The following is a 72089-nucleotide window of genomic DNA, read 5'->3' as shown; positions in this document are numbered from 1 at the left end:
TGCAAACCATGCATGCCAGAGCATTGACCAGAAGTTGCTTCCAGACTGAAGTCCCGCACCTGAGTGCTTCGCACCGCTCCAGAAAAAGAAATCCGTTTTCCCAAAACGTGTACGAACGACACCACCTTCACCTCGTCTTGAGCCAATCACAGGGCTCTAGAGGTGCTAAATCTCCCCTCCCACACAACATCACAAACTCATTTCGAACCAGGGCAAGAGTTAAGAAGCCTGCATCTCAGGAAAAAATGAATCTGTCAATTGCTAGCTTTTTTATGTCTCCGCAGAGGGGAAGATGATGTTCTCTGAAGTCATGTCGCTTCCCACGCCAACAAGCGAACAGATACAGTCTGAAAGGTCTTTATCGAAATCGCCTTTGCCTTGGAACTAGTTAGTGCTAGCTATGAGGTTTAGTAAATATTCTATCTCTAAATGTTTCTCAGGTGCCAGAGTTTCTTATACAACTGTGGCGGCCGATGGATGTGGTTTACAGTCCTATTTGCAGTATCAAGGAACAAAAACAAGCGAATTTTTACTACTTGTGGCTTTGCAGTCTATACCCTGTGTACGACTCCACTGTGTAAACTTGTTTCTTCAGTCCGTCGGCCCCAGCCCAGCCTTCTGTTTGCGCCGCTGCTGGTAGTTTGGCATTGTTCTGCTTGAGATCTGTCTCGAGAAGGAGCCGCACTGTCTGCCCTATACGTCTGTGGGAATGTCCAGCAAGATTTACTGAGGAACGGGCTCGCTGCTTTAAACTCCTAACTGGCCATTTCTACGAGCTAAGGACCATAAAATTACCTCATACTTTAAACGCCCTACTAGGCTCCATCAATATCTGCACTGGCTGTTAACTTTCTACAGTCTCGCTCAAGATGCATCAGGTTGTAACAAAATCTTTAATAATTTTCTGTATACAAAAAATAGGCGAGACAGCAACATCTCGGTCTCTTCAAGCACCGTATACCACTGTGTGTGAGCGTTTATTTCTGTAGTCCTTCCCTGATTAATTGTTTGTTTCTATAAACTTGTTTGTTCCTCACATTAAGTAACTTCATCGTGATTCATTAAAGTAAGCAAACAGTTTGAACAGAGTACTGTAATCAAAACATAATCAAAACGATTCTATCGCTGAAGGGAAATCGACCACAGCTCATTTCGAAAATATACCAACAGAGTGCGCAACCTGATTGAAGACGATCGGAATGTGCCTTAACACACGGCAGAGTTATCTTTTCACACATCGACTATTGCAATTAATTCGATTTCGCATAAACATGTAGTTGTGGAAATCATCTCAGCCAATTCCAGTCAATTTCATCAAAACTCAAAAACAAGCTCGTCTGCGAGTACGTCTAAAAGAAGACGAAATTGGACATACTCGAATGAGCCAGAAAAGCAGCAATCAGTGGTTTGGTTTACGAACGTATGGTTTTGTGGTGACATGTACCTATAAAATTCTCTCGAGCTTCGTGTCGAGTAAAGTGGTTTAAAAATCACGAGCTTTCGGCACCATGCACCTCGGCTACTGTCAAGCGGTAACTGTTTACTGGTTGTTGCTAACAAATGGTTCACATGGCTCTGAGCACTATGGGACTTAACATCTGAGGTCATCAGTCCCCTAGAACTTAGAACTACTTACACCTAACTAACCTAAGGACACCACACACATCCATGCTCGAGGCAGGATTCGAACCTGCGACCGTAGCGGTCGAGCGTTTCCAAACCGAAGTGCCTAGAACCGCTCGGTCACTGCAGCAGGCTAACCTAATGACACGACACACATCCATGCTCGAGGCAGGATTCGAACCTGCGATCGTTCCGGTCGAGCGTTTCCAAACTGAAGCGCCTAGAACTGCTCGGTCACACCGGCAGGCTTGTTGCAAACGTCCTTACAAAGACGCGCTGTCTTCTCTGACGTCACTCCAGCGCCATGTAAGTAATGTTTCCTCTGCGTGCCCACTGTGCTTTGACCTTCCGATTGGCGGTTTCCAAGCTGTGCTTACCTACTGACCGGCGTCTTACTGAGGATGTTGTCTCTGATTCTAATATCAATCGCTTCTTTTATGATGCTTACCTGCAGGACAGCTCACAGCATGTTGCACACTAACGTATGGTCTACGGTAATAGCCCTCTGAGAGAAACTGTTACACCTGCAAATAAATCACAGACAGTTCTGCTAAAAGCTTAAAATACTGTAGGAATGCAATCATTACGGCAACTGCAAAGACTTTCAGCTATTTAGGTAAGAATCCATAAGGCGCTCGTGAACGTAATGTTTGCAAAAATGGTTCAAATGGCTCTGAGCACTATGGGACATAACATCTGAGGTCATCAGTCCGCTAGAACTTAGAGCTGCTTAAACCTAACTAACCTAAGGACATCACACACATCCATGCCCGAGGCAGGATTCGCACCTGCAACCGTAGCGGCACGCGGTTCCAGACTGAAGTGCCTAGAACCGCACGGCCACACCGGCCGGCCGTGATGTTTGCCTCTCGCCTCGACACTGCCGACACGCAAGAGAAGTTACTTGCATCAGAACACACAACAACGACCTCCTACCATCATACCCTGAAAACTGCCTGCAACATTGGTCTTTCTATTACATGGCCAGGATAGTTTAGGAAATGCTGGTAATTTCACCACAAATAAAAAATCACGGAATTCTTTCCCTGTCGCAACGAAGTGGTCATCAGCCACGATAAATTCACAGCACTAAAGCATTACACATGGCAACAGTAACGACAATCAACATACCTACATGCCTTACAATAATGGTGTCACGCAGGCATAACCTTCCTGCATTCTGACAACGTCTAAGTCTGCGAGTTGACCACTAATCAAAAATACTCATCATCACCAAAAAAATCCCCTCCTATGCAGCTTGACTTGCAAATAAGTTTTTATGTAATATTTGCAAAGACAAAGAAAATTTCTCAAAAACTGGGGAGCCACAGTACAATACGTTCGCTCTCCAGCCGTGTTGTCCTGAACAACGACGCTTCCTCCCGATTCTACTCAAGAGTGGCGACAATGACATCAGATCAGTATTGTCATGCCCAAATGAGACCCTTGTTAGATGATATCTGCCAGAAATATACCTCTCTCTCGACTGTTACAATCTGTAACCTTATCAGGCCCTACTTCACCTTTGACTTTTTGTGACACTCGGGACTTATCACACCATTCGGAAAGAATGGGTGTCCACTGTTGCTAACAACGCAGTATATTTATTTAGGACACAATTATCCCCATCCACCAGTTTTCGAATCTTCCAGACGTCGTGGCTTCACCCGCTCCCCCATGACTCGAGTTTCTCCGTAGGCACTGTTACGCCCTTCAGCTATGGCTGAGCCCACAGGTTTCTGACAGTCATGGATTTAGATCTCTCAGCTAAATTAAAACTTGAATATCTCATGATCCATTACTTGTCGTTACGGTTTTCATCAGTTATTTTTTTTACATAAAGCTAGAAGTTCTTAAACATCCTCGGTACTTCTTTAACTGTTTTCATTTACTCAATCATTGACGAGGAGTAAATTATGCATTTAGTTTATGCATTTGTGGGTGTAACAACTTCCCTCAGAGTAGTATATTCGTAGTGCATCTGTTCTCGGAATTCGTACGCTGGTGTGCAACGTACAATGAGCTGTCCTGTACGTAAGTCAGGTGAGTTTGACAGGTTTACGTGATGCAGTTGTATGCTATACTACTAACACGCCTCAAGATGTTGCGCGATTGTATTACTTGGTTATGCAATGGCGCTCGCACTGGAATGTACAGGTGCATTCCTCTTAACGAACGTTTGGAAGTCATACAATGTAGGTGATAATGATGCCTGAGGGAGGAGATATTTAAAGACATTCTCTTAAAATGAAGACCTCTTGAGAAACTCCGACGTCTTCCTCATCATTCTGGATGTTTGGACTTTTTTAATTGTGGTGTCACCGCCAGACACCACACTTGCTGGGTGGTGGCTTTTAAATCGGCCGCGGTCCGTTAGTGTACGTCGTACCCGCGTGTCGCCACTATCAGTGATTGCAGACCGAGCGCCGCCACACGGCAGATCTAGAGAGACTTCATAGCACTCGCCCCAGTTGTACAACCGACTTTGCTAGCGATGGTTCACTGACAAAATACGCTCTCATTTGCCGAGACGATAGTTAGCATAGCCTTCAGCTACGTCATTTGCTACGACCTAGCAAGGCGCCATTATCAGTTGCTATTAATATTGTGAATCATGTAACGGCAAGACCGACGTTCACCATTAATGGATTAAAGTTAAGTATTCCACCAGCTACGTCCGTTTTTCTAAATTCTAATTTCCTTGTCCTGTTCCAGACCTCACGCCAGCCTGCGTGAGCTAAAACGCGTGCCTTTCGGCTTCCTCTTGTAACCAGGTGTTGGCTCTCCTGCCAACCCACAACATTAATGTTTCATACATCTCTTTCTCCAGAATCATCCGAATTTTCACGATAAAATTGGCCCATTCCATAGTGACGGCTACATTGAACTTCTCAGCTAGCACGAATACAATGGGAGGATCGTTACACAGCACGCAAAGGCCCTTACGCTGGCGAAACTACATGTGTGTACATTGAATTATCTGCAAATGTATCATAACCTGACTATATGACGATTGCAGCGACTTTTTGTCTGAAAGAAGAACCTAAGAGTCTCGTAGATTGAGGGCGCGCCGGTGAATATGAGACCCTGAAACCTGTCATGATACTGACTATAAACCCGCACTTGTCCTACCCTGACACAGCTTAAAGCGAAATTTAGACGTAACCTTCAGTGTAATACAAGCATATTTGAGACACCACCTCTCATCTCTGCTTTGAAGTTCAGCGCTACGATCGGTCAGCTGAGTACACATACCAACATGAACAGGCCTTCACACACAGTATTGAGCCACGTGCATCGTCCATCAGTAACGCAACTTAACTGATATTAGAACGGCTTTACAATGCTTGATTGATAATATTTTCTGTCAATTGCCATGTAAAGGACCGTTACACTCTATTGCGCCCATGGTACAATTTGAACCCTTATATTAAAAATGTAATTAATAAAACAAAATTTAAAATTTTAAAAATATGATAAGACAGGCATACATACAAGAGTACAGAAAGAACCGGGGATAAAGTAACCAGCTTTACCGAAATAGCTTATCGCAGGTGCCACCACACGGAAGTCTGAGTTAAGAAACGACGTAATTTGCTCTACATTACAAGGAAACGTTAAAATACATACTACTAGTAATGTCCTATTTATATAAAACAAAATATAAGGTAAAAACAGCTAAAATGAGTGATGAAATATTACCAGAGAGTATGGCAGTGAACTGATACATTCAGGAAGAGGAGAAGTATCTTTACATCACGGTAGTTGTCACTACAATTAATGATTAAGTACATGAGCAATTAGTAATAACAATTGGTTCAGAGGTCTGTGTGTACATTTATAATTGCTTCAGTTTATCGTTGCAATAAAAGTACAAAAAATTACAAGATATAAAAAAACGACAAAACTATTGACAATGGGTTAATACCATTAAAACACAACTAAGGAAAAGCAAGAATTAGAAGTTGATGTCACAGAAGTACATAGGTACAGCCATAGGATAGATGATTAATTTCCTCATACCATCAGCCGGAGTTACTTTACATACAGTTCTGCGTTCTCTAGTTTTATGAAGTGTCATTAATTACATAACTGATAGGTAAAGGTCTACGTGTACTATCAGGACTCATAAGGACTAATGCCACCTCAAATGAATGGAAATCATATTTATGACATGTCTTAAACACAGAAATACATCATGTGTAAAATTACCCCACACGAGGGGTAGCTTCACATAGAGATATACTTAGCAAGATAGGCGACAGTGTTGTCTCGTCATGGTTAATTTTACACACGTCCACCTCCGGTAGCTGAATGATAAGCGCGACAGAATGTCAATCATAAGGGCCCAGGTTCGATTCCCGGCTGGGTCGGAGATTTTCTCCGCTCAGGGACTGAGTGTTGTGTTGCCCTAATCATCATCATTCCATCCCCATCGAGGCGCAAGTCGCCGAAGTGGCGTCAAATCGAAAGACTTGCACCCGGCGAACGGTCTACCCGATGGGGGGCCCTAGTCACGCGAAATTTTTTTTTATTTTTATTTAACACACGTCTGGAAAATTTAAATGGAAAGAAAACATAAAGATAATTTAGCATATCATTTTTCATAGCTTTATTGTCTTGTCGAAATACATTACAAGAATATTGGGAAGATGGTGAGTCATTTCAGTTTTACGTCTCTGTAAAGTAAACTGAAAACTATGTAGCTCCTGTGTCCAGAGCACGACATTCTCACACTTCACTTTCATTGCACTTCTATAGGCTCCACTAACCCTAATTTCACTTAAAGAAACACTGAATACTAACGTAAGCGATTGTAAGTATTTTTGAATTTAACCTTCTTTGCAATAGCATAGGTCCCTCAAGTAGACTCGCGAAGCCCTGGTAACTGATTTCAGAGATATTTTTAACAACAGGCCATAAAATGTGTAAGTTGTCACCTGTCGTCTTCATTACCTTTAATTTTTTCTTATTACAGGGTATCACTTTCTCTATTTGTCCAATCTTGGTAACCTTCTCTTCTTCTTCTCTGCTTTTGTCTGCATCTAACAGGCAGTTAAAGGAACCTCACCCGAGCGTGAAGCGTACACTCTCGGCTGTTTCCTATTTGCTAGCGTCGTACCTCCACAGAAAAGGAGTTCTGCCTTGACTTCCCACCTCTTGAGACCTTACTGAGGCACATATCATAGAAACAAGAATAACACCTAGAACATAACTGCATAACTGCAATGATGCAGTCATGCAACAGTTCATTAGTTTTAAGGTAGACTATACTAGCAAATTGTCTTGATATTACTGATGCGAAAACACGAACATAGCAAAGCACAGTTGGTAAAATTTATGTGTATGGTAATAATTATTATTACTTTAGACTTCTAAATTATTGACAGATAGCAACAACAAGTTAGTATACCTTACAAATTCATATTCAGTTAGTGGACCGTTCTATGAGCAAATGCTATTGGTGCAGCAGTATGAGGTGCTAAAGGGTGCAACCATTTTCTCACTGACTCATACAGGGCTTCTTATTGAACCGAGAAGCCATTTACCAGAGTAAATAAGTTGTCTGTCGCTTTGTTTATGTGAAATCGCCTGTGGTAATAGACAGTCGTACTGTACAGTGTATGTGCATGTATGATACCTGCATCATGTTCCACAACGCATTACGTGAGTATTTATGAGGAGGAAATGGGGGAGGGGGGGGAGGGATGGGGGGAGGCACCTAGCAGCGATATCGCCTCGCCCCGCCGGCCTCTCTGCTGTTTACGACTCGTCTTGTCGCCAGCAGGCAGCTCTCGGCAGAAGTAGGGGAGGCAGCAAACTTTGACGATGGGTCAGAGAGGGGGACTGGGGGAGTTCCGGCCCATTAAAACTTGTCCCAGCACTGCTGGCTGCCTGTCTGCTCTCTGCTTGCCCGCCTGTCTTTGAAGACGACTCTACACGCAGTCACGACGATTCATCGTCGTCTGTGGCACCTGGCAGTGGGTCATCAGGACACGATCGCAAACTTCTTGCTAGTACTAGGAAGAAGCACACCTCCCGGTTAATTAGACGTACGGGTGAAGCCCACTCCATCAATAGGTGTACGAGCTCGGAGGGATGCCTATAAGGTGGGTTGATACACCCCTTCCGTTCTCACCATTCCACCCCTTTAGCCAGTGGCCTGCGTCGTGATTCAAAAACACAGGGTTGCGGCACTCAGGCAGACGAATTTCCGCATTTACTGCACATGACGCCAAACACTAGTCAAGTTCCCGTTCTCACTCACACAAATCATGCGCAGGAAGTCAATTTAAGACACACTGTTCGTGATATGCAGCCCCGGATCTATATATGTCCGAACCGGGGCAAAAACTTGGGTGGGGTATTTTCATTTTGCAGCGCACTCTTTGTGAAGAGTTTTATGTGTGAAAGGTACATATTTGAGGTAATGTAAGACATGTTAATTGGTCTTAAATGTGCCAAAAGTGCAGTGCCACGCCTCTTCACACAGCATTCTTCTATCGCACATCGCTGTATCTCACTTTGTGGAATTCAAACGTCTATATTTTGTAATGGAAGCCATAAGACCTACATTCAGGAAAGAGGAAATTAAACTGACCTGTGGTGCCTCTCCTGCTCCCAGTCGGCCGGTTTGACTTGCTACCCCCCCCCCCCCCCAAAAAAAAAGTCAATTATTGGTGATCGGGAGAATAAGAACTTTTCAGAAAATTTGCACTCTTTATTGCCTACATAAAACAAGCAAAGACAAGAGACAAGCAAGACAGTACACATTTCTTCAATACTCAAATGTCACCATTTCTTTCTCTCTAACCTTACTATAGTTTTGCACGGCGTGCTTTCCTTTCTGCGAAAGACTATGCCACCTCATCAAAGTTGATTTCATAAGCAGTTTAGTTTTCAAATGCTAGAATAGGGAGGACAGACAGACATTTTTAAGTCAATGTTGAACGCATATATCCTTTAATTATTTTCAGTTTGCTGAAGCTTCGCTGTCAGCTTGCAGATGTCAGTGATGTGTGGTATCTCCTTGAAGCTGTACTAATATCAGGAAAGGCTTCTCGCAAATCATACTTGCACAGATGTTGTATTTTTAATTCATTTTGGTTACTACCTTTTTAAATAAGATGAGTTCCAGTCAAAAATCACCTGCATTCCAATATTTTGAATATTTTCGTGTAGATCGGCTCCTTTTTTCTGCAGATCCTCACTCTAAATATTTAAAAATGCGTCGCCACTGAGGGAGGCGAAATTTTCGTGTAGACTCTTTGCGCTCTCTACCTTTGTTTCAATTTGTGTTAAAATTTTCTAAAATACTACTTTTATATCTTTAACTTAGTCGGGTGTATTGTTCTTGATTTGTCCTCTTATATCTCGTCGCCTTGTGTTCTTTTTCTGGAAGTTTGTTTGCTTTTGAGGATAGCCTGGACTTCCAGTTTTTCTGAAACAGGTATAGCTTCTTTAATCTACTGTTCTATTGAATTCTCTGTCATTCTTTGCAAGGTCTTAACAAGGTCTTACATTAGCACCACATAGCGTAAAATGATAATGTCCTCTATCTGTATATCGACGTTCACTCTACTAATCTCTCGAACAGTACCAGCCCAAACTGTGAAGATGAGGATTAATTTAAAATCTATCATCACATGTAGTGGATGACCAGCTTCGTACTTAAATTCCGTGGCAAGAAAGAATTCTTGATTCTTCCATAGTTTTGACAAATTCCGGTAAATTATTTAATAGATCTGTAACAGCTAGGTGTTCAGCCGACCATCATGATTAGCTACTTTCTTTTAAGTTGTTTTTGTATACTTTTGCGTTATTTTCCACCATATGGTTGATCTTACAAAAAAGCAATAAGTTTCTGTACAACCCCAAATTCGCTAACTACTTCTGAACGTGATGACACGGAATGCACGCCCAGAAGATTTAAAGAGTGTCCTAGACTAGGTCGTTGATTTCGGTAATTCTGGATTGGACTCCTTTATATACGCTTGCAATATTAGGTATGTTATCGTAAGACTGTCCATGATATTCTTGCACATCCAAACCATCAGCTTCTAGTTTTTGTAACACTCGCTGCGTGTTACATGCTCCAGTCCTTATGTCAGCTTCTACAAAAACAGGAAGTCTTTCCTTTATTTTACATTCAGCTTCTGTTATTTATATATAGCGAATCACTTGACTCATTTGTTCTGTGTGGGTTACATCTCGAGTGCAGTCAAACATGACTGTGAAATAGTTGGTAGTAATGGACAAGGATGGCACCAGCGCAGTTAGTTACTGCGGGTTGCCTACATCAAGGGCAGGTATGCACTCAGGGGCTAACCTATTGTTCTTTGATTGACAGGTACCAAACCTATTGTTCTCCTTTGATTGACAGGTACTTAACCTATTGCCCTGCGAAAAGGATCCTCCTTTTCACTGACAGGCACTTAACTCATATAGATACCCCAGCCCCACTCCCACCCCTCTGGAAACTTTGAAAGGTGGCTTTCATTTGTGACATTCATTTCGCAGATTATTCTGCATATTTGGAATAAATAAACCCATATAATGGTTAATTAGTCTTATTAGGTGGATTAGAGAGAGAGATACGTGATGATTAGCCATATGTCTGAAATAATATGGACTTTGATAATGCTAATATTTAGTTGCATGCTGTAGGTGTAAGCAAAGTGGATTTGCCAGTGGAGGCAGGGAGGCGAAGGCCAGTGAGCGCCGGAAGAGCATTGTGCAGGGGCCGGGGGTCCCAGGGGATGCGGCCACTGACCTGCAAGCATCAAAAGGAACGCCGCCGGATGCCAGGTGAGAGAGAGAGAGAGAGAGGGGAAATGTCGAGCAGACAGAGAGCGTCCAACGTACTCGCTGGCGCCGCCCGGTCGCGTGCTGTTTTAGCGGCAAATGGGCTGAGCTCTGGTTGGGCAGTTCATAAGAAAGTGCCGGAAACGCTGAGGGTCAACGCCTGCTGTTTGGACAGAGAAATTTTTGGATAGGTGGAGAAATTGTATCACTCCGCGAGGGAGATGTGGGAGGCCTTTGTAGCGTCGGGATTGGCTGATTAGAGTTTGGCGGCAAGATTGTCACATGAGCATCGTGCAGAGAGCGATAGGTGGAAAGCTTCTTGTGCAGTGAAAGCGGACAGTCGCAAAGTTCGGTAGCTCTGAGATGGGGACTTACATTCTGAATACTGTGCTGTGTATGATCTAGAGTCTGCAGCCACAGTAGGACATCAGCGTCCACGATAGACATTGCATTGACTACTAGTGTAATTGCAGTTGATTGCGCCTTATAGGCTGGCAGTCACCACTGAACATAGTCAACCAGTGCACAGAGCTATCATACTGGTATTGCACGTTAGTACAAGACACACTGGGCTGCACCTTAAAGGTTGTTGAGCCAGTCTTGAAAGCGTTGTATACCATTTAGAGGAAATATAGGGCTTGTGGTATCAGCAGTCTCTGAGTAGTTTATTCTGCTCAAGATATTTGAGAGACTGATCTTAATTCAGCGACTTCGCAGGTGCAGTCATCGCCCCAGCAGTATCGACGGAGCCAGCACGCTGATAGACGGTATTGTAAAACTTGCAGCAGCGGCAGTAAAGTTCAGAAATAGCTGTTGGATCGTGTTCTTGCAATCCACTGAGCATCCGTGCATTTTTGCTTACGATTCGTTATTGGTTATTTGTCTTTCTGCATGTTGTTTGGTTTCTTTCTTGGTGGTGGTGTCCGAAGTGCGTGTTATTTCAGAAAAAAAAGAGATTATAGGAACGCAGTCAGATCGCATTTACCATTTGCTTATCCAGGAGCATAATTAAATCTAACTTCGCATCAACTTAACATTAAGAGCTGAGAGCCTATGTTACCAGTGTAATATATCTAAGAACAGCGTGCAATTTGTTTACTTTGTTTTCATTCATGAATTGTTCAATATAATCTAATTTCTATCGTGAGATAATTTACAATAAATACAAGTTATTTACAATATCGCTTTTGATTCAGTAGTAAGTGGTAGTTAGCCATCACTGTCACATTAATATATTTCAATCGTGTTTCATATCGGCCACTACCCACAATAAGAACGCCTACAGCTTCCCCCCTCGCTCCTACAGGTACGCTTTTAGGTCTGAGTTACTAGCATAACCCTTTCACAATTATCAGTTTGACTGACTACTTAATTAAATTGATCAATTAACTAACATTGTCCCTGGTAAACTCCCTCCCTTCCCATCCTATCTCTCGGAAATTGGCAGGAAAAAGACTCAGTTGATCGGTCATTTGGAGGGAATTGGATTGTAGTGTATGGAATATTGTTTAAACAATTTATGTAACGTATAGAATATTGTTTAGTTGCTTATGACAATGTATGGAATATAGTTTATTCATTTAGTTAAAGAATTTATCCAAGAAATAGATGGAATATTGTTTAAACAATTTAGACAGTGTGTGGTATGTTGTTTATTTAAACAATATACGGGATTCAAGGCAGTGTATGGAATATAGTTTATTTGTTTATTTAAAGAATATTTCAGGAAATCGATCACCACCACCGCCACCCCATCCCTGCCCCCTCGCCCCCTCACTTCTCCACGTTTCCTTCTCTAACTGGAAATTGGCGACTCTGCGGTGGAGAGGAAGAATCTCGAAAAGGGAAATTCAAGGACATGTTGTTCTTTTATTTAAAAAAAAAAAACAGATTGAGTGGCTTGGATCTCTCTTGCTCATCATTCTCTGCTATTTGGAAAGATGCAGGTCTTGTGAGAAGTAATTACATCGATCGCCTTTCTTTTTTTATTCACATTGCTTAAGGATACCGTCATGAAACACACATCACACGTTACTACACACAGCTAAAAATCTTTTGATCGTCAAGCACGCACTGCCCTCCATCCCCTGTCCACTGGACCGCACAGGACACTACCACAGACACTCCCAGGAGACGGGATGCACTGGCGGCCCCTGCGAAGGAGCTACGCAGCTGTCAGCTGCCAAACCACGTACCGGTGTCAGTTCGGGTCCGCAAAGATGAGGCGGCAGCATCCCTTTGATACATGACTCCTTAAAAATACCTGTTCAAATACACGTTCACCTAGGCACGATTTCTGGCGCAATGATGCAGAGCTGCGAGTCCAGCGCTGAGAGAGATGTAGTGGGACAGCCCGCCCGTTACTATCAGTCCCTTCCTGGAATTCGTAGTGTTCTGCAGAAATAGTTAACCGTCGCTTTTGTAGGAGTTTTCCTAATGTCTCAGCTTGCCTGTATGGAAATTCTTGCCCTAACAGGACCTGTATACGAAAATAGCCCAGAATAACACTGAATGCGTTCTTCCTGATGGCCGTAACGAGACGCTACGTGTTCTCTTCTTGGATATCGTGACGTCCTGCTTTCAACGTATGTCTCAGAAACGGTAAACTTTCTCACCGCTAAAATCCCTCATCACGTCTGTGCACACTCACAAACACACCGTTAATCACAAAGCATTCTTGTTGTTTGGAAAGAGAACCCTGTCTAGGCACAGATGGGAAAATAGGAACAATTGGGCCAACAGAATTCGAAGCACTGTCGTAAATAAGAGAAAAATAGCAGGAATTTTCAGTGTTCTACAGCTACTGTTCTGGACATGTCCTAATGCCACAGTGGCAGATCAGTGACGGCATCATCGCTAGGGATAGATGGTCTGTTTCAGCTCGTCTTTGAACACCTGCTTCCTCAGATCATTCCGTAGATATCTTGCCTCCATCTTGTTCGAAAAAGTTTGGTGTAACTACAATTAAATATTAGGCTTGCTGCTGCTGTCTGACACCGAGCAATGTCTTGGATATGTCTCCTCTTTACGACCGTGCTTCTGGAACGAATCTCAGTACCTATTTCGTGCATAGCGGTCCAAGTAAAAATGTCTCTCATACACTCGTGGCTATCGATGCACTGAATCTATACATCCCTCACGATATACACACACTCATTTTCCTTGGTCATGCCACAACATAAGCCACAGTAACATTACATTGCAATATACTCGTATACACATTTTTATACCTGCATTGTGCCCGAAAAAATTATGGTATGCCTACACTCACACCAGCTATATGTCTCGATTCTCCTCAGTCCTAGAAAATTATCTGACAAAGTTTTCGATTTGTATGAATTCCTAAGGGACTAAACTGCTGAGGTCATCGGTCCCTACACTTACATACTACTTAAACTAACTTATGCTAAGAACAACACACACACCCATGCCCGAGGGAGGACTCGAACCTCCGGCGGGAGGGGCTGCGCAGCACGTGACGTGGTGCCTCAAACCGCGCGGCCATTCCGCGTGGCACAATGTCTTCGAATAAGCGCTTCTGGAAAGTGCTGCATCCTGCGAAGATTCTCTCAAACAAGTGTTATGAAGGACAGGCGTCCGGCACTATGTGATAATGAATACCGCACCTGCAAAGGTAATGCTTGGAAATTCATCACCGATGTGGACTGGTCTACTGATATCAACATCACTACAGATACAACAACAAGGAAAATACGACGGTACACTTAGAGGTGCCGATGAGGGGACGCATTGTTACAGCCATATTGCCCATCCCGTTTGTAAAATATAGCAGGACCAGTTGCACACTTGCATTGCTATATTGTGCAGCCGTTTACGAAATGAATCTATCACCACTTACATTCGGACATACTCCTCAGTGCATTGAAATCTCAATTCATCATGTCTGATCTATCCTTCCATTACGACTACACATACGTAATTTTTTTTTGTTTTCATATGAATAGTACTCGTAGGTGTATAAAAAAAATTGATACATCCACACTTGCACCAGCTGGGTGTCGTTTTCGCTCTGCAAAAAAGCCTCGCTCATTATGTATTTGTCGATGAATAAAGGATGTAATTAGAATTTAAAAAAGCCCTAGAGTCTTTTCGGTTTATCGAATTCACTACTTCCACGAACATATATATATATATACATATATTCAGACTGCCAAGTATGGGTTTGTGTCAATGTATTCCATGCATAGTTTCCACCGCCGAGATCACAAAATTTTTCCCTGATTAAGAAATCATTGTGAGCCATTGAGTAACTAGAAACTTGTCCCATCCACGAAGACCTTTACGTGAAAACTCGAAAAAAAAAATAGAGGAATCTGACATTTTCACTCGTGAATAATAATGTCGCTGATATAACAATTCCAGATCATCCTTATAATTTAGATAGTCAACTAAGGTGTTTCTCATGTCTAGAGAACGAGCAAGCGGTTCCTCCAACCGTGGTTCACCTGCTAGATGCACTCCACACACACCACAATCAGTCTTCTCTCAACCAAATAAAGATAGGAAATGTGAAGAAGCAGTCGGTCGGACAATTTACATGAGAGGGAATAATGGTCCAGTGCGAACACATGTCCATATTGAATCTCCTCAAATTTCCACGCAATCACGAAAGCTGTCCAACACATATAAGGTATTAGTCAGCTATTTGTCCGTCTAGATGACGACATGGTAAAGTCAACTATATTCCTGCATCCCAACAGGCCTCTCCATTTGGATGGCTACTGCTGTTAGTGGGAAACATGAATCATTCCGGCCTCTGGCCACTGCCACCGCCGCGCCGTGCATGTATAGACAAAACCGTCCCGCAAAATCGGCCACATATATGTTTGATCGCCGTACTTACAATTAAATGCTACAATCTGTCTCACTTGAAAGACATTCGACAATGAGCGAGGTATTGGAAATACACCCTGCTGACAGCTGTGGCCGGCCGGTGTGGCTGAGCGGTTCTAGGCACTCCAGTTGGGAAACGCGTGACTGCTACGGTCGCAGGTTCGAATCCTGCCTCGGGCATGGATGTGTGTGATGTCCTTAGGTTAGTTAGGTTTAAGTAGTTCTAAGTTTTAGGGGACTGATGACCTCAGATGTTAAGTTGCATGGTGCTCAAAGCCATTTGAACCATTTGACAGCTGTGGCTCCGGAAGTAGAAATATCTGGACCATCCTTATGACTTGACACACTCTTCCCCTGTCACAGCATTGCACATCAAATCCAAACCTTGCTTACGACTGGACGTAGTCATTCCAGTTGCACGGTCAGAACACAAAAACATACTTCATATACATGATGCTCATGGTGAAGCTATCATGCATCCTCTACTCCTAAGTACACTCCTGGAAATGGAAAAAAGAACACATTGACACCGGTGTGTCAGACCCACCATACTTGCTCCGGACACTGCGAGAGGGCTGTACAAGCAATGATCACACGCACGGCACAGCGGACACACCAGGAACCGCGGTGTTGGCCGTCGAATGGCGCTAGCTGCGCAGCATTTGTGCACCGCCGCCGTCAGTGTCACCCAGTTTGCCGCGGCATACGGAGCTCCATCACAGTCTTTAACACTGGTAGCATGCCGCGACAGCGTGGACGTGAACCGTATGTGCAGTTGACGGACTTTGAGTGAGGGCGTATAGTGGGCATGCGGAAGGCCGGGTGGACGTACCGCCGAATTGCTCAACACGTGGGGCGTGAGGTCTCCACAGTACATCGATGTTGTCGCCAGTGGTCGGCGGAAGGTGCACGTGCCCGTCGACCTGGGACCGGACCGCAGCGACGCACGGATGCACGCCAAGACCGTAGGATCCTACGCAGTGCCGTAGGGGACCGCACCGCCACTTCCCAGCAAATTAGGGACACTGTTGCTCCTGGGGTATGGGCGAGGACCATTCGCAACCGTCTCCATGAAGCTGGGCTACGGTTCCGCACACCGTTAGGCCGTCTTCCGCTCACGCCCCAACATCGTGCAGCCCGCCTCCAGTGGTGTCGCGACAGGCGTGAATGGAGGGACGAATGGAGACGTGTCGTCTTCAGCGATGAGAGTCGCTTCTGCCTTGGTGCCAATGATGGTCGTATGCGTGTTTGGCGCCGTGCAGGTGAGCGCCACAATCAGGACTGCATACGACCGAGGCACACAGGGCGAACACCCGGCATCATGGTTTGGGGAGCGATCTCCTACACTGGCCGTACACCACTGGTGATCGTCGAACCCATCGTTCTACCATTCCTAGACCGGCAAGGGAACTTGCTGTTCCAACAGGACAATGCACGTCCGCATGTATCCCGTGCCACCCAACGTGCTCTAGAAGGTGTAAGTCAACTACCCTGGCCAGCAAGATCTCCGGATCTGTCCCCCATTGAGCATGTTTGGGACTGGATGAAGCGTCGTCTCACGCGGTCTGCACGTCCAGCACGAACGCTGGTCCAACTGAGGCGCCAGGTGGAAATGGCATGGCAAGCCGTTCCACAGGACTACATCCAGCATCTCTACGATCGTCTCCATGGGAGAATAGCAGTCTGCATTGCTGCGAAAGGTGGATATACACTGTACTAGTGCCGACATTGTGCATGCTCTGTTGCCTGTGTCTATGTGCCTGTGATTCTGTCAGTGTGATCATGTGATGTATCAGACCCCAGGAATGTGTCAATAAAGTTTCCCCTTCCTGGGACAATGAATTCACGGTGTTCTTATTTCAATTTCCAGGAGTGTATAATACTTTGTCAAGAACTGATTGCTGTCGATATGAAATAATACTGACTGAAAATCAATGATGGGTGGACATTTCTCCTATGTTTTTCTTGTCAGTGGTACCACTGTGTCTTAGTAAGAGAGTCATAATCGTCTTACAAACTGCCAGATGATAAAACACACGATCGCAGCAATTATTGTATGTTTATGTCATAAGTGGTCTTGGTTCTACAGGTACACAAAAGTAACCATGTTAAAAGCTATACTGGCTTTATAAATCGAGGTATGGCATTAACTCCGAATGAAGACGTTTTTCCAGACAAATACCGTGACACAGAATACATATGGTGATCATAGGAGTGTATATTATCAGAGAAACAGTGCGGTTACACGCCGCCGATGGTAAGCCCTCTTAATAATATTACTGAATTTAGAAAGTGATACGGCAAAAGAGCATGGAATAAAGCCGATCTCCGATATTTGTAACGCATGCTGTCTCGATGCCATGTCAGAGGTTCTGGGTTATAGGCGATGGTTGATTGAGAAGGATCACAAACAGTAGACGGTGCGCTGATTGAGGTCTTAAGAAATGTACACTAGCTTTCCAGATCTCTAGTGTTACCCCTTCTGGTAGAAATGTGGTCTTTGATTTGGAATCAAGTCTTCCCATTGAACCACATACCTGCGTTGTATCCTATGCAGAATTCCTTACAGCCAGTAGTTAATCTTACTTCTGACTTCTCATACCTCTAACCTATATGGTACAGTAAAATCTTAGAGTCCCTATGACTCTTGCAACTGCTCCTCAGATTCTGCGCTACCATCCTTGCATCTTTGCACATGTGAGCTATCCAATTTAAGTAGGAACAGAGCAGAAGTATGAGAGAGCTGTATCTGTCATGTTAGAGCAACCTGTGTAGAAACAGCGTTATCTGAGTTACTGTGACAGGACCGTGTTTTGACCATTCCATGGAAATGGGAACATGTTGTCGTAGCTCCGCAAAAGTGTACGATGTGTAAGGTCAGCGACAAACGAAGCCTGTGCCTGCAACATCAGGTAGTATAAAAGACAGTATGAAAACTGGGGGAAATACAAGGATTTTGCTACTGCATTGTGGTATGTCCCCAAATTAAATACAAATATTGCTGTCTGAAGAAGACCCGCATTCCAAAGTGCCCATTCGCATCTATCACCCCAATATGCTATCTGCGTTAGTCTCTACCACCCAATAGAGAAAAATTACTGACTATAATAGCTCCACTAACCTCATCTGATGGTGAAATTGATAAGATTTTTACCACCTCTCTCTCCTCCCATGTATCGAATATAAATACTGTCTCGTTGCTGGCATCAAGCAAATACGACGATCCTCTTAAATATATAGCTATAAATCCATTGCATGGACCAGTGTAAAGGTGCATTGCCTGTATTGTAGGGGGATGACTGTATCCCACAAACAATTCTATTAGTCGAAGAGATCGTCCTTGTTACTCTGAGTCGTTGTTTGAAGCATTGTTTTATTCTGCTGTAACATGCTTTGTACATTGCTACACATTGTGTTTTCTCCACCACGACTTCGAGGACTGTGCTTCCAAGGCAGCAGAATCCATTAACTGCCTCTACTCCGTAGTACCCAATTTTGATGATAACTTTCCCATTGCTACACATTGTGTTTTCTCCACCACGACTTCGAGGACTGTGCTTCCAAGGCAGCAGAATCCATTAACTGCCTCTACTCCGTAGTACCCAATTTTGATGATAACTTTCCCAGTAGCCTTATTTCTGCTTCTCCTCATCGCTTTCGGCTTTCTTCGCATAACTCTCCGTCCACATTCTCAGCTCATTAGACCATTCCATTCAGTATTACCTGTAATACCTCCTCGCTTTTAATGACGATAGTAATGCCTTCAACGAACCATTTTGTTGATATCTTTTCACCATGAATGTCAATCCCACTCCTGAACCTATCTGTTTCTGCTTCTTCGATGTACATATTCAACAAAAGACCTCATTTTTGTATTAGACTCTTTTTAATCCGTGCTATTCGTACTTGGTCTTCCACTGTTATCATTCTTTCTAGGTTCCTATATCTGAAACATATTTTTCTGAGAAATCTCATCATATTACATCTTTCTTTTTTTCACTTTTCATTCCCCCCTCTGATGGAGGAGGGCGGGCTGTTTTAGGGCATGCTGGCGTCCCTTTTCAGCCGTTGGGTTTTTACATGGCTATTTTTATTTTGTACAATTTATTTTTCCTGCAAGTGCATTGTTATAGTTGGTTGACAATTTTGTTACTGCAGGTTTTTAGCGAAATGAAGACAATATAAACAAGTATATTAACATAATCAAATTTAAATTTACAGAAAAAAAGAAAAAAATGAAAACAACATAAACAAGTGTGTTAACATGATACAATTTAAGTTTACGAGAAATGAAGATAAGTGAAGGTAAATGAAGATAGAATAACCGGGTATATTAACATGATAAAAATTGAGTCTACAAGGGTATGAAGTGTAGAATGTCTATAGCAATGAAAGAGGAGAGATATATAGAACACAAAATAATTGGGGTACAAAAGACATATAGAATGTAAATTTATGTTACCATTGGGGGAATTTAGTGGATGACTGAGTTAGATACATGTCTTGTGTTTATGTGTGTGGTTGATTATGTGGTGTGAGAAGTTGATATATATATATATATATATATATATATATATATATATATATAATTATTCTGTTGTGTATTACAGATTCCGAGCGTAGCTGGCTTTAGAAGTATATGTATATATACTTTTTTCCATAGTTTAATTTGAAAAATGTATAACGAATAGGTGTATGTAATACACAATTTATCCTGTCTTTTCTTTTCCCTGAGAGGGGGTGAGCGGTGTTTGGTGATGTTTGGATTGTTTGTGTTTCCTGTGGTGGATTGTTTTGTGTGTGTGTGTGTGTGTGTGTGTGTGTGTGTGTCTGTGTCTGTGTGTGTGTGTGTGTGTGTGTGCGGGTGTGAATGTGTGGTTAATCTGTTGTTCTTTCGTCAAGGTGAATTGGTGTTGTTGTGTCTGCAGTTAAGGGTAGTGGGATTGGGATGAGGTCAGGGAATGTTTTGGCTGTGTTTCGGGCTATTATGCGTGATGGGGGAATGTATCTGTATTTCGGTTTTCTGTTTTCTCTTGCGTTTATAGTGAGAATGTCCTCCATGTCTGGTCTGTTGTGGATAATGTGATTTCCATATCTCGCCCTAAGTTTGGCCATTCTGGTTTGGAGTGGTTCTATACCAGAGCTTGTATATACTTCGATGCTGGGGGTTGTAGGGGGTAGCTTGGTGATGCTGCGTATTCACCTCCTTTCCGTTTTGTATAGTTTTTCCGCTACGTGGGCCTGTATTCCCCCGAGTGGGGCGACTGCGTATTCGAGTATAGGTCTTATAAATGTTTTATATGTATGTAGGGCTGTTTCCTCGCTGCAGCCGTGGATGCGTCCTTGAACTTGTCCTATTAAGTTTTGTCGTCATCGTGTTTTGTTCAGAAGGTGATTTAGGTGCTTTTCCAGTTCAGGTGTCGGTCTAAATATACTCCTAGGTATCTGACTGAGTTGGTCAGTGTGAGTGGCGTGTTCCATAGTCTTAGTCGGATGTCGTTGTCGTCTTGTTGTCGTTTTTTTGTCAGATGTCTGCGTTTGAAAAGAACTGTCTGTGTTTTGTTGGGATTGGGCCGAATTCGCCACTTGGTCATCCATTGCTCTAGCCGTGTAAGGTAGTCGTTCGTCTTTCGTTGTACAGTGTTTGTTCTTAGTTCGGTGCACCAGTAAGCTGTAGCGTCTCCGTACAGTCCTACGGTTTCGGTTCGTGTCCTGACAGTGGGTATGTCGGCTGTATATAACGTGTAGAGTAGGGGCGATAATATTCCGCCTTGGGTATCCCTGCTTGTGTGGTAAAGGCTTCGGATTTTTCTTTTTCTGCATGTACTATGCAGGTTCTGTCTGTTAAGTAAGCTTTTATAATTCTTGTTATTTTCGTTGGGATTTCTGTTAATTTGTAAAGTAGTCCGTTGTGCCATAATTTGTCAAAGGCGCGCTCGATGTCCAGGAGTACAGCGAGCGTGCAGTGTCCTTTGTTAAATCCTTTCGCTATGCTGTGAGTCAGTCTCAGTAGGGGGTCGTTGGTGGAGTGCTTCTGCCGAAAACCTGCCTGTATAGGGGGGATTAGTCCTTTGTCATCTGTGTATTTCCGTATCCTGTCTGTCAGTATCCGTTCATATGTCTTTCCTATTACGTCTAGTAGTGATATTGGTCTATATGAACGGGGGTCAGTCCTTGGTTTGTCGGGTTTGGGGATCATTATTGTTCTGCTGGTTTTCCAATTTTGTCGGGATAGTTTCGTGAGTCATGCAAAAGTTGAAGATGAGGGATAGTAGAGGGGTGAGGATATGTAAGGCAGCTTTTTGGAGGTGGAGTCGTTGGATACCATTTTCACCAGGGGCAGAGTTTCGTCCCGTGTATATTGCGTCTGCTATTTCAGTCTCTGTTATGTCTTTAGTGAGGGTTAGTTGTTCTTCTGTTTCGGTTGTGGGGGTTTCTAGGATTCGTGGTAGTTGGGACTCTACGTGTTGTCCGAATTGTTCGTCAAATTTGTCGTCAGCTGGAAATGAATAAACTTCTTGCAGCACTTGTTTGAAAGCTTCTGCCTGTTCCTTGTGGTCGGTCGTTGGCTCGTTGTTTACCAGTAGTGTGGATTGAGTCGTCTTTCGTTGTCATGTTAGGGTCTTGAATCTATTCCAGAACTTTCTGCCCACCCTGTAGTTTAACTGAGCACAGGTGTCGTCCCATTGCTGTTGCTTGTGCGTTGAGATGATTCTCTTCACCGTAGCATTTAGTCTATTCCACTGTCGTTTAAGGTCTGGGTTGTCTCCACGTCTCATTTGTCTTTGTAGTCGTTTTTTTTCTGTCTAATGAGATTTAATGCTTCTGGGGGGATGGATGGTTTCCAGTTCTCCATTGTTTTTGTTGGTACGGCTTCTGTTATGGCTCTTTGGAAGGCTGATTCGAGTGTGTAGGCAACAATTTGTAGGTCATCTGGGTCTGTGATACTGACGGGGGCAGTTAGTTCTTCTGTTAGTATGTCTCGATATTTGTCCCAGTCAGCGTTTCTGTATAGTTTTATGGTTCTGCTGGTCGGGTGAGGGGGAGGTGGTTGTGTGGCTGTTGTTGTGAATGTGATGGGGAAGTGGACACTTGTGATGGAGTCGCCTACTTTAGGTTCAGTAATGGTGTCGTGGAGGTCTGGGCTGTAGAGGATGTGGTCTGGGTTTGATGTGCCTTGGAAGCCTATGAAAGTGGGTTCATGAACTGGTAGTCTGAGTATGGGTTCGGTAGTTAAGAGGTCGAATAGTAGTTGGCCGTTTCCATTGTCTATTCTGTCTCCTAGTAGGTGATGTCTGGCGTTTAGGTCTGCAAGGAGGATGGTGCGGTCTTGTGTCATGATGTGTTGTATGAATTGTGTTGGCAGTGCTGTGCCTGGCGGGTTATACATACAAACTATTTGGAGAGTCCTTCTGTCCCTGTCTTTGATTTTAATTATTATGGCCTCAATGTTGTTGAATGCCTGTGGGGGCGCAATTTCCTGGACGGCTATGTGTAAGGGGTCCGTAGGCCCTTACTATAAGTTTTGCGACAGCACAGGTCGACAGGACAAACAATCGATAGTGTGTGTCGGGTTGCGAGAGCGAGAGCGAGTGTTGAGTCAGTAGAGTGTGGTACGCGCTGCGGGCCGAGCCAGGTGGAGGTCTGTTGCCGGAATGCAAGACTGTACCGACAAAGGGAGTGGCCATCGCCGTGGTTTAACCCCTTTGTGTTAGAAATATACGGGAAAGTGAAAAAGAATAATTATTAGTGTGATTCAGTGAAGTTTTTGTGCCGATATTGTAATTACGCGTCTACCGCGCCGGCATCATTTGGATTGCAGTGTTGGATTGCAGTGTTGGATTGTAGTGGTGGATCACAATGATTAAAATTTGCGTGTGACGATAATGAATAACAAAGAGGCCTGTGCTGACATTAGCCGTTATTAATTTTGTACGACGAAGGCAGTGGCTGTCTCCTTACTTTGTGTTTTTGGTGATAAATATAGGTTGTTGATTAATGAAGCTGCGTTGTTTTTCTTCTTGGCACCAGACATATCATTATTACAGCATTTGAGAAGGACAACATGGAATGTAACAACTCCATAGCATTCCAATCCGATTGCCAGCCCCATTAGGTACACGGTCACAATAATTAATATCTATTTGGGCTGCTATCAGATCTCGATCGAGCGGGATAAGTCAGAAGAATAAACGGGAGTGTTACACCCTTGGCTTACCGTGAAAGGACAAGTGCAATTTTCGGACGAATCATAAAGAACAACAGGTAATTTTATCTTGCTTAACGTGAGAAAATATTTTTTCAATGTTGGATTGGGACAGAGCATAAACTTTATAATCGCAACAAGAAACAGTGCATTGTGAACAATACGAAGTAATAGCACCTTACGATTGTGAATAAACTTTTTCTTGCCATATCAAATGAATATAATAGTGTCAATAAACTGTGTTATAATTTGCAAATGCGTAAATCCGCACGAAAAACTGTGGAAAGTGAACACCAAAAATAGACACGTGTGAACATTACTATAACAAAACGAACTAAGAATTCATCACGAAAGCTTTACAGAAGTGTTTAATAGTAATATTGTGGCTGAAATTGCTTTTTAAATAGTGAAAATTCGGACAGCTTCATGTGGACCCATAAACTGTTATGCGGACGACAATGTATTGTGGCGACGCAATTATTGAGTGACGTCACGCAGACACGTGTAGCAGGTGCACCAAAGAGCTTCGATCTGCGAGGTGATTTCACACGCCCTCCACAGCAAGCCACGCGACTTCGAGACACCGAGCGCCGTCCCGACATCTAGCAGCCGAACTACAAACTACGCCCACCTGCTGCGCGACTTCACGCGGTTCCGGCGGCAGTACAGCGCCACGCCCACTTCAAACTTCAAAACATCGCGACTCGTGGTAACGTCGGTTGGTGAGTGGAGACGACTGGTTGATGTAAAATTAAATTGCAATGTGCAGTTTTCGCGGTAAATAAACGTTTGTAAACTGAATTGCGTGTTAGGAAAAGTGCCCAATTGCAGTAATTTCCGAAAAGTTTGCGAAAAATACTCTGAAATTGAACATACTTATTTATGCACACTGCGCTGTCTAAATGATAATTATACAGATATGCTTATTGTTTTTGGGGGATTTTATATTTATAGATTTTATGAGTGGTGTGATTTATCTTATTTAAAACATTTTACATAAGCTGTGTATGTGAAAATTGATATTTGAAGTGATTAGGTTTTGAGAGTTGTTATGTTCGATGCTCTTGCATATTGTATCAATTTAGGGATTAATGGAATAATACTTCAGGTACTGTTTGATTAGTTTCATGGTAATTAGGAGTGTTTTGGGTTACTAGGGGTTATTCTATATTACTTTCCTGTGTGTTGAAAATAACCAAACATGTCTACTGAGGATAAGCAGGTTTGTGAGGCAGTAGTTGAAAGGAAAGGGATAGGACAGGAAGACAGGGAAGATTCAGGAATCAGTGATTATGGAGTATCATTAGATAGCCCATTAGCACACTCAACTAGTTATCCCAAAACACCAGAACAAACGATGAGAAATAAGTCAGTTTCAGAGGATGCAGATAAGTGGTCGATGTTGGTAGACTTGATAAAGGAGAATAGCGCATCACTAAAGGGTTTACAAGAAACTAACACATCATTAGAGAAAGGTTTACAAGAATTTAACGAAACATTAGAGAAAGGTTTACAAGAATTTAACGCATCATTACGAGAATTTAGAGAATCATTAAAGAAAGGTTCACAAAATAGCGAAACATCATACACGAAGATGGAATGCAATCTGAAGGAGGAAGTGCAGGAGTTAACCGAACAACTGAAGGTGAACATCGACGAGAGAGAGAGGAAGCAACAGGAGAATATAGACCAAGTCCAGGGAGACGTGGAGAAGATAGAAGGAAAGCTAACAAAAAAGGTAGAAGACGATATTGAAGAAACTAAAGCCGAATTGGGAGAAAGGATCACCGAAGTGGAAACAAATTCCGATCATGGAATCGCCGAGATAACACAGATGCAGAAACAATGTAATGATGTGGTTAAGGGGATAGGAAATAGTCAAAACCAATTGGCTGTCAATCTGGGAAATGCTATAGCCATGCGACGAGAAGAGGGTGATCAGAGGGTTGCAATGGAAGGCGAGGCCTTCACTTGGGGAATCAAGAAGAAGGAAGGGACTAAGGTTCATGCAAAATCAAAGAAAATAAACTCTGGAATACATAAATTTAACCTCGTTTATAAGGGACCGTACAGGATTATAAAAGTTGGTCATCCTAACACTGTGGAGTTGGAGTATGCACGGACAAAGAGAGTGCATGGTAAGGAACATGTGGAAAACATAAAAAGGTACTACTCACACGAGAACAGGGATAACCCAGATGAGGAAGAGGTACGAATTGAAGAAAGTTAAGGTGTAGGGAACCAGCAACTCTTTTGCTGGCATACAAAGTGGCGACTGGTACACTCCCAGCTGGGTGAGACTTTATTTCTAATTTCAAGTGTCACTCCTCTACCATCTTTCTCTATCCCTAGGTTAAGAAAGTTAGTGTGTAGTAGTTAGAATAGGTAGTGGTTGTACAAATGATAGTTAGGAATCTTGTAGCAAATTTATAGTTCACTCATATATGGAGAAGTAGTTAAGGTGTAGGAAGCTAGCAACTCTTTTGCTGGTATACCAAGTGGCGACTGGTACACTCCCAGCTGGGTGAGACTTTATTTCTAATTTCTAGTGTCACTCCTCTACCATCTTTCTCTATCCTTAGGTTAAGAAAGTTAGTGAGTAGTAGTTAGTATTGGTAGTGGTCATCCAAGTAATTCAGTCAGGAACCATGTAGTAAATTTGTAGTAGTTGCTGTTGATGTAGAGTGTGAGATGTCAGAGACTCAATAACTTAAAAAAGCTCAGTTTACTGTGAGTAAATAACCAAAATTAATAATGCCAGAAGGAATAAAATGAGAACCATATCAGAAAGCGAATGTTTACATAATGTCGTGGTAAGCTAATTGGTTAAACATGAATTTGGGTAATCTTATAGAGTTGTTTTATGAGGCATGAAAAGATCAAACTGTTGTAAGAAAATTGAAGTAATGTATCAGTTTGTAAGTAGATGAACATATAAAGAAACAAATACACAAGGAGGTAGTTGTTCGAATAAATGATGTGAAATATGATGAATGGAGAGGCTAAGGAGCCTGAAGTAGTATTTTTATGTGGTTATTGCAGGGAATATGGAGAGTTGATGTAGGTTGAAGATATGTATGCAGTTGAAGTTGCTGTTAAGTTGAGGGAGTTATGTCGTAATGATGTGTATTGAGTATGAGATATTTGAAGTATTGAATTATATGGAGAATTGATGTAGGTTGAAGATATATATTTATTTATAGTCGAAGTTGATGTTAAGTTATGTGTAATGAAGAATATGGAGTATTAGATGTTTGAAATATTGAAGTATGTCATTTAGCACATGAGCAACATCTGTTTGCAAGTTATTTGTAGGTATACATGTTTATCTGAAGTATGCTGATAAAACAAAGTGTAACTAATGAATAATTAGTAATTCATGTATCCAATTAGCTATCAGAGTCAATTATGGTTATACGTAGGTCAAGCTTTAGAAGCAGTATTCGGGCACTGAGTAATGAATGACAAATATCCATATAGTGGGTTTGAATTAATGTGAATATAACAGGAAATATTGTACCTCTCATCTAAGCTTTCTTGTTAACAATTCACATATGACAGTAATGTTTGGCAAAATGAAATGATCAGTAGTTTAAAATTTTTCATTGGGTGACCACATTAGTTGTAGTGTTGCAAATAATTATGTAAGACATGCTTAGCGGTACAATGTAGCATTTAAATTTATGGAATCTGTAATGAACAAGTTGTGAATTTCTTCCTTAACTTTTATGTGTGTTGGCCAAGTGAGTTATAAATTAGAGTGATAGTAGTATGGACGGCACGAACCCCGCTGAAAGGACAGCATACCAAAGGGGTAGCTGGCATTCAATGTATAAATGTCATATTTTGTCTTTGCTGTAGCAATAAGTTGTGAATTTCTTCCTTAACTTTTATAAGTGTTGGCCAAGTGAGTTATAAATTAGAGTGATAGTAGTATGGACGGCACGAACCCCGCTGAAAGGACGGCATACCAAAGGGGTAGCTGGCATTCAACTAGTTTCTTTTCTTGTGTTTGCTATAGCAAGTTATAACAGATATGTAGTTAATGACTCGTACAAACCTTTGAAAGTGAAGAGTTTTTGGATATTTTTGGTAAGATAAGTTTATAAAAAACATTTACCATGCTATGTTAAGTAAGTAGGATTGATGTTGTATGTTATTTGGACAATGCCATATTTTTGAGATGTAATAACTCTCTGTAGAATATTATTCTAGAGGCAGCCCACTACCGGAGTCAAGGATTTTCTTGGTGATTGTAATTTCATTACTTATTTGCACTGTGTGTTTTGTTCATATGTAGTGATGTCTAATTCCCTAGCCAATTCTTTTACGCTTGTGGCTTCAAAGAAGTTTTCGAGGGCGGGGATGTAAGGGGTCCGTAGGCCCTTACTATAAGTTTTGCGACAGCACAGGTCGACAGGACAAACAATCGGTAGTGTGTGTCGGGTTGCGAGAGCGAGAGCGAGTGTTGAGTCAGTAGAGTGTGGTACGCGCTGCGGGCCGAGCCGGGTGGAGGTCTGTTGCTAGAATGCAAGACCGTACCGACAAAGGGAGTGGCCATCGCCGTGGTTTAACCCCTTTGTGTGAAAGTGAAAAAGAATAATTATTAGTGTGATTCAGTGACATTTTTGTGCCGATATTGTAATTACGCGTCTACCGCGCCGGCATCATTTTATTGCAGTGTTGGATTGCAGTGTTGGATTGTAGTGGTGGATCACAATGATTAAAATTTGCGTGTGACGATAATGAATAACAAAGAGGCCTGTGCTGAGATTAGCCGTTATTAATTTTGTACGACGAAGGCAGTGGCTGTCTCCTTACTTTGTGTTTTTGGTGATAAATATAGGTTGTTGATTAATGAAGCTGTGTTGTTGTTCTTCTTGGCACCAGACATATCATTATTACAGCATTTGAGAAGGACAAAATGGAATGTAACAACTCCGTAGCAGTCCTATCCGATTGCCAGCCCCATTAGGTACACGGTCACATTAATTAATATCTATTTGGGCTGCTATCAGATCTCGATCGAGCGGGATAAGTCAGAAGATTAAACCGGAGTGTTACATATGGAGTTGTTTATATAGATTGCAATGCCTCCTCTTCCGTCTTGCCTGTCTTTGCGGAAGGTGTTATATTTTGTGAAGTCGCATTTCTCATGGTCGCGGAGCCAGGTCTCTGCAATTGCAGCAATGTGTATTTTCTCGTGGTGAAGTGTGTGTGTGAGGACAGTCCGTTTATTATTTATCCCTTGCCCATTTGCAAAGAGAAGTTTCAAGTGGTTTCTGTCGTCCGTGCTTTCCATGGTTGTGGTGGTGGTGGTGGTGGTATGTGTGTGTGTGTGTGTGTGTGTGTGTGTGTGTGTGTGTGTGTGTGTGTGTACGTGCGCGTTAGTGTTTACTGTTGTGTTTGTCTTTTGGCGCTGCTTTCTTGCTGTGGATGGTGTGGAGTGGAGTGGTGGATGGGGGACGGGTGGGATGAGGTGGAATGGTGAGGTATGTTTGTACTTGAGTGTTCCGTGTCTATGTAGTTTTCTGGGTCCCATGCCTCTGTGATGGTGACGTGTAGTGTGTTCCTGATTTGTATTGCTGTCATCCCCCTCTCAAGGATTTTTTTGGACGCGCGGTCGATGGATTTCTTTACGTCAGTCCTGGAAGAGATCAATCAGGATGGTGGTCATGAGACGTATCAGGTCGTTCTTGAAGACGATGTGCTTCGCTGAGACCGAGTCTCTGTTTTCGTCTTTTTTTGTATGTGGGTGTTCTGGCCCGTCCATTGTTTTGATCGGGGCGCGGACTTCAGGATTGGATGGTTCCTTGGGTCTGCGGGGGCATTTGTAAGACAGGGCGGAGTACGATCCTGAGCAGTTCGCGCATTTTTCCTCCTTCAGGTTGCACTGTGAGAGGTTGTGCTGCCCTCCGCACCTGGCGCATTTGGCTTGTTGCTGTGTGCATTTTCTGGTGGGGTGCTCAAATGATAAGCATCGGCCACACTGTGCTGGTTGGGGTGGGGGGTCGTGTGGAGGTTCCGCCATTCTTCTTTTGAAATCTATGTCGACGCCTTCTGTTAGCAGTTGGTCGACGGTCTGCTGGTCGTGTGTTATGACCCTAAACTTCTCGGTTGGCTGCTGGTTTTTCCTGGAGATGATGCGCCATGCTTTCTCCACATGTAGTCCTTGTTTTATCATTCGATTCTTGACTTCCTCCTAGGGTGTGGTGACTGGGATTTTTTTCACAATCACTAAGAGGGATGGTGTGATTTTTCGGTCGGGATTGGGTCTTGGTCCTCTTGGTTTTTGCCATTGGACTTTAGCCGTGGGGTAGCCGGAATTTCGAAGGTCTTTTTGTAGTTCCCCTAGCTTGGGACAATGACGCACCATTTTATATATCCTTCTTGAAATTTCTGAACACTTTGGAACCTCATCCCATCGCATGCTTCTCCCATAGAGTTTGTTTCATTTGTTGAGTATTAGCTCAAATATTCTCGTTTTTGCCAACAGTACTACGTCAATAGATTACCAGATTTCATAAGAACCTCATTGTTATTTCTACTGACCAGATTAGTTCTGCGTTAGAATGTTTCTTCGTAAAACCATTTTATCTTCAGTACTCTAAACAGTCGAAATCAAACTACGTGTATATCTTTTATTTCAATGCTCACGACTATTTCGGATACTACGTTAACACAGGAAGCACTCTTTCTCTCTTCTGAAACGCTGCTATCTCATGAGAGAGTATTTATTTGTCGTTCCGTTTACCTCTTTCTCATTTATACATTTAAAATTGTAATTAATTTTTTTCTTTTCAGGATTGGATTGGACTGATTTGGGGGAAGAGACCAAACAGCGAGGTCATCGGTCTCGTCGGATTAGGGAAGGATGGGGAAGGAAGTCGGCCGTGCCCTGTGAAAGGCACCATCCCGACATTTGCCTGAAGCGATTTAGGGAAATCACGGTAAACCTAAATCAGGATGGCCGGACGTAGGATTGAACCGTCGTCCTCCCGAATGCTTTCCATTTCAGGTTATCTTCACCTTACGTTGACGGTATATGTGTTTTCGTAGTATTCGTGGGTATTAGCCACGCATTTACTTTTTTAAAATTATATTTGGGTAGTGCTTCTTGAATATTACGCAGTGTTTTCATAAATTACAAGCGTCTTCTCGCAGCCATCATTAGGACAGCTGGCACCTGCCAAAGCACAAAAGGGTCGTGTTCATGGAGAAGAAATAAATCACACTTCTAATGTCTGAATTTGACAGCAAAGTGATTCCTGAGTGCTTCGTTTACGTGTTGGGACTTTCTGTGTTTCAGTACCTCCGATTCACTCCGTGAGCTAGCCATCCCTTTCAGTGAGTAGTGGTAATTACTTTCGTAATGATGATGTAATTTATTTAATTACTGGTGACAATTTTTCATCTGTAATTAACACCTTGTTTTCTTCAACTCAGAAGCAACAGACACTCCTGTAGCAATGCATTATGTTTCTCCGTTTATGTCGGCGGTTTATATCAATTTCACAAACTTTTTTTTTCTTGGAACATGACCATTTCTAGCAGAAAATGTTTCAAATGGGATCCGATTTTGTTACACATGCTATGCCCGGCAATACTTTTTCAAATGAAATTTAGTTAGCAATGGAGGAAAAGAAATCTTACGAGTGTTACATCGTCACAGAAGTACCGTAAAATTCGGCGATCTCGAGGGATTTTCCTCACCACTGACGTTATTGCGACACAGAAAAACTATCACCTTTTTCGGCCCTGAAGTTGGAGTTTTTGGCAACGGAAAATTGTCTGTTGTCCTTTCGGTTCTGAGAAAACCGTTGATCTGACACGTACCACCTGGAGAACGGTGGCAGAATATTAAACGATTGTTCGGTTTGGGGAATTAAGAGACGTCCTTTATTTACAAATTCGGCTGTCGGAGTTGCCACAGTTTCTTGCGCTGAAATGTCTGCCTGTTTATAATTCATAAGGCCAGTGACAAGTTTTAATCGTGCAGTTGTTCCCTGGAGGAGTATTCTGGGGTGGAGGGGGGTAAGGGGGCGGGAGTGTTGCCTGTCAGGAGCGGGATTACCTCCCCCACCCCTCCAGCACTCGTCGTGCGGCGCCGACTGGGGGGAGGCTTAGGCTGTCACGTCACACGGGGCGAGGTCCGCGACTGCCTACCTGCTAGGCGTCGTGTGTCGAGCCGCTCACAGATTCCGCCCACACACGCGTCTGCGCCGCTGACAGCATTTCCTGGACCAGCCGAGCGGAAAACGAGCAGTGACTGCGACAGAGCCCGGTTCAGCTGTGATACGTCCCAGCACTGTGCGATTATCGCGTCTCAGCCATGACGTGTGCACAGACTGATAAAAACTACGTGTTGTAGGGGGTTTGTCCGACAAGAAAATCTGCTGCATAACAAGGTACCGCATAATCACCCACTCTGCAGTACACCTCTCTATTTAACCAAGAAGGTAACACTTGCTGTGCCACTTTCTTCATTGGCTCCACTGCGGAAAGTTAATATACGAAGAGAATTCCCTGTAGTGAGCTTTGGAACGGAGGATGTATATGATATCCAACTTGAGAAGCTGATCTGTATTACTTGAGGCCGGCCGAAGTGGCGGTGCGGTTAAAGGCGCTGCAGTCTGGAATCGCAAGACCGCTACGGTCGCAGGTTCGAATCCTGCCTCGGACATGGATGTTTGTGATGTCCTTAGGTTAGTTAGGTTTAACTAGTTCTATGTTCTAGGGGACTAATGACCTCAGCAGTTGAGTCCCATAGTGCTCAGAGCCATTTGAACCATTTTGTATTACTTGAAGAACTTCGTTGTTAAATAGCAAAAAGAGCGGAGTAAACCGCACGGTGAATGCATAGTACCGGTTGGTTATACACTGCTGGAAAAAGGAATTTGCACACCCTTTTAGCGTTTACTGTTTCACTCAAGATTTACTGTTGCAGCAGTATATTTGGAGTACTTGAAATTATTACATTTACAGATAAATTGCTCAACGGTTTCTGACGTAACAGGTATCAATGTATGCTGAAACACCCACATTATTACGCATTGTAACCACCTTAAACGGCAATGCAGGCGCTGAGTCTGGCATCCAGTCGATCGTCCAGACGGCGAGTACCATCATGGGATACGTTATGCCATGCCTGCTCGACCTGTTCACGTAATTCTTTAAGAGTTGTTGGTCAACGAGTCACACTACTCACGAAGAAACTCATCCCGAACCGGCCATGAAGGCCCAACGGTCCTGACTGGCCGCCGTGTCATCCTCAACTCATAGGCGTCACTGGATGCGGATACGGAGGGGCATGTGGTCAGCACACCGCTCTCCCCGCCGTACGTCAGTTTCCGAGACCGGAGCTGCTACTTTTCAATCGAGTAGCTCCTCAGTTTGCCTCACAAAGGCTGAGTGCATCCCTCTTGCCAACAGCGCTCGGCAGACCGGATGGTCATCCATCCAAGTGCTAGTCCAGCCCAACAACGCTTGAATTAGGTGATCTGAAGGGCACCGGTATTACCACTGCGGCAAAGCCGTTGGCCACACTACTCAAAACTCCCGAAATAATATATCACACAGACCCGTGTTCTTCTAGAGCACATTCAGTCTCACGGGCAGTGTGTGGACGAGCATTATCCAGCTAGAACATCATGTCACCTTCCTGCTGCAAGAACTGCAAAACAATTGCTTAACAACACTCTGCACATATCGAAGGCTTGTTACCAACCCTACAGAAACAACAGTCTGCATATATTTTGGGAATGCACCTCATCAAGTCACCAACCGGCAAACATTAGTTTAGCACCAGTGCACTCATTTCGATGGTGTTAATTGCATATCTGCTGAGTACGCCGTCTCGGAAAATCTTCCACCCATATCGGCCGGACATATTTTGCTACTTAGTGTGCATAAAGTTACTTTCGACAAGCCCGCGCCTGACTTACGGCTACGGATGCAACCCACTACGGAAAATTCATCTAAAACTACTTTATACTATGATGCCGCTACAACTCAGTCATTTGACAAGCCATAACGTGAGTGAACAGTATGGCTGTTGAGTTGACACACAGTGTGCTCTTAGTGGAACTGTTGTATGTGAACGTCAGCAATTACAGTGCTGCAGTGGAAGAGTATGGCCAACTAAAAGGTCTGAGGATAGTCGACCGCGAGGCACGCTCCAAGTCGACATCCGCAGAAAGGATAATCTTTTGCTGGCTGTCGAACGAGGAAGGTAGGTGGCTCTCGATCGAGGAGATGAGTCACGGAGAGGAAGGTGGTCGGCAGTCGGTGAAGTGAAGTCCGGATAAGGCAGATCGGGAAGGCGAGTGCTCAGTCATGCAGTACGGCGACTGCAGCTGATTTTTAATGGGTCTGAGCACTATGCGACCTAACTTCTGAGGTCATCAGTCGCCTATAACTTAGATCTAATTAAACCTAACCTAAAGACATCACACACATCCATGCCCGAAGCAGGATTCGAACCTGCGACCGTAGCGGTCACTCGATTCCAGACTGCAGCGCCTAGAACCGCACGGCCACTCCGGCCGGCAGCTGATTTTTGCTGCGGAACTGGCAGTGCATTTAAATGGTCGCTGCCTTAATCTTGCTGCCGTGGATTTGTTTCACGTTTCCTTACTCGCGAATGTCTTAGTTTCTTTTCGCGTTTCCCGAAGGTGGCTCGTGGGCGCACTTGAAGGTGAAGATGTCTCCTATTTGGAAACCGGATTATTATACGGTGCTCCATGATTTGTGGTCGCTTATGCCTGAGTTGTGACTTGCAGATTACGTGAGAAAGAAAGGGACCTCTGATATGCTGTGAGGTGTTTGCAAACCGCTATACTCATAAATATATGTTTTGTGTGTTACTGCTTCTTAAGGCCAATACGTGAGCAGCTTGATTGACTTCTTAAAGAATTTTTGCTTTACATAAGAAACAGCTCCTTGTCATATTGGATATAAATTCCATGCTCTGGCTCACCAAACATTGAGTTTCAATGTCCCTTAGTGTTGTCTACGGAGCTCACCTTGCGGTTGCGCCCGTTGTTGTTTTGGACTTGTTACTTTGCCTACACGTGCGCAGGCGTGAGCGGGACGAACTATATGCTACAGGCACATTTGCCACTCCTCGAGTATTTAAACGTTACTGAATTTCAATCTGTGATACACACCTAATCTGGGCTCCGAGCTGTTTAAAATTGTTTTTAATTCCTAATTTTTCCAAAAGGTACTTATTTCGAATTGACAAACGTGCTTTGCTGTGCCATGTAGGCGAAAAATGTTTAAGAGATGTAGTTGTCTTGTGATGATTAGCCCCTTTATTGAAGACACACTTGTACTTAAACCGATTTGTTTCATGTTCTTGTTAGCTCGGTCGTAACCACTATGCACGAAATGTTGTTTCAGCGTCAATGTAGACAGACAGTAGCTCAGAAACCTGTGTTTCTGTTCCTTGCTGCTCTATTAGGGAATTGTTAGTAATCAATATTTGCACGCTGCTTATTGAGTGTCGCAGTTGGGCACGTGATGTTGTACTTCATCTAATAAATCTGCTGTCGTATTCATTATTCAAAGGACTGACTGTGCAAGCACGACTGCCTTCCGGAGGGATTTGCTGATACACCACCGCAATGACATCCGGACAGACAACCAACAAGTTGCATGTGTCAGCTGCTGTGTGTAACGGTGGAAAGCGGTCCCCCCAATCTTTAATGAATGCCTAATGCTTCCAATTGGCGCTCTCTACACAGTAGTTGGAAATCTTGGCTAATTGTCTGATCTGTGTTTCCATTTCAATTGCATTTTTCTCTCTTTAAGTGAGCGTTGGCCTTTGAATGCCCTCAGGGGTTACCAGTGGTGGCTGACATTACTGTTGTGGTCTTTTACATTGAATTTCCGGCAATATTATGTAACAAATTGTGTTATATATTGCAGAGGAAGAAAGCGTACGTCAGCCTAATTCATGCTTAAACCTTTAGCTTGAATGACAGAGTGTATTTGCTTAGAACGTTTACAAGATTTGAAAATTTTCCTTATTAACAACTTTGTTCCAGCTAATGGATATTAGGGCACTTTTAAATTATTTCGGTTAATCAATCTGTCATTTTGGCTACCGGAATTTGTTTATTGGTGTATTAAAGTTGTACATGTATTTTTAATAAAGTTGTGTACGTATTTTGGTAAAACGGTGAATGTTGTTGCAAAGAAAACCCCTAGAGTCCATTTAGATCTTTTCCCGAGGTTCTTTCGGGCTTGACTTTCCTGTATCATAGACGTGCGATGTCACTAAATCGTTTAACGAAGATTATAATGAAATTCGAAAATGCAGATGAACTTGACGTGGCACCGGGAGGAGGAAGGCGGCCTATGCCGAAGGAAGTTATTGACATGGTCGCTGTTGATGTAACAGAGTATCGTGTCAATTTCGAAGTGTGTGCTTTAAACCACAACAGTCTAGGTCGCGGCGACTCCACATCCACGCCGGGATGGTTCCTTTGGAAGAGCACGATCAACTTCCTTCCCCATCCTTCCCCAGTTCGATGGGGCGATGACCTCGCTGTTTGGTCCCCTCCCGCAAATCAACCAACCATCCACGCTGTTCAGTAGCCAACAGTCAACACGAGACTGATATGTACTGATCGAAACACACTCTTTCCACCTTAAGTGCTAATTATCAGTAGGTCTATAGTTCCAACTATCCTTCGCGCAGTAATTACATTAAAATATAAAAAATGAAGAATAAATAATTGCAAAATCATTAAAAATACAGCGGCGTATAATGAATCGCCGCCATGGTTGTGACACGTAAGTGAAGGGGAGATGCAAATCATTAACATAAATTAAAAATTGTATTAAAAACAATTGACGCAATCACATTGATCGTATAGCAGCGAAGGTTACAATTGGACCTTCTGCTCCAACCGCTATCTGACTCCTCCCTCTGTCTTCACATAGACCTGTGAAGGTCTTACGGTTTCGTTCTCCCTGGCAACAAAGGAGTTCGGAACGCATAGCAAACGTTGCAGCCTGAAAGCGTTAGAGAAATTAGGGATGGGGCGGAGATTGCAGACAAATACCAAACAGCAAAAAATTCAATAAATTTTGGTTTATTGATTCAATAAAACAAAAAACATGTGAGGCAGCCTTTGCAAAGTATGAAAACCACCAATCCCTAATGCCGGATTACCAGCGGCTGTAGCCTTTTCGCTATGAATAAGAGAATTAATATAAAGAAGAATGGAAGGAATAGACGAAGAAGTTCGTTGGAGCCCTTCGAGTTCTATTAAGTGGAGAAAGAGCGCGTAAAATTACTATCAGAAGAAGAGAGGAGAAATTGGTTGGTCATGAGAGTAATAGAAACTCGATGCATGTAGTGACATGTGCGGCAAGTTTACGTAAATTGTCTCAAGAGTGTTGTTTGCAGTCGTTTCGCAGTGCAGACAGCAGGCGTGCGTGTTCACGGCACCCGCGATAATCGAGTGGATCTTCTTGCGATGTGACAGAGTTGCTACCATGGTCAAAATTCCTTCATCTGACTACGGGGTAATGAAGGTCAGAACATGCTGCAAGCTAAGATGGCGGGCGAATTCAATGTTAATCTTCACAAATGGTGAATACGAAGAGAACGGTTCGAGGAAAAATCCCTTATCTGACTGCGAGGTAACGAAGGTCACAACAAGCTGCAAGCTAAGATGACGGGCGACTTCAGTGTCAATCTTCACAAACGGTGAATGCAAAGAGAACGAGTCGAGGTAATATGTAAGAGTGCGCTAGAGAACATCTCTCTGCTGGTGTTTCTAATTTACATGGAGTGTCTGCGCCTCTTATAACATGGTCTACACAGCCAGCCCTACAGGAGAGGTTGACTTCTCCAGCTGCTTGTCTTCGGTGATTGACTGTCTAACTGTGGCACCAAATCGAGGGACCCAGAAAAAAACATGTTCTTCTGCTTCAATGTAGACACGAAGCATATTTAAAACAAACGGATCTTCATTTCTTTTAATGGTCCATGCCATTTTGGCATTTGTCAATAACTATCGAACCCGGCAATTCATCATAATTACTAAATAAATACGGAAACTGGATACACATCCGAAACTCCTCTCCCTCCCTGCTCTCTCTTCCCATCTACTCCTCCATCTCCTCCCCTCCCTCTCTCTGTGCATATCTCCTCTCTCCTCTCTCTGTCCACCAACTCCTTCTTCTACGCCCATTTCCTTCGACCTCCCCCACTCCCCACGCTCCAGTCCTCTTACCCCTCTGTTTCTTGTGGGTTGTTATTGCAAACGAAACCTTCAATGTGAACTGAAGACGCTTAACATGAATATCTTGGTACATCGATTGGGATCATTGTTATACGGGATTGTAGGATATGAGAGTTGCCTCTCCAGCGTCTTTATCTGGAGGATAGTATAGCTTCTATGACTAATTTTAGTCTGCGAATGGGTAGGATTACAAGGGTTCGGACAATTCAGTTTTCGTATTAGTATGCCAATAATAAGCCGATGACTGATAAATACACATTTCCTGTTTTCAATAAAACGGACAGCAAAGAAGAAAACAAAAGAGCACATTGTTGAGTACAAAAGTTTTGTTTGAGGTTAATAATAAGGATATAGAGTATATATATATGAGAAAATATTATCCAATGGTTTACGGGTCTGGCTATCGTAGTTAAAACTGACTGAACGCCTCTCATTTATATAACATACACACACACACACACACACACACACACACACATATATATATATATATATATATATATATATATATATATATATATTAAAACACACGGTGTACCCAAGTCTGATTTTTCCGTAGACAATGGTGTAAAAATTTGAAGTAAATCGGTCAAACACATTTCCAGATTTTTGGTAAAAAACTTTGCTCTTCATATATTACAAGGATCAGAAAAAATGTAATCCCGAAATTTCATTATTCTACATTAATTACTTTTTGGCGTTAAGGTATTTCCGTTAGTGTATTTATAACAGGGTGTATCAAAGAGAAAACCCGATATGGCGCGTCTGTTTCTCTGAAACTAATAAGCACATACAATCATTTTTTTTTTTTTGATGAACGAGAAAGTCACAAATTTTTTTCGTACCTTTTCATAGGTGTTTAACAAGCTCCCTTCAGAAACATGGCATATGTCAATGCGATATTAAGATTATTCCCACACTGCAGCGAGCACGTCTTGAATTACAGCTTCAACAGCTGCTGTTATGCGATGTATTAGCTCATTCATTGGTGTTGGTAACGGAAGCACAATAGCAGATTCTTTTATAAATCCTCACATGAAATAATCATATATAGTCAGGTCCGGCGACCTTGGATGCAAGTAATATAAGGCTGAATGATTTGGTCCTGTGCGACTGATCCATCGTTCAGTAATCCTTTGATTTAAACAGAACTGAAGTGGACGCACACTGCTGCTAACTAGCAGAAACCATGTAAAACTCTAGAGTCTGCTCTTACCAACAGAACGTTTTACAGGCTCGTATCTCAAATAACATAGTAGTTACGATTTTTTAAAAATAGGATGATTCTTTTTGATACTCCCTATATTCGACGGTTGGAACTTTAGTAGTGGCAACTATTTATTTACACTCGTACAAAATAGATCCGTGTTTCAAGGTTTACTGACCTTCAAACTAGTCACCAGCGTTGTGTATAACCCGTTGCTAGCGATGTGTAGGTCGTAGGATCCTCTTAGCAGTGCCAGTTCTGTTAACAGTTTGAGCAGCGCAGTCTATTGCCCAACGAATTTGTAGCAGTTCTGAGGCGAATGCCGTGAAGTGTTTCCTTCAGTTTAGAAATCGAGTTGAGCTGTTCATTTTTGGACCACAACCTACGACCAGCTTAGAGACAGAAGTGACGACACTTTCTGCAGGACGTTACCATCATTTTGCTGGACAATGTTGAAGTACGTACAGTTCAAGCTGTTACTGATTTGTTTGACTGATGGACCTGCTATGTGCTATACCACCTGCTGCAGTCCGATGACTTAAGCCCTCGTGAGTTCAACTCGATTTCTAAACTGAAGAAAACACTTCACGACATTCGCTTCAGAACTGCTACAAATTTGTCGGGAAATAGACTGCGCCGCTCCAACTGTCAACACAACTGGCATTGCTAAGAGTATCCTACTACTTCAGCATCGCTGGCAATGGCTTGTACACAACGCTGGTGACTACTTTTAAGGTCAGTAAAACTGTGAAACACGTATCTATTTTGTACGAGCTGCCACTATTAAATTTCCACCCCTCGTATTAAAAATACGTAGCGTATGTCAGCAAATAAAACTAAATCCACCCAGTTGCAACAAAAGATTGTGTTGTTCAACCTTTGACCATGGTTTCGACATATGTAAGCCCATCTTCTTCAGAACTACATGTAACTAAAATTTCACACTGGAGAAATACCAAATTATGAAGCGATATGACATTATTTGGCCAATGAAAATACGCTGAGAGCGTACATCATTGTATACATTACGAAATATGCAGGCTACTATGATCAGGGATTCTCAAATATAATCGTAATATAACTTGTCATTTATTTGTTAGGTTTTATTTCTGAATTTTGGAATTTTAACTGTTCTTACTTGACAAGCCCTGATCACAGCAGCCATCATATTTAATAATTCGTGCAATGGTACAATCATTCGCGCTGACAGGATATTTTCATTGGAAAAATATCAGATCCGTTCACTATCTCGCGATTTTCCAATGTGAAATCTTAAGTTACATGTATATCTGAAGAAAACGTCCGTCGAAACCATGGTCTAAGCTTGAATAAAGCCACCTTTCCTTTCAACTGGTTGGCTGCTTTAGATTCATTTACTGATCTCAAACGGTTGCTGAAACTCAGCCATGTGTAAAAATTTACCTATATACACTGCCGGAAGAAAATCGCAACACCAAGAAGGAGTTGTGCGACATAACGGATGTTTCCAGGCGTGTTTGTATATCTGAAAGATGATGTCTATTGAAATTTCCCGCCAGTCGCCCTAAGAGTGGCGTTTGTAGCTCTACTATTACCATGGAAATAAGGTTTGCTTTACATACGCACTGAAGCTACCGTGAGCATCACTTACCTTTGAAATCAGACTTGTGAACTGATGTCGATCAATAATGTCTTTGACGGGACGAAGACGCCATTATCAACACCTCACGAGAAACTGGATATTTCTTCTGCGGTACTGCAAAACGACTTGGCAGGAATGTAGCCATTAGAAATTACTGTTGGCAGCGGTGGTCAAGATAATGTTCAGGCGCGAAGAAGACCGGGCTCCAGACAGCCACGTGGCACTAGCGAGGGGTAAGACCGTCTTCGGCGTATGGATCTTGCGTGTCGTACTGTATCTGCAGCAACAATTTGAACAGCAGCTGGCACCACAATGACACCACGAATTGATTCAAATCGGTTACTCCAAGGATAGCTCTAAGCACCCTGTAGCGTGCATTTAGTGGCCCCAAACCACAGATGTTTGCGACTTCAGTGGAGTCAAACGAGAGCTCGTTGGCGGCAGGTTGTATTTCAATTTTCCAACAGAATGACGTTCGCCCACATACTGCATTTGGACCCCAACATGCTTTGCAGAGTGCCGAGCACATGTGGTACATCATCGGATGACTGATCAAGAGTCATTCACAAATAGCATTAACCGTACCTGTATTAACCGACTAAGTGAAACAGCCATGGAATTCAATCCCGCAAACTGAAACCGGGCACCTCTATCTCACATTACATGCACATTTGCATGCTTTCAATCAACATTCTGGCTACTACTCCGATTATTACTGAACCAGCAATTCACATTTGCAATGGCTTACTTAGCGCTAACATAAACTGTGACCATGCAATGTTAATCACTTAAATATGTTAGCTAGACAAACGTATTCCCGAAATTTCATTATGCTACGTTAATTACTTTTTTGGTGCTAAGATAACTCCGTCATTGTATTTATATATTAAACGTATATAGCTTGTGTCTATCCAGATGTTCAGTAGAGCATCCTAAAAAATTAGAAGTCAGTCTACCAGGAACTTTTCGAGATTTTCGGTAGCAACCTTCCCGCTCTAGTTATCGATGCTGCAGAGAAGAGCCGTAACAAATAGATGTGAGAAGGCGCGTGATGAATCGCGATTTGTGGGAGTGTTCTTGATGCTCACGTCCTATTTGAACTAGTAACATGTAGTGAAATGTTTTTAGTTTAGTCCTGACCAGCGGCCATTTCTTTAGCCATTGGAACATCTGTCTCACTGTAGCTGACGCTCGGGCAAACTGTGCAAAGTATTTTAATTGGGCTGAAATTACTGTTCAGCTAATGGCACTATCTGTATGAGCACCCGCTCGGAGTTTACGTACAAAAACAGTCACCCTTGCTCGGATTCTACGTGCAAAAACAGTCACTCTCTAGTAACTCCGGACTGGAGCGAGACTGATGGTTCAAATTTGGTCCACAGCTGTAGCGCGACTTGGTCTACGATGAGATTTAACCGTTGTAATATAAATCTTGCTTCGTTTAGATTTTATGTTCAAGGTTTTTGAAGCGCGCCATTTCTGTACGTTAAACTTGTACACATAGGTTAAACGTTGCACAAAGTTAGAGAAATGGATTAAGCCGAAATGAAGTTCTTTTTATCCAGTAATCTTTATGCATTGTCAAGATAGGATGGACTGAATTCTCGCTAAATGTAGCGCTTAAAATTCGTTCATACGTGAATTGAACGCGCTGAAACAGTTTAGTGGATTTAAATAAATAAGACTGCATTTCTACCATAAAACTGATATATTGCTTTCGAAAATCTAGCTTCATTCGATCGAGTTTCTTCTGAGCTTTTTATGCACGCCACTTCTATGTCTCGGTACAAATTTTGCGAGATGGAAGACAAACATATGTCATTAATGGTCGTTCAGTTGTTTTGTGAAAGCTTTATCTGTTCTGATGATATTACGGTCTAACTTTGCACAAAGAATTCAATTCTAAGCGAACCGCACCTGCTGAGACTGTTTAAAGGGATACAGATAATAATAAAAATATATTTTTATGGTAATTATGAAAAGCACTCGCAAAAATCTGCCATCGTTTCGATTTTACGTGCGAAAAATCATACGTTTGCACATGAAACTGTATTTCGTTGAAGCGCATTGCATTGTAAGCGCTTCATTCGGATATATTTAAAAACTGGTTATTACAGTTGATTATAGTTTCGTTGCTTATATGTTAGAGATATTATTACCAATGACGGAAAATCATCGAAAATCTTCGGACTTGTAGAAAGATGTATGTCCCAAACCAGAATTACGCCGGCCCTGTGCTAAATGGTACACTGTTTGATCGAGCAGTTAAGACTTTATAGGCGGCAACACAGAAAGTTAAACTAACCCGAAAATTGATATAATTGTCAGAAAAAATGTCATCTCTTTTCTATCCAACATACAAGTTTCACGCCAATATTTTTTTTAAGAAAGTACTATGTTACCTTATAGAATATTTTCGGACAAAATGAACTTCAGTTCCTGAATTTTGGTACAGAATACTCATTGTTCCGCAGTTCTTCTGCTTATTTCAGTCAATTGTACTCACACTTAATTCGGACTGGTTATGAAAACATTTTGCGCCAAAACTATTCACATGAGTTAGTCTTGCGGTGGCGTCTTAATTTTCTGTGTTTATTAGTACATACTTTAAATAACTACTGGCATAGATTTTAAAACAAGAGAGAACAAGAAGATACTTGCTTTCCAAAACTTTATTATTTGTTGCGAGAATCGTTCTGCTTGCGATACAGTAAGCTTTTAACACAAGTTTATCTATGCAATATGGTCGTTTTGTAAGTTTATGTACATAAAATATATTATTTACATTAATTATTATGATTAAATTCACACAGTATTTAATATATCCACGGCATTTTAGTTATATTTGTTGTTATTCTGTGCACTATATTAAGTATTTATTCATAATTTTCATATGTCTGCATATACTGTCTCATGTGTATATGAATTAAACGTAACTAAAAAACAAGAAAGTTAAATAATTTAATAAAACTAAATAATTGAAAATAAAATAACAAAGTAATAAATGTAATAAAAATAAAAATAAGAAGGAATAAAAAGTAAAACAAAAAGTCTCCTTCGGGCATATGACGTTGATGTGGTGGGGAGGCTTGTGTGCTCTAAGGACACAGTGGGCTATAATGGACAACGTCAGTCATACCAGGCAGGTAACTGTAGAGGAGCCGGTCTTTCGATGCCCACCTCGAGGAACATGGTTCGAAAGAAAATGAAAAAATCTACTCTCGTTCAGTCTTCACCCGAGTCAACATAAATACATCGGTTACCAAACTATGTCGGTCTAGTGACAAAATTATGGTAGAGTAAAAGTGGGGAACCACAGTGAAAAATACTCATGTCGTGGCACAAAAAGGGTGAATGTGTTCTGAGCAGAGTTATTGATGTGAAGAAAGGGAACTAGCTTTTCGATTTATCTGCAGCTTCAAAGTCATTTAAATCAAAATATCTTGACATATTCACGTTTTGTATGAGTTATGTTCCTTCCCGAGCGCCGCAAGCTCTCTTAACGGCAAGTGTTGGCACGCCTGCATCTTACAATTTATAGGTTAAAGTTACTGGTCTGTATCCAGAGTGTGGATGTATGCATCCTAAAATTAGCGACTCGTTGTGTCGTACTGCACCACATGACAAATTACACGATGAATTACTTGATGGCATGTGTCATTATTTACGGCCTGACATCATGTATCGTGTTACTTTACTTGACACGATGCACTATATTAGATGACATGGCTACTGATACTAACACGTAAAATAGATCGAATATGCCAATATGTTTTGATTTAAATGTGTCTGAAAGTGCCAGTAAGTCGAGGAGATAGTTCTCGTCTTTTACATTCATAAATCTGCCCAGGACCGCTTTTTTGTGTCTTGATAGGAGAATTTCTCATTCTTGTTACATTTATATCGGTATTCACATACTATATAAACTTAAGAGATAAATTGTCTGTTTCCGTGAAAATGTTCATTGTGGTATTGGAGAAATACCTGAAGTAAATAGGTCAAGTACTTTTTGGGGTTTTACGTAACAATTTTAACGAACGACTTTTCTTGAAACACTGTAGTAGCATAGATATCCTTTGCTTCTATTACTGTTTTATTCTGACCTTATCAACCACTCAACCTTCATTTTAAAAATACGTCAGTGACTCTAGAATCTCGAACTAAATTAACTTCACAAGGGAAATTTGTATTTTAAGTTTCTGAAATCACTGAATGTACAAGCTACTGATCCGTGAACACGACCATTGGACTCGTAATTTCTCCTTTGGTCTCAATCCATCAGTGGATTTTAATTAATCTGGACTCTGTCTTTATACGTTCTGGAAGTAACGGCTGAAAGTGTCTCCACAGGTGCGAGGGACGTGGCTGGAAAAGTCTTTCCTTTATAGGTTCAATATCTTACAATAGGACGATGTATACAGAATGACCAACAAAACGCGATGTGCAGACAAATATTAAGAAAAGAATCGCCAACAAATGAAGAAAGAGTGGCCAGAGGTCACGGGAATGGGTGACCCATAGGAAAATGAGCTATGAACGACATCTGAATATTGTGGCTAGATACATGGTATTGTGTCAAAGTTAGCAGGTTATCTGTCTGAGCAGTCCGTTGCAGAGAGTTATGTGGTAAACAAGGCAGCACGTCGCGAGCCCACCGACTAAACGTAGGATGATAATAGGTGCACGTGGCATGAATTACACCGTACAGGACTTTAATTAAGACTTTCTGTTTGGTAGGAGGATAGTATTTAGGGTGAATCTTAAATAATGAGCAAACCACCGCACACTACGGCCACAAGATCTGAAGAACGTCTGCCGAGCCATATAGGCCGATCGACGACGCACTGTATGTAAGTCCGATCACTGTCAATTTAATGTAGGACACAAGGAAGCCATATTTATCGGGAGTGTACAGACACAAATGTAGAGCGTAGGCTGCAGCAGGCGAAGACCAACATCACATGCAACGATTGCCCACGACGATTGGCCACTCAGTATAACTGTTTGCTAGTGATGTCTGCACATGCTGTGCACCATAATAATATAGAGAGGGGTTAGCTAGTACATGCCTCCCCAGACGTCTTGTGAACGATAAAATTTTTCGAAGTGCGGGTTTCGAGAAGTTTTAGCTGAAAATGTGGCATTTTTTCTTGCATCCGTAAGTATTTTTTAGCGTTAATAGGTGCAAAAGTATAACGCTGATAGTTTTTAGTGGAAATAAAAGGAAATAAATGTTAAATTTTAACAAACCTTCAAAGTGGACGATAGTGACATAACATTTGTGGAACATGATGAAGTAAGAACAAGTTAACTGCACCACAAGCAAGTATCCCACCATTACTAAAAAGAGTATACTACGATTATAGTTCTGAGATGTGAAGTTGTTACTGCCATTCGTTCATAACTATGTGACTGGATAACTTTCGAATTTTACTCTGGAGTATAATAAAAATCTGTTAATGTTTATGACCGTACCATTTTCGTTTTCAACGTTTTATTCGAGCTGTCTGGTGTAATCAACTGTCCCATGTTGAATCAGCAGAACAGGAGAAACATCCGTTAGCCCTCTGATAGGTCGTTATTGGAAAAGAGTGCATATTCAGGAACAGGAACACTAATTCAATTTGCTGGCGATGCAGCTGACGACAATCTGCATCTCTGAAAGTCGATATTGTGACACTCCACAGCTTCGGCAGGCCATAAGGAAGGGCTGACCAGACAAGAAAAATACTACTACTTGAAACGATTTCTGGGATGAAGTGAGAGCCAGACTGAATCACAAATATTTCACTAAATTTAGACCATCAGTCTCAGTATGAGCATATGACCGATAGTCTCCGGATGTGTACGATGTACCGGACGATGTAGTCAATGCCAGCCGATAACTACGAGAATAAGACTGCTCGAAATTCAAGATGAAGCATCTAGAAGCTGTCAGGAGACTTCACTCCCATTGGCTGCAGGCCTCTACCTGAGATACGTCTGTGTGTAGTCAACTTGGTGCCTTCAAGCGATGAGCTACTCACTGTGTGACTGTCTTCTGGCGACGACAATCTCCTGGGAAAGCCGCGGATTTAAGCCTGCACCGGCTTCACCGACACAGTCCACCAGCCCAGAACAGAGCCAACAGATCATACGGCTGACATCGTCTCCAGCCATGCCACAAACCACGATGCCACGCTGCCTGTTTCACTGAAATGTATACTGCAGCTATGGAAAAGGAAAAGTAGTCAGGGTGGCGTTTGTCTTCCATCGACTACGAAGCGCTACCTTGTTCTCCGACTGCAGTGACACCAGCTTGTGCTGCCTGCCTTGGGTCAATTGCTGACACTGGAATGCTCCAGCAACTATTGCCGACCTGCTCTCCATTTACGATCCTATCTCCGTAATTCTCATGAATAAAATAATTTCCTAACCATGGATGTTTGACTCCAGTCATTAACACAAGCACCCCTGCAGCCTACGTCGAGGTATGGCAGCCCATTTCAACAGTCACTGGGGCGTTGCGTCCTGATCCCTACATTCTGGCGTCAGAAGATTGTATTGACAGCTGCCGTCCCTTGAATATCAACGGCTGCCATTGATGGAGGCGACGCTCCAGCTCCGACGTCGTCCCCAGCTCCAGTTTGCAGATTCGACGGCACAATGTGGTGAGTAAATTTGCCCTTTTCGAGGTCTTCGTCTGTTCTTGTGAACGGACGTGGTGGGAGATAATATTCGCATACAGATATAAAGGTGTTGTTTGTGAAAGTTGAGAGGCAGGTCGACCTCTCTCGGTCCACAGTGAAACCCAAGTAACAGGTCCAGGATAGGAAAGGATTAAAATATCAATACGTGCAAGGGAGATGATCAATTAAATACCTCATTAATACACTCCTGGAAATTGAAATAAGAACACCGTGAATACATTGTCCCAGGAAGGGGAAACTTTATGGACACATTCCTGGGGTCAGATACATCACATGATCACACTGACAGAACCACAGGCACATAGACACAGGCAACAGAGCATGCACAATGTCGGCACTAGTACAGTGTATATCCACCTTTCGCAGCAATGCAGGCTGCTATTCTCCCATGGAGACGATCGTAGAGATGCTGGATGTAGTCCTGTGGAACGGCTTGCCGTGCCATTTCCACCTGGCGCCTCAGTTGGACCAGCGTTCGTGCTGGACGTGCAGACCGCGTGAGACGACGCTTCTTCCAGTCCCAAACATGCTCAATGGGGGACAGATCCCGAGATCTTGCTGGCCAGGGTAGTTGACTTACACCTTCTAGAGCACGTTGGGTGGCACGGGATACATGCGGACGTGCATTGTCCTGTTGGAACAGCAAGTTCCCTTGCCGGTCTAGGAATGGTAGAACGATGGGTTCGATGACGGTTTGGATGTACCGTGCACTATTCAGTGTCCCCTCGACGATCACCAGTGGTGTACGGCCAGTGTAGGAGATCGCTCCCCAAACCATGATGCCGGGTGTTGGCCCTGTGTGCCTCGGTCGTATGCAGTCCTGATTGTGGCGCTCACCTGCACGGCGCCAAACACGCATACGACCTTCATTGGCACCAAGGCAGAAGCGACTCTCATCGCTGAAGACGACACGTCTCCATTCGTCCCTCCATTCACGCCTGTCGCGACACCACTGGAGGCGGGCTGCACGATGTTGGGGCGTGAGCGGAAGACGGCCTAACGGTGTGCGGAACCGTAGCCCAGCTTCATGGAGACGGTTGCGAATGGTCCTCGCCGATACCCCAGGAGCAACAGTGTCCCTAATTTGCTGGGAAGTGGCGGTGCTGTCCCCTACGGCACTGTGTAGGATCCTACGGTCTTGGCGTGCATCCGTGCGCCGCTGCGGTCCGGTCCCAGGTCGACGGGCACGTGCACCTTCCGCCGACCACTGGCGACAACATCGATGTACTGTGGAGACCTCACGCCCCACGTGTTGAGCAATTCGGCGGTACGTCCACCCGGCCTCCCGCATGCCCACTATACGCCCTCGCTCAAAGTCCGTCAACTGCACATACGGTTCACGTCCACGCTGTCGCGGCATGCTACCAGTGTTAAAGACTGCGATGGAGCTCCGTATGCCACGGCAAACTGGCTGACACTGACGGCGGCGGTGCACAAATGCTGCGCAGCTAGCGCCATTCGACGGCCAACACCGCGGTTCCTGGTGTGTCCGCTGTGCCGTGCGTGTGATCATTGCTTGTACAGCCCTCTCGCAGTGTCCGGAGCAAGTATGGTGGGTCTGACACACCGGTCTCAATGTGTTCTTTTTTCCATTTCCAGGAGTGTAGCAACATGAAAACCATTAGAATTATAGTGACATGTAGGGTGACAAACTACTGAACTTCACCAATATGAGCAAAAGGAAACTGTACTCAAAACATACAAGGCATCTGAGTTTATGGACCGTAAGAACGAAATTTGAATCGTTCATCAAAGGGGAACTACATTTACCACATAAAGAGCACATCCGATTTTATCAAGAGAAGTTAGTTGAAAATTTGAACACTCTTATTTTATTAATAGTAAGAGGGTCAAAAGCTTGATTATAATTTACAAAAGTTCATGAGTTCGCAAAACTCGACAGCCTACAACCCTGGCGGCAGTCGCTCAATCCAGGTATAGCTCCAAGGAACACGAGAACTACTCAGCTTTTGCTAGGTATGGCAGACGACGGGGCAAAACGCTCCCGCGGCAGTAACTTAGATCTTGGTAGTTGGGCAGGATGCCGCCAAAGTCGCGGCCCAGAAGTCACTGCCGCAAACACCAAGGTAGACTCACGTGTTTCTCAATTAACAGTGAACATGTCACAAGCGAGGCAGTACCCTCAAACAATAACAGAATATACACTAACAAATGATGAGACTCACTTTAGCAAGATAAATACAACTCGTAACATCAGATAAAACAAAGCGTTAAAACCAAACTTAAATAAATAAACTGCCTTTGCAAGTCTTTTAATCAGATAAGAGGAAACTCGCTAAGATTGAAAGAGACAATTAGAATGGATTCTGTCGTACACAATAAATACATACGCCTGTGTCTAGGTCAGATGCCATGCGAATACATGTAACTGACAAGGTGCAGGTACAAACAGAGCAGTTGCAGTTGAACAACTTGAGGCATGAATAAGTATTGCTAAAACGCCTTAAGAAAAACTAGTTAAGGTGAGCTTAAGCAACGCAGAAAATTTCACTCAGTAGTAGCCCTACGTCATTCAGTTATGACTAAAACACATCAACTTAGGTTACAATACATACACTTTGCTAAATCACTATTCGATTTCAAATCTGTACCCAGTACCTGATACAGTACCATGACATTGTCACCTGATACAGTGCCACTCGCCGGTGTTTCCACTTCAATTCATAACATTGCACCCCAGGCGGGTGCACACAAGCGGTCTACCAACTAACAGAATCACGTGACTTCAAAGCAGATGCACTAACAACTATTGGCCACTCTCAAGCCAAGGCACACTGCAGAAAAAACAAATTCATGTTACTCACTGAACAAGACACAATAATATTGCACCAATTTTCTTTATAAACAATAAAACCACAGGGCCGGTACATCAATAGGCAGTATGTTTGGCGCACTCCCCCCACCGTCAATTATCCTTTTAACCCCTTTTCAAATAACAGAAGGAGGCTCCACGTCACGACAGCTCCAGTTTCGTGACCTTGTTTAGCGGCTGCCCGACATCCGACAAGTCGCTCGGCGGTCCGGCTGTGAACATGCGTTGTCAAACCCAAACTGGCCCAACCAAATCCCGCCGCCAGACACTGCTGCTCGAGACCTCCTCCTTACGTCACGTGCCATTCACCACCCACCGCCTCCGCGCCGTACCTACACACCTCAACCAGGAAAAGCAAAGATTAGTAACAAGGGAGGTGACTATCGACACCTGTGCCAGAGGTAGTTGGGCAAGCAAACCGAGCCGCCACTGCTCATAGAGGTTACTATTAACCATCTCGAGCCGCCACTGCTCACAGAGGTTACTATTAACCATCTCGAATACGAACATGCTGAGCGTAATGGCCTTAGCATCAGCACATACTAAATGTAAGAGGCGCCAATTGGAGTTCGTGACACGACAGACAGCAGATTTGATCTTACTGGTCGTGTGTAGTATGATGGTTGACAAGAACAGAGGAAAGGAAAAGAGTATAAGATGAAAGGGGAGCTTTGAGAGATGAAACAATGAAGGCAGCAGAGGATGAAATAGGTAAAAAAGACCATGCCTAGTAGCAATCCTAGGATAACAAAAGAGACACTGAATTTAATTGATGAGAGGAGATAATTTAAAAATGTAGAAAATGAAGCAGGCGAAAGGAAATACAAAAAGTTTAAAAAATAAGATTGACGGGAAATGCAAAACTGCTAATCAGGAATGACTAGAGGATTTAGATGCATAGTATTCTGGAGGGGAAGACAGATACCCCCTACAGGAAAATTACGGAAGCCTTTGAGGAATAGAGAAGCAGCTGTATGAATACCAGGAACTCAGATGGTGAACCAGTGGCTGCGCGGTTACAAGCGCCATGTCACTGACTGCGCGGTCCCTCCCGCTGGAGGTTCGAGTCCTCCCTCGAGCATGGGTGTGTGTGTTGTTCTTAGCATATGTTAATTTAAGTAGTGTATAAGTCTAGGGACCGATGACATCAGCAGTTTCGTCCCTTAGTAATTCACACACACATTCAGATGATAAACCCAATTCTAAGCCAAGAAGGGAAAGAAAGCTGACAGGTGCAAGGAGTATGTAGATGGTTTATACAACGGAGATGAAATTGAAAGCGATATTACAGAAAGGGTAATGGATCTAGATTAAAATTAAGTGCGAGAAAAATTTGACAAAGCTCTGAAATATCTAAGTCGAAATAAGGCCCCTGGAGTAGACGAAAACTACTGATAGCCTTGGGAGAGCCAGCCATGATAAGACTCTTCAATCTGTTGCGAGAGACATAAGAGACGGGTGGGTGAAATACCTTCATACTTCAAGAAGAATGTAGTAATTTCAATTTGAAAAAAATCAGTTGCTGATATGTGTCAAAATTACCGAACAATCAGTTTAATAAGACACGACTCCAAAATACTAACTCGGATTCTGCAAAGAAGAATGGAAAAGCTGGTAGAATGAGACCTTTAGGAAGGTCATTTTGAATTCTGGAGAAATGAAGGCACACGCGAGGCAACATTGACCCTACGAGCTACCTTAGGGGAAGGGTTAAGGAATGACTAGCCTACATCTATAGCATTTGTGAATTTATAGAAAGCTTTTGGTAATGTTGACTGGAAAACTCTCTTTGAAATTCCGGCGTAAAACACAGGGAGCGAAACCCTACTTACAACTCGTACAGAAACGAGACGGCAGCTATAAGAGTCGAGGTGCATGAAACGGAAGCAGTGGTTGAGATTAGATTAGATTAGATTTACTTTCATTCCAATTGATCCGTAGTGAGGAGTTCCTCCTGGATGTGGAACATGTCAGAAAAACAACAATACATGACAAATATTTACAACTAAAACAAATAAAGTAATGTACCATTCCACAGGTCCCAAGTGGAATGATCGTCATTTTTAATGAACACTAAGAGTCATTTTACAAATACTAATGCACTGAATTTAAAATAAAAAACGTTTTTTTATTTATTTATAAGGTAATAAACATGTAATACAACTACTGTAATACTTATTTACAATGAACACATTACTGCACTGAAATGGTGCAGAAGTTAGATTATACTTACACACACACACACACACACACACACACACACACACAAATTTTCAGTGAACACATTACTGCACTGAAATTGTGCAGAAGTTATGTTGTACTTATATACAAATCAGTTGGTTTTACTAAGAAATTCATCAATGGAGTAGAAGGAGTTGGCCACCAATAAATCCTTTAGGCTTCTCTTAAACTGAATTTCATTGGTTGTTAAGCTTTTTATGGCTGCTGGCAAGTTATTGAAAATGTGTGTTCCTGAATAATGCACACCTTTTTGTACAAGACTAAGTGACTTTAAATTCTTGTGAAGATTATTCTTATTTCTAGTATTGATTCCATGAATTGAGCTGTTGGTTTGAAAAAGTGATATATTTTTAATGACAAATTTCATTAAGGAATAAATATACTGGGAAGCTGTAGAAGGGAGTGAGACAAGGTTGTAGCTCATTCCCGATGTTATTCAGTATGTACATTGAATAAGCAATAAAGGAAACCAAAGAAATATCTGGAGTTCAGGGAGAAGAAACAAAAACTTTGAGGTTTGCCGATGACATTGTAATTTTGTCAGAGACAGCAAAGGACATGTAACAGCAGCTGAACGGAATGCATCGTGTCTTGAAAAGAGGATATAAGATGACCATCAACAAAAGAAAAACAATAATAATGGAATGTAGTCAAATTAAATCAGGTGATGCTAAGGAAATTAAATTAAAACGAGACACTTAAAGTAGTAGATCAGTCTTGCTATTTTGGCAGCAAAATATCTGCTGATGGCCGTAGTATAGAGGGTATAAATATAGAGTGTCAAAGGGAAGAAAAGAATTTCCGGAGATGTTTGTTACCATCGAATATAGATTTAAGGGCTAGGAAGCCTTTTCAAAGGGGTTTATCTGCAGTGTAAGCAGGCATGGATATGAAACATGGAGAACGAACAGTTTAAATAAAAAGAGAATAAAAGCTTTCAAAATGTGGTGCAACAGAAGAATGCTGAAGATTAGATTGGTCGATCACATAACTAATGATGGGGCACTGAATAGAATTGGAGAGACAAGGAATTGTGGCAAAACTTGAACAAAAGAAGAGATCTGTAGATTGGACACATTCTGAGATATCAAGGGACCACCAATTTAGTGTTGGGGGGAAGTGTGGGTGGTAAAAATCGTGGAGGGAGTCCAAGAGATGAACACACTAGTAGATTCAGTAGATTGTAGTTTGCAGTAGTTATTCGGACATGAAGAGGATGGTACAGGACGGAGTTGCATGTAGGGCTGCATGAAACCAGTCTTCTGACTGAAGACCACAACAGGAACGTGCCGAAGCTTTGGTCATTAAGCGCAGCAATGGTTCAAATTGTTCGAATGGCTCGGGGCACTATGGGACTTAACATCGAAGGTCATCAGTCCCCTAGAACTTAGAACTACTTAAACCTAAGGACAGCACACAACAGCCAGCCATCACGAGGCAGAGAAAATCCCTGACCCCGCCGGGAATCGAACCCGGGAACCCGGGCGTGGGAAGCGAGAACGCTACCGCACGACCACGAGAGCGCAGCAATGTTAAGAGTTGAAAACATTTTTGAGTGCCTCTAGTGACTGTGCGTCCCTTATTTTGTGTGCATTTTATTTGTAATTTTCTGATGCGTCAAGTTTTCGCAATGCCAGAATCAGATTTGGACGGTGTTTCCCCACAGGTAGCCATTCAAGCTGTAATGGAACAAATAAAGCAGTTGATAGTAGGCAAAATCCTACTGCACAACAAAACAGCCGAAGAGGCAAAAGCTTCTACCAGCGTAGTCACTGCTTTGTTAGATCCGACTGCTGCAAATCTGGTTACTTCTTTTTCTGGCTAGAATACTTTGCAGACATTAGTATTGAAATTATTAAACGCAAAACAGACAAAAGTGAGAAATCGTTACGAAATATTGCGCAAACGTTCAGTGTGGAAAGGAATGAAGAAGGCGAATACTAAGGCACTCGAACCACAAGAGGGGCTGGGACCGCGTACTGTTTAGTTGCCGTAATATAAGATTGGCAAGTGGGTAATATTAACAAGCCCCTATATAGCGAAGAGTAAAACGAAGAATTTTGTTACGCGATATCAAGGGTTATACCAAGTCACAGAAACGACATCGCCAGTAAAAGTTAAGCTGCAGTTCATGATGCGGACCACCACTGCCACGGTGGAAGCATTAGAACTTTTGAAAACTGGTCCGGGTGCTTGCACACCCAGTGCCAGTGTCGCCACCTGTGAAGAGAGTATGGGACAAAAGGGAAAGAAAGTAATCGCAAACTCGCGCTCACGACGCACGGGACGTACCGTACCCAATGAGCTCGCGTTACTAGGTGACGACACTTGTCGAATGTATATTGTAGCTTTGTGATAAGTTATGTTAGGTTCATATAGTTGTTTTATCTTGTTGGTGCTATTGTGTTTCATTAGTAAGGGCTGTTTGTGCTTTATGTTATTTGGTAATAGATCTAGTTGGTAGTCGAATGCGCAAATGGAACATAGATATGTCAGCGTAACAGGTCTGTGATAAAGGACCAAGAAAGTCTGATCTTTCTAGAGGTGGAGTGAGAGTGGTGTGGATTCCTGCCTCCCAGGTGACTTCACCAACAAGGACAAGAATGATGTGCGTGTTGAAATGAAATGATCGTATGGCATTTATTGGCCAGGATATCCCCTTCGGGGTTCGGCCGCCGTATTGCAAGTATTTTTAGTTAACGCCACTTTGGCGACTTGCGTGTCAAAAATGACGGAAGACACAAAACATTCAGTTCCCAGCCGGAAACCGAACCCGGGCCACCTTGAGCGGTAGGCGGCAACTCTACCGCTGCGCCACAGAGGCGGACGATGTGTGTGTTAATTATGGCCGTTACACACCTCTCCAGCACGGAGATGGTGAGCGCTCTGTCGAATCAGCTAATCAATGGAGAAGTACTGTTCTTCAAGAAGGATGGGGTCGTATTAACCAGCTAAAATTATGGTTGACTTACAACACCTGGCGAGTGAGGTTCAAAATGGTTCAAATGGCTCTGAGCACGCCTGGATGTTCAACCACAGCTATATAGGGGACCGCAAACATTATTCCATGAAAGCACTAACGGTCTCGTCACACAATGGGATATTTTTTTCACTGTTACGATGCATTGGAAATAACAAATAATTTGCTTAGTTTCTTCCACGTATCTCGTTTTCATTTGGCTGCCGCTCTTTCCAGTTGGTTTCATGAAGGAAATTGAATTAAATCTGACAAAGTGTGACTTCTCCTGGAAAACCCTATAAAAATTAAACCAAACCTTTACCAGACTTATAAATGTAAAGCTCAAAAATGTACAAAATTGACAAAACTGAGTATATTTCGTCGATAAAAGTCTGAGCTAATACGACAGACAACTATAAAACCTACAATTCGTTAATATGATTGTTTCTATTAAAAATGTTAATAAAATATGTATTTTGATATCGAAGAGTAACTGTACAATGTAAAGACATTCTCTGTAACCATGATCATCTTCTCTCATGAAGGTTAAAAACGACTTGGTTCAAAGATGTAATACTCGTTAATATGATTGTTTCTATTAAAAAAGTTAATAAAACATGTATTTGGCTATCGAAGAGTAACTGTACAATGTAAAAACATTCTCTGTAACCATGATCATCTTATCTCATTAAGGTTAAAAACCACTTGGTTTAAAGATGTAATACTACTTTCGTCTATGCTGTTGAAGAATTAAGTCGCTTAGCGGTTCTGACGCACTTTTTTTAAGTACTGGATGTACTACTTTCTGGTAATATACGTGGTAAAAAGTGTATTTCTCATTCAAAACCTCTCCCTCCCCGAGGAAATGTTTAAGTGAGGAATTATTATATAAAGTGAGTTGTGTTGAAGATTGCCCATATGGCTTTCTTTTGTCGTAATGGCTCACAGGCGACCATTACTACAGTTTAATTAAATACTAAATATTGCGCTTCACCCTCAAGGTAGCTTAATAAATACTTTGAATACTGATAATAATTTTCAAAGATTAGTATTTGCAATGTTCAGTTTATCAGAATTTTTACAGAATTGCATGGGTAGATTTAACAGCAGTAGGCAACAAGGCTTAGGTTTGTTTCACGATATCTTTCAGTTTTCAATTAAATTTATTTCTGTCAAGGAAATGCTTGATTTAAAATGAAGCCAGTGTGATATCAAAGAAATTATTTATTTTGAGCAAAATCGTTACGCTACGTAGGTGGTTATATCGCCTCTCTCTTCACAACAGTTAATGTAACAGGCAGTGGTATTAATAGTTTCATGCTACTTCTGATTACCTTTGAGCTAGTCCTGAGCTTAGATAATGTAATTAACCCACTACAGGCAAAACTGTACCCATTTTTACTAATATTTGTGCCTGTGTAGCAGCCTTGATTGTCGTCGACGTACACTTAAGCCGCATTTACGAGCTTGCAGAATGTACGCGATACCAACGTTGTATTAAATATCCTTTACCTTTTTCCCAACAATCCCGACCACATATTCCATTACAATCAAAACATTTTAATGCCAAAGAAGAGAGATGGACGATATAAATGTCCATTGGATATGGTGCAGACGCAGTCATCAGGCTGCCCTCCCTGCTACTCTATTACCACTGCTTTTATTTCGCAATCGCGCTTCTTAACTTCACCAACTCGCAAACCAATTATCACCTCCCGACCCACCCTACACGGAGCGCTACAATGCAGACCAGTTTGTCGTCGCAGCCAAGATTTCACAGGGTTGCAAGATTTCACAGGGTTGCAAGATTTCACAGGGTTGGGTGGGAGAGGCCACCATAAACTATTGTCATCTTCTCTTCTTTGTTTTCTGCTATTTGTCTTCGGTTATGTAAGCACGGCATCCGACGGACAGCACTGAGGGTGCTCACCAGTCCTTCACATCCCGTTGCTCGTCTAGTTCGCTACACGGATTTTCAGAAAATCTCGCGCTTGTGCAGCGCTGATGGAGCCTTGTACCCCAAAGAGTTACATTGGAAAGTTCTTGGATGACGACTGGGTCTCGTGAAAATGCGAAGAGGCGGCAGCTCAGCTGGAGGTTCAACGCACTGGTGATCCCGCCGGCAAGCAGCACTTTATCCTGAAAATTTGAAAAACGCGACATCACGAGTGAGTTCACAACCCAACGTCCAGTTGCCCAAAAACCTCACCTATTTTGTTCTGGTCCACTCCCGTTCTTGTTACTTATACGTAAATGACAATCCATTGTATACAAACAACGTGTGGCAGTCACAGTGGCTTCTGCTAAGGTTGCAGTTTCATTGCTGCGTTTTAATCAATGACTATCGCTTTGCCGAAATTTATCAAATTTTAAATAAATGGATCGGATTGTTGAAGTAGCTTGACCACTTAATATTTGCACCTTATGATGTAATTTAAAGTTAGGATGCCAGACGTGTCTTCAATAACGGATTTTCAACAGCGGCAGCGATTTTTATTGAACATGCAAATGTTTGACTATGGATACCCTTGGCATAAACTGTAATAGGCTATTATATCCGAGGACCAAAAGAGATCACAAAAATAACGAACTGACGCAGATAGTTAGTAACAAATAGGGGCACCTATTTCAATAAAATATATCTCCCCTGAGGAACGCCGTGGTTAAACGGCAGAAACGTCGGTTTTTTGTCTACCTTTTAAGTATTTTTCACAATGTTTTACTTCGGAATCCATGCAGACTGGCATGTAAGAGGTCACTATGTTCCAAATACCTCAAGCCCAATACATTCAAACAGTAGAAGAAGTTGAACACAAAATTGTAGACTTTCATCTTCACTGAAGTTGTCACGAAAGTATTCTTTCGGAAGGCTGTCTACATCTTTCTTTTTTATGATTTTATAGGATGTATCAAACTGAGGACATTTGCGTCAGGTATATGATATGTTGCTACACCTCTTTTTACCTAGGTCATATAACTTTTTGATTTACCATTCAAGCTGTATGATATCTCCATTTAAGATTTATTTACCTTCTTTCCCCATTGCCTTATACAGATGACGGCAGAGGTCGTAGTTCAAAATATTCCAGCCTATTTCTAGCCGTCGGACATCCCCCATTTTCTAAAAATTTTATGATTTTGTAGAAGAGTTAATGTTTCAGCGTGTTTCCGAAGACTATACTCCTCCGTACCGAAAGGCGATCCGTAGGCAAATATGAATGTCCACCCATTTGGAATATTAGGCTTATTTCTTTACCATAGCCGGAAGACTGTTTGGAGTAAACTGCGTCAGCATTTCTGTCCTGCCGCGGGCAGCGATCGGAAAATAACCTCATAATTTTTGTGTTTGTCATATCTAACTTTGCTTACTCCATTTTTCTTTCCACTACGCCCTGCTGCCGCGTTCTATATCCAGAAGAGTAGTCCCTTACCCGTACTCTCTCTTCCACGTCCGTTATATCTCGTATGAACTGCAAGCTCACTCAAAAACATGATGCTATACAACAAGCCTTTTGGAGACGACGATTCATTGGCCACAACAGTAAGCAGTATACAACGGAAACATTGCACAGGTTTTCTTGGACTTTAGGAACAAGTTACATTAGCAGCCTGGAAAAAATGGAGCTATCACGGTTTGCACCAAAATTTCTGCTGGATATATTATGTTTTAAACCAAACACCATACTTTGCACTTCATTTAAACGGTTAAGAACTACGTCTTGAATTAAAATACAACCGTAGCTCGATGCAGCCCGTCTTCTAGAGTAAAAATCCGCTTTTCACTAATTAACGATAGCTAGTGGACTTGTCGCGTGTTAAACCATCGCTTCTTTAATATATACGATTGTACAAAATTCCTGGGAAAGCATATCGACCGGAACTTGAACTTGAAATCACACAGAACGTCGTTCCTACAGTTTAGCAGCATTTATTTTATGTGTAATTGCTGTTTTAGATGATGAAAGCATAAGGAAATAATCACATTTTTCATGCTTCCATTCACCTGTATCTACATACTGGAAGTACAACCACCAAAGAGTGTGCAGCGGAGAATACCGTTTCACAACCAGTTACCACATTTACTTATACACCCAAATGGAGCCAGAGAAAAACGACTGTCTGCTTCCGAGTGAACCCTGATTTACCCAAATGGAACAAGAGAAAAACGACTGTCTGCTTCCGAGTGAACCCCGATTTCTCTTACCATGTCTTCGTGAACATTACATAAGATTACTCCCCTTGAGCGAGTTTCATTTTTCACCTAGTATTTTCGTAACATTCGCATGTTGATCGAACGAACTGTAGAAAATCTGGCAGCACCACTGTTGATTCCCTCATTATCTTCCTTTAATCCGACCTGGTGGGGCTCCAAACACTGGAACAGTACTCAAGAGTGGATCGAACAAGTGTTTTATACGCGGTATCTTTTGTAATCAAGCTACAATTTTCTATAATTCTCCCAATAAACCGAAAACGACCCTTCACCCTCCCCTACAGACGACCTTGCTTTGTCGTTCCATTTCATGATGCCTTTCAGCTTTATGCCGTGGATACGTCAAGCAGCACTCCATCTACATTGTAACTGAACATTACAGGACTGCTGTATTAGCTTACGTTTTCCTGCATGTAGAACAAGCTGTCATACATCACACAAAATAGATGTTTCATGTCATCATGATCCTCCTACAGTCACTCAACAATGACACTTTGTCGTTCACTACAGTGTCGTTAACAAACACTCGCATATTGCTACTCTACCTGTTCCTCAGATTGTCCATGTGTATAGACACATTGATTTCATATGGAATAATTTCCTCGGACGATTTCGAATAGGAACACAAAGTTCTAAGCACTATAAGGATATAATTTGGTGTCAGTTACAGAACTTCGTATAGAAGGGAGTTGACATAAACAGGTATACAAACGACAGCCTATCAGTACGTCTTCACTCTTGTGATGTTTGTTGGGAGGATTCTCGTGTTATTTGAAAATAACATGAGATGTCATAAATGTGACACTAGCAACTATAATACTCTGCACTATCCACAACGTAGCCTGAGCATTGCAAAGAAAGGAGGGACGTGTATGGTCATAAAAACATTTGATCACATTGTTTTTTAATTAAAGGTGCTAACAAATAATGAACGTCCAAAAAAAATTATAGAATAATTTACATTTTACAAGTTCTTCTATCCCGTTGATGAGGTTCTGAGCAGATATTACGCCTATGGTTGGGTTACGAAATTTAGATACATATTGGGATAAAGAATGTCAGGTACCGTAAAATTCCAGCATGTCGGTATATTATCACACAGGAAATGCATCTTGTATGTAAACTAAGTAACACATTCCACAACGTAGCGACTGGTCGCAAATACGATACCCCTAACACCCAAAAAAACTAAATGAAACTAAGGATATAAGAATAAAATGACAGTTTTACTGGAGAGATATAAATTTGGGTGAGATCAGAATTACAATCGTCTACATCATTAAGTTCACGATAGTATTAGAATTCGAGAAATAAATAATTTTCCTGCATTTGGCAGACTTTATGTAAAAGTTCGAGATCCTCATTGGTAATTATTAGGCATCGTCATTGTCATTCAAATGATACTATTGTGTACTTACATAAACTGAAAGAAGTGCAAACCAAATGTTAAAAGATCGTAATGAGACCTTTGAAGAATGTTGTATGGAGGTCATTATGATAAAAGATGTGTGTGCGGTTGGGCTAATGAGATAGAACAGCTAATATGCAGGTAGCTCATATCACAGCCAGACAGGTTCCAAGCACCTAGAAAGACTAACAATCGAAAATCTCTTAGGCCAAATATCGAACTGCGATAGCGAAGGACACTTTAAATAGGAAGAAGAATCTATAAATCTGATTGGGACATTCTATGGAGTTGAAAGAGGAGGCTGTGAGGGGACGAATTTGAGAAGTGGGTGAGGAGGATTAGTTTGGCACCGAGAGTAACTAATAAGGTGTTGGGAAGATGGGGGGAGAGAAGAAGACTATTGTAAAAAAAGAAGAATTAGCTTGGTCACATGTCACGACGATAGTGTTTAACGATGAATGCAATTGAAGTGTTAGGTACAAGAGGAGAAGATACAAGATGGTAGATGATATTAATGGAAATGGAAGTTAGATGGAAATAAAGAGAGAATTAGAAGACATAAGGATATGTAGATCAACTGTGGGAAGACTTCGAGCGGAATACATAAAAAAAACCACCCAAAAATTTGTCGTGTGCTTCCATTTGTTCATACGTCACTATTGACTTAGCAGTGTGGAAGTTTCGTGCACAGAGACACGGATGGAGAAGCCGTGTCGGCTAACACTGCTGGGCCAGTGGCTGGGAGCGCAGGTTATAAAGCGAGACTGGCAGCAGTAACGCGTTATATGGCCGCGGTTAAAGCCCAGAGCAGCTAATTATTGTGGCACAGACTGCAGCTGGAAACACGCGAGGGCCCTCCAGTTTCACACTCGCTTGTTTTACACGGCACTGGAGCTGGTCGTAACCCTGCCCTCAGAATGAACAACGTCGCTCAATCTGGAGTAGCGGTCCCTGGCCAGGTGACACAAATCAGCGACTGGCAAAGCCGCATCCGCTGTGTTGCTTACGGCCGGTGTGGAACAGCGTACAGGCTTTCAGGAAAACTTCGCAACCCGATTATTCGTAGGGATGAGACAGTCAAGTGTGTCCAGTCGCTTGCTGTCCAGTGCTGGAAAGTAATGCAGTCAGAGGCCAAACGGCATGTACATCTATGCGACTATACTCAGAGATCCATATCATGGTGTGTGGCAGGCGGTTTTCCTATGGTTTCCCCCTTTCCTGTTCCAGTAATGAAGCTCGTGCAGTGTGAACTAGAGTCGAAAAGTCTAGGAATGACAATTATAGTCTCCAATTGTTAAAACCGTCTCATTTTGGAGAATCGATGACGAAGAAAGTAATATGACTCCCACTCGACTAAGAATGTATGCTCTTTGAATTTCAACAGGAACTCTCTTCATAGTACGTAGCGCCTTTGTTATAGCGTCTGTCCCTATAATTAGGCCAGCATCTCTTTAACTCTCTAATGCTCAATGCACGAACCCCTTAATGAAATGTGCCGTTGTTCTTTGCAGCTTCTAACTGCCTCCTATTACTTCTGCCTGGTAAGCATCAATGGGGAGTAATGTAAATTCTGTATTTAAAATTAAGAGATGGCCTGGACATGTAGCCAAAAGAATAGATGGTGACTCGATCAAGAAAGTTCCTTGATGCTTTCCAGTCAGAAAATCCCGAGACGATGAGCTAATCTAATCTAGGTATAAGACATTAGATAACATACGAGAATAATGTGGATCTACAGTAGTGAAAAAGAGAGTAGAGAAATCCAGCACTACATGTTATTTCTGCGGTAATTATGGATATACAGAGTACAAGAACCTCGGAACATCTGTACAAGCATATACTTTTAAAAAACAACATGTCAGAAGCATTTGATCTGCCACAAACAAGGATACTCTTGGGTCACAACTAAACAATACGGTGAACGACACCTAACGTTCTCACTTGAAATTACTTCTGCGTTAACGACCTCTCTGAATAGTTTTCACCACCATCGACAATGCCCAAAGTCTCACGAAACGAGCAGCAGCACGTTCTCTCAACTTCATTAAAAACCGGGTTACTTGCACGACACTTTGTTCTCTCAAAAATACAGCTATACACTTTTTCAGCTAGAAAATAAGATTTCGATGTGACAAGTTCAGTGACAAAACTGTTTTGTACATCTAAAACTAAATTCCGTAGTAAAAATACATGTAGTACTAATATTTCTGTGGTGTTGTTGTGGCCGTTGAATGGCTTCCACCTGCAAGTTTAGGAAGTTTACAGCACTTTCCAACGAAACTTGCTCCTGTGGCTTAAGATGCCTTGCCATGTTTGTACGTAACACTTAACACGGGTATCAACGTGTTACGTAAGAAACAAAATAAAATGTCTCTGAAAGTCACTATTACAGCATGGTGATGAGGCAATTATCCTTTTTACCTACCAAAACGTTGAACAAAGAGTCAGATATCCAACAGACAACATGATGCTCTTCAGAGAATGTGATCTACAGATAGCATCTAAGAGTAATGATCTATGCATCGTGGATCCCGGTTTCAAACACGGGAAATGTTCACATAGTAAGTAGAAACCATAGGTAGGAAACTGTCAAGGGGAAGGTGACCATGATAAAATGATGGAATAATCAACCGCGGAAAATAAAATACGAGTCGGAGAACAGAATGTCAGATGTTTGAAGGTAGTACGAATGCTAAAATATCTGAAAAGGGAAATGCAGAAACTGTATCTAGATACTGTGTTGTCCGTGAAGTATAATGGAAAGAAGATAAGGATTTCTGGTCAGACGAATATAGAGTAATATAAGCAGCAGCCGGAAATGGCATAACGCAAGTAGGATTCATTATGAATAAGAAAGTAGGGCAGACAGTGGGCTATCGCGAACAGTTCAGCGATAGGATTGTTCTCATCAGAATCAACACAAAACCAACACCGAATGCGACAGTTCGGATGTACATGCCAGCTGCGCAAGCAGAAGATGAAGAGATACGGAGGGTATATAAGGATATCAAACGAGCAGTTCAGTACGTAAACGGAGGTAAAAATGAGCTATTCATGGTGGATTAGAGCGCTGCTGTAAGGGAAGGAATAGAAGAAAGGGTTAAGGGAGAGTATGGTCTAAGCAGTAAGAATGAGAGAGAATAAAGTCTGATTTCTTTCTTCAATAAATTTCAGCTAATAATAGCGAATGCTCTGTTCATGACTAACGAGAAGAAGAGGCATACTTGGAAAAGAACCGAAAACCTGGAAAGATTCCAGCTAGATTACATGATGGTGAGACAGAGATTCCGAAATTACGTAATCTATTGTAGGGCGTATCCAAGTACAGATACAGGCACTGATCGTAAATTACTATTGATAAAGAGTAGACTAAAGTTTAAAATAATCGTCCAGAAGGATTAGTGTGGAAGGAAGTGGAACACTGCAGTATTGAGAAATGATGAGACGTGTCTGAAATTGGTTGATGATGTGGTTACAGCGGTAAGGAATACTTCAGTAGGCATTTCAGTTGAAGAGGAGTGCTTATGTGTATAAAGGGCAATCGCAGATGCTGGGGAGACAAACATAGGTACAAGGAAGACAACCGTAAAGAAGTATGACAGAAGAAATTAACAGACTGACTAAAGAAAGAAGTCGGTCTAAGGTGCTGCAGTCTTGAACTGTGCGGCTGGTCCCGGCGGAGGTTGGAGCCCTCCCTCGGGCATGGATGTGTGTGATTGTAGTTAAGGTTAAGTAGCTTAGGGACTGATGACCTTAGCAGTTAAGTCCCATAAGATTTCACACACATCTGAACATTTTCAAAGAGGGAAGTCCAAAACTTTCAGGAAAAGAAAGGAATTCAGCAATACAAAACCATTAGGAATAAAATAAATAGCAAATGCAAGGCAGCCACACCGAAGTGGCGGCAGGAAAAAGATGAGGAAATCGGAGAACACATGGTAGCCTGGAGAACTGACTCGGGGTATAGAAAAGTCAAAACAATCTTAGATGAAATTAAAAGCAAGGCCGATAACATTAAGAGTGCAGTGGGAATTCCACTGCTACTCGCAGAGGAGAGGCGGATAGCTGGAAAGAGTTCGTTGAACGTCTCAATGAGGGGGAAGGCTTGGCTGACGACATGATTGAAGAAGGAACTAGACTCGATGTGGAAGACATAAGTCAGAATTTAAAAGAGCTCTTGAAGACTATAGATATAATACGGCAGAAGTGATATGTAACATTCCATCTGAAATCATTTTAGAAGGTGGCAACAAAACTATTGAAGTTGGTGTGTAGAATTCTGAGACTGGTGACGTACCATCAGACTCTCACAGAAATATCGTACACACAATTCCGAAGATAGCAAGGGTAGATAATAGCGTGACCTATCGCACAGTCATCGTAACAGCCCTTGCATCCAAGCTGCTGACCAGAACAATGGAAAAAAAGAACTGAGGATCCTTTATGTGGCGATTAGTTTCGCTTCAGGAATGGTAGAGGAACCGAGTTACGCTTGTTAATGGAAGGAAGACTGATGAAAAATCAAGACACGCTAACAGGATTTGTCGATTTGAAGATAGGGCAAGGCGACAAAAATGGAGGAAGGTGTTTGAAAATCTGATGAAAATGGCGGTAAACTACAGGGAAAGACGGATATTATTAATATGTACTAGAACCAAGAGGGAACATTTAGAGTGGAAGACAAAAACAAAGTGCAAGGATTAAAAAGAGCATGTAAAAATGATGCAGTCTTTTCCCTCTACTGTTCAATTTATACATAAAAAGCAACGACAGAAATAAGTGGAAATATCAAGAGTAGTATTACAATTCAGGGTTAAGAAATATAAGTGAAAGGATTAGTTGGTTACGTTGCCATCCGCAGTGAAAGGAAGAAGTATTACAAGATCTGTTGAATGGAATTAACAGTGTAATAAGTGCCCAGTACGGATTAAGAGTAAACCAGAAACAAAATAACGGACGGAGCAAGGATGATATAAAAAGTCAAATAAGCAATGGCAAAAAAGGCGTTCTTGCTTAGAGGAAATCTACAGGTATCAAACATAGGAATTATTGGAAAACGAAACTTCTGAAATGTAAGTTCGGAGCACAGCATTCTATGGTAGTCAATCATGGACAGTGGCAAAACCTGAACAGAAGAGAATCGAGGCGTTTGAGATGTGTGGTGCTACAGAATAACATTGAAAATTAGGTAGTCCAATAAGAGGAGTTTCGCCACAGAATCAGCGATGGGCACATACGGAAACCACTGACAAGAAGAGGAAACAGTATGGTAGCGAATGTGTTAAATATCAGGGAACTAACTCTATGGTACTAGAGAAAGATGTAGACGGTAAAAACTGTAGGGGATGACAGGGACTGAAATATATCCAACAAATAAATGACAACATTGGGTGTAAGAGAAAAACTTAGCTGAAGAAGCTGACATAGGAGAGGAATCCATTGATCGTTGCATTAAAGTAGTTGGAAAACCGATGATCATAAAAAAATTAGAAAGTCTGTTAGTCATTGAGTGTTAAATTTATTATTTTAAATAAAAGTGCGTAAATTAAGGTAATATATGAACAAATGAAACCAAAGATAATGATCAAAAATCACAGGCTTTTTTAAAATTTTCATGTCTTTTTTGTTTTTAGGCCTTCTGTTTTCCGTTGCCGCACTTAACAAGTAGTGTAGATTATATACCGTTTTTCTAAACTGCAATAGGAGTCTTAAGTAGACCATACGCGTTCGCTTTATTTCATACTTTCTTCGGTAGTCACTGAAACGTTTTGATTTTACTTCCGGATCTGTTTGTGATGATCGTAAAGTTCTCGTGTTTTACATTACCTCTATTAAACGGCATTCAATTACAATCATTATTCACGATTTTTTACTTCCTACTCCATTCCTAATCTCCATCCACACATCGGTGCTCCATTTTTAGAGCATTACACTTCACTGGCACTACAAATTTATAATTTTCCATGTGGAACCACATGAAGTTTATGTTGTGTGTTCTGGTGTTGTGAAACGTGATCATCATTTATTTTGTCAGTGGCTGCGGAAGTACGTGCTAGTCCGTTCTCTCTCTCTCTCTCTCTCTCTCTCTCTCTCTCTTTCTCTTCTTCTGTCTCCATGTGTGTGTTCGTGTGTGTGTGTGTGTGTGTGTGTGTGTGTGTGTGTGTGTGTGTGTGTGTGTGTGTGTGTGTATTTACGTGTGAGTGTGTGTGCTTGACAGATGTATGCCCTATATTTTCTATGCATATATTATAACATCATTAAAACTACATTGCTATGGTACTGTGGTGTTGCTTCCATATGTGACTGTTTACCATCTTGGCTGTTTACTTCAGTAATGTGTCCCTGTTGTGTAGCCACTGTTCTGTTAGTGTGTGTGTTTGTGGTGAGTGTTGAGTCTCCGTAAATTTGTGTGACGTTTTATACTACTTGTTTGGAATGTTTTACTTTATATCTTTAAGAATTTCCTTTTATAAAGTTTACCTGCATAATTGCCAGCTTTCTTGAAATGGGGAATGCCAGTGACATCTTCTAACTAGAGTTCTCTCTTAAATTTAAAGCAGTTTTGGTCAGTAATAATGTGTAAGAGAGTGCTTGTAACTGAGATGTCTTTCTATGGTAACTGATCGTAATTACCTACGTCTTGTTTTATAATCTTGATTATTTCTTTGGTCTGGATCGTGGAGAATAGGATGTCTACTCCAAAATGGATTAAGATAGCTGTATCTAGAAAAAATTAGATTTATATAGTTTTTTGTTCCTTCTGTTTGTCACTGTCACTGTCAATGTCACTGTCTCTGTCAGTTCGTACAGTAGTACGGCTGTGTTAAACATACGTTTGATAAAGGCATCGTTAGGTGCATTTCGGTAATTTACAACTGCCGTCACAGGTGTGTTTCTCAATTAATTTTTCGTTGTCTCTAGTTTTGCACTCGAAGGTTTTATATGTTCCTTGTGAGCTTTGTCGCTCATCAAGTGTGTCTTCCACAGTCTTCAGTACGGTTTTCATTTTCCTGTGGAATCTGTTTGTTGAATCCAACTGTAGTTTCGCGATTCTATACTTTGTAATGAATTCTTGTGTTTGCTTTCCTTTGTGTGTGCGAATTGCTGTATTCCCCTTTGTCCACCTTGGTTATGATTATGTTTTCTCTGTGCATTTTCTCTCTAAAGCTTCTCAGAGTTTTAAATTGCATGGTTATCTCTCTTGTTACGTTGCTTTCGTATCTTGTATCTGTGATGTTTTTAATTTCCCGCCTGTTAATTAAAAACAAAATGACTCTGAGCACTGTGGGACTTAACATCTACCGGCCGAAGTGGCCGCGCGGTTCTGGCGCTGCAGTCTGGAACCACGAGACCGCTACGGTCGCAGGTTCGAATCCTGCCTCGGGCATGGATGTGTGTAATGTCCTTAGGTTAGTTAGGTTTAACTAGTTCTAAGTTCTAGGGGACTAATGACCTCAGCAGTTGAGCCCCATAACATCTGTGGTCATCAGTCTCCTATAACTTAGAACTACTTAAACCCAACTAACCTAAGGATATCACACACATCCATGCCCGAGGCAGGATTCGAACCTGCGACCGTAGCTGTCACGAAATTCCAGACTAAAGCGCCTACAACCGCACGGCCACACCGGCCGGCTGTTTATTTCCATGTTAGACATATGTTCGTGGTGTTTGTGTCCTTCCTCTGTTGCAAAGGTATTATATTTTCAGAGTCCATAAATAATTTTTGTATGTACTGACAATTTCTTTGTCATTACATTATGTTTGAACTTTCTGTAGTAGTTTATTTTCTTCATCATTTCTGTTGGTATCTGTGAGGTTTATGAAGCGTGAGTGGAATTGATGTGTGTGTTTCTGTTTATTTGTCGTGTTTAATTGCGTTTGTTGATTTGTAAGTGTTTTTATTTTAACTTTGTGATTTTTAAGTGCTCTATGGCTTTAAATGTGTGTTTTTTAAGTTTTACAATATTTAAAGTCCAGGACGCTGTTGTTTGTTATGTCAGCTAAGTGCAAAAATTTTTCGCACGTTTCCCTTTCAGCAAATGTTTTGTTTTCTTTGCATATAATGGTATAATTTCTCTATTTTCGTCGCAATGACTTCCGTTACATTGGCACACGCTGATGCTATGGTGCTAGGTTATTCCGATTGACAGCATTTATTTAAACTGATGCCTTGCAACGTCTTATGGACCTTCTGGTGGATATTTGCGCACCGGTACTTCAGATGAAGGTCTCAAGGAAATGCTTGACTGGGCACAATATACACCAACATACAAAGTGGCTTTTTTCGTTTTGGCCTTCTTATTTCTGCAGACGCAATTTTACAAGAAATGTAGATTATATTCCGCCTTTTGCAAATGTAATAAAAGTCTAATTTAGGCCAAAAGCGTTTCGCTTAATTTCAAAGTTTGTTCTATGGTCACTGTAAGAATTTGGCTTTACTAACAAATCTAATTGTTAAGATTGTACACAGTTCTCCTGTCTTACAATACTACAGTAGTGCATCGCAATCATTATTCATGAGTTTCTTGCTTCCTACGGCATTTGTAATGTTAATACACTCTTACAACAACAGTCATTCGACAACTCCAGTGTAACAGTTGTGATACCTCATACTTATTAACACACCAACAGAACAATTGAAACAAAATATAAGGTACATAAAACCCCATGGATTTACACTACAGTCATCCGACATTAGCAGAATACCTTTGAAAAGAGCACTACAATCAGCTGCAATAGAAACATACGTGAAAGTAATCAAGTAATCAGACTCAGCAACAAAGAATATCTCCTACGACTACATGGAAACTTCCAAATACAGATTGTAATCAAAGTCAAGAAACACGTAATAAATGACCAAACAAACATCATCAACGAAATGTTGTATAAACTAATAAAACTTTCTGTGGATAAATTACAATTGCTCTAGCCACAACGAAAGCTCTATCACATATAAAGCCAACATATCCATTCAGGATCACCCTCCACGGCTAGACAGTAAGGTAGTTCTATGAAAATAATAATATAGGCACACAGAATTTAGGACATAACATTTATCCCTCGTACACACACACACACTGACCCTAGTAAAAGACTGTAAACGCACACATAACACACACACACACACACACACAAACACACACAAACAAAGGGGGATGAATAGAAGACGCTTCTACAGCCTCAGATAACAAAATAAACGAAGATCGTTTCTCACAACATGAAGACTTAGATATAACCAGCGTCAGTGAAGTGCAATATTATAAAAAAACGAGTGTTTATGTGTGTAAGAACGTTAGTGATATAGTAGGAACCATAAAATCGTGAGTAATCTAGTTTTTAAAATTAGTTATGTACAAGTTGAGAACTGTTGACGATCTTGACAAACAGTTTTATAAGAAAACGCAAGTTGTTGATAAGTGACCATTGAATTCGCTTATTAACAGTGACCACTCACGCTGCATTGAAATAAAGCGAAATAAGACAATTGTTACAGTTCAAAATACTGAATAATGTAACCTATGTTAATAGTACTAATACTTTTTAATTTGCCTGATGATACATTTCTACATTACGCATCACTGAAAAATCTCACTGCTGTCAATATATCATGGACAATCTCCTTACATGTAAATGTAATTCGTTCTATCCTGTGCTCTATACTCATTGGTATCTGCTTGTAGACTCCATGCTTTACATGACATGAAGACAAGGATGTCTAACGAGATCAGGTGTGCTGAATACACCTGTGTGGACCTGCTTCTTGCAACCTACAATTCTGGTAATAAGCAATTCAGTTCATCTTTTCCTACTGAATAAATATACGCAGGACATCCAGTATGATGGGAGCACATCATCTGACGAGTTTTCAGAGATGTATTTTTAATAAATACGGTAAAATGCGTTTTGTTCCCCACTGAATGTACCATCAGTGAAATTAGAGCCCGTGGCGTGAAGTCCGGTTATCCCACTCCACACTTTTACACTTCATCATCGTTGCTTGATAACGTAACGAAACCAATGTTGGTTCGTGGTTTTTCAGATTTACATTAGCATGATTTATGAATGTATCTTCACTAGTAAACAGTATTTTCTTCACAAAAATATCAGCCTGCATGAGAGTTTTCAGACAGTATTCAAAACGGCATTGGATATCACTGGCAAGGAACTGTTGCTGTAGATAAACATGAAATATGAGATATTGATTTCTGTGAATTGGCGAAACACTTCCTTAGTTGACACAATCTTTTCCATGGATTATGATTTCTTGCAGCAGCTATAAGAACCGCTACTTGTGCCACTAATTTGGTAGCAGTCTTCGTTCAAATACTACTTTAAATAGAGTAAACATTCCATACTCGCGAAGTCTTTTGATGACGTTAACGAAAGTGGGACGCGTTGAACATCATAAAGCTGGAAACCATTCTGCATGCAGTTCTGCTCTTCTTGATTCATATTGGCTTTATGTGGACCAGTTCCTTATTAATAAATGACACTCTACTCCTGAAAATTGTTCATGATAACTATCGATTGGACAGTATGGATATTTGCAAGCCACACTCTGTAAATCAATTGCATCATTATTTGTTAAAAAGCTGATCCACGTAGACAGAGGTTTCGCAGTTCATCTGTTAATTCCTCTGAAGGGCAACACAAAGCGACGACGTACCTCTTACCTCAACGAAACAGATTCCTAAAACAATAGTGCAAACATCGCATACCTATTGAACCGTCCGCTTAAAAAAATTTATGGATGGTTGTGCTGGTAAACCCCTTACGTTATTTGATTTTCAAACAGCCTAGCAAAACTGAACGTACTCAGACATTTCTCTCTTTACTTATTGTGATCATCACTAAACTGACACACAATATTTTTAGCGCAATGCAATCTGACTTTCAATAATCTCTACAAATGAATGGCCTTGACTAACAATAACCTATACCTTTCATGAATCACTTACCTCTCAAAAATATTCGTTACTCGAACTACTGCATACAGCGAGCGCCAATACTGCCAGCTAAATAAAAGATTCTAACTACTGAAGGCACTAACTACTGATGGGCATAGTTAGCAAATGAAAGAATTTGATAGAGAACAAGCAATGTATTTACCTTAATAGTGTTCAAAAGTCATAATATATACATCACTTCATGACATCCAATATTACA

The sequence above is a fragment of the Schistocerca serialis genome, chromosome 5 (genome assembly GCF_023864345.2).
Source record: "Schistocerca serialis cubense isolate TAMUIC-IGC-003099 chromosome 5, iqSchSeri2.2, whole genome shotgun sequence".
In the NCBI taxonomy this organism is placed as follows: domain Eukaryota; kingdom Metazoa; phylum Arthropoda; class Insecta; order Orthoptera; family Acrididae; genus Schistocerca; species Schistocerca serialis.
The sequence above is the reverse complement of the archived record's forward strand: the minus strand, read 5'-3'. Positions refer to the sequence as shown.